This window comes from Rosa rugosa, chromosome 2 (assembly GCF_958449725.1).
Source record: "Rosa rugosa chromosome 2, drRosRugo1.1, whole genome shotgun sequence".
NCBI lineage: Eukaryota > Viridiplantae > Streptophyta > Magnoliopsida > Rosales > Rosaceae > Rosa > Rosa rugosa.
Genome location: NC_084821.1, coordinates 22,588,970 through 22,661,058, shown reverse-complemented (window position 1 = coordinate 22,661,058; position 72,089 = coordinate 22,588,970). Strand labels below are relative to the sequence as shown.

Below are 72,089 nucleotides of genomic sequence, written 5' to 3'. Positions count from 1 at the left end.
AACGGCCTCAGTTCCGAACGTCATACAAAAGGGGGTTTCACCAGTGGCGGAGGATGGAGTCGTCCTGATGGCCCATAGCACTTCTGGAAGCTTTTCCGCCCACAAGCCCTTGGCAGTGTCGAGTTTCTTTTTTAGCAGCTTCTTGATTATCTTGTTTGCCGCTTCGACCTGGCCGTTGGTTTGGGGGTGGGCGACAGAGGCAAAGCTCATCTTGGTGCCCAGATTGGCGGTGAATGAAATGAGTTCCTCATTGTTGAACTGTGTGCCGTTGTCTGTAATGATTGTGTGTGGGACACCATAGCGGCAGTAAATGTTTTTCCAGAGGAAGTGAATGACTTTGGCGGTAGTGATGGCCGTCAGTGGCTCTGCCTTTATCCACTTGCTGTTGTAGTCGATAGCGACAATGATGTACTTGAACTGTCCTTTGGCGGTTGGGAATTTTCCCATCAAGTCGAGGCCCCATGTAGAGTGGACCCATGGACCGATGATGACTGAAAGTGGTTCAGCTGGCGCATGCGGGAGATCGGCGAACTGCTGGCATTTGTGGCAAGATCTTGACACCTGCCGGGCGTCCTCACCAAGCGTAGGCCAAAAGTAGCCCTGTCGCATTGTACGATTGGCCAGGGATCTGGCGCCCGAGTGGTTTCCGCACTCCCCGCCGTGGATTCCTGCCAACACGACCTTTCCTTCCTCCGGGGTTAAACAGCGGAGGTTGGGGTGAGTGAACCCCTGTCGGTAAAGCTTGCCATTCTGGATATTGTAGCGGGTTGCTCTCCGCTGAATTTGGCGTGCCTTGACCTTATCCTCTGGTAGTGTGCCGCTGCGCTTGTATGCAGTGATCTCGTCCATCCAGTTGGGGTTGATTTCAATGTTGAAGATCTCCGCTAGGGTTTTCGTGATGCTTGGTTTGTCAAGGCATTCCACCTTTGTGTCCGCTGGACTTTGATGTGGCTGGGCGGTTGCCAGTCTTGCCAGGGAATCAGCCTTGGCGTTCTTTTCCCTGGGAATTTGTGTGATGGTGTGAAAGTTGAACTTTTTGAGCAACGTTTTGACATATCACAAGTATGCCGCCAACTGCTGGTCTTTGGCTTGGAAGCTGTCGTTGACCTGGTTAACGACTAACTGAGAGTCGCTGAATATGTTGACACTGTCAGCCCCTGAGTCAATGGCGAGGAGTAGGCCGGCGATCAGTGCCTCGTACTCCGCCACATTGTTTGAAGCTTTGAAGTTGAATTTCAACGCGTACTCCGCGTTCAGTCCCCCTGGTCCTGTTAGGATGACTCCGGCGCCGCTGGACTTGGTGCTGGCGGATCCGTCCACATGTAGGTTCCAATCCGACTGGAGGGGACCTGCCTCCCCGACGGTTACCATCTCCGCTCCAGGTACCATCTCTACACCGGGTTCAGGTTGACGTTCGGTGAGTTCAGCGATGAAGTCCGCCACTGCCTGGCCCTTCATGGCGGTTCTTGGTTTGTATTCTATGTCGAACTCGCTGAGCTCGATGGCCCACTTGTTGAGGCGCCCCGAGTGTTCAGGGTTCTGCATTACTTGTCTCAGCGGTTGATTTGTTAACACATGGATCGTGTGGGCCTGGAAGTACTGGCGGAGGCGCCTGGCGGCAACGATAAGTGCAAGGGCCAGTTGTTCCAAGGGAGGATACCTTGTCTCCGCTCCGTTCATGCCTCTGCCGGCGTAGAAAACCAGGAGCTCATCTTGGCCTTCCCTTCGGACAATTGCGCAACTTACCGCTGATGCAGATACCGCTAGATATATGAATAGGGTTTCTCCTTGGACAGGGACAGAGAGGAGAGGGACTGCCGCCAGATATTCCTTCAGGCCCTGGAACGCCGCCTGACATTCCGGATTCCAGTCGATGACCTTCTTGTGCGTTGTTTTGAGGAGTTTGAAGAATGGGGCACACTTGTCAGTGAGTCGAGAGATGAATCGAGAAAGGGCGGTTAACTTGCCCTGGAGGCATTGGACGTGCACCTTGTACTCTGGGTCCGCCAAGTCAAGGATGGCCTGGACCTTGTCTGGGTTAGCCTCGATGCCCCGCTCGCTGACAATGTATCCCAGGAATTTGCTAGCGGTGACTGCAAAGAAACATTTTTCCGGGTTGAGGCGCATACCATAGGCCAAGAGAATGGTTACTATGATCCTGAGGTTTGCCACATGTCCGCCGGCCTTTATGCTCTTAACTAGCATGTCGTCTACGTAGACCTCGATGATTTTTCCCAGATGCTCCGCGAACATGGCGTTCATCAACCGCTGGTAAGTGGCACCGGCGTTCTTCAGACCGAAAGGCATGACATTGTAGCAGTAGAGGCCTTTGTCGGTGGTGAAGGTCTGATCTTCTCCTTGTTTTCGATGTGGGACTGATGTGCTTCAGTTCCCAGTTTCAGTAGCTTCTGATGCCGTCTTGGCAGAGTGTGTGGCGGCGCGTCAGCGGTGATCCTGGGGAACTCTTGTGCTCCGGCCGTGGCCCGCCTGGCTGCCTATCTGTGGGTTACTCCTTTGATGATAGTTGGTACCTCTGGCGGTACGATGAGTGTGTCTGATTATAGCTAATTATGCTTTGCAACGTACATGTAGGTACAAATGTGTTGTCTGAATGCTCACCATTTTTCCAAATTAAACCAGTATGGTTTTAGTCTATATTCAGACGACAGAAAAAAAAATTATGTCGTCTGAAAAACTCAGACGACATAAAACAATACTTATGTCGTCTGAAGTGTGTCGTCTGAAGGCCTTTTTGGCATAGTGAAATCAAGTGGCTCTAAACCGCAGAGTGCGTTTTCAATAAGATTTAAACGCTCACTATATGGATTAAAACAATCTGGACGGATGTGGTATAACCATCTAAGTGACTACTTGATTGGGAAGGGATATATTAACAATGAAATATGCCCATGCGTGTTCATTAAAAGCAAAGCCTAGTGATGGGATTTTGATCCATCAGTCTGCATATACTCAGAAAATTCTAAGGCGCTTTAATGAAGATAAAGCAAAGCCTATGAGTACTCCTTTGATTGGCCGTAGTCTTGAGCCCGGAAAAGATCCATTTCATCCAAAGGATGAGGACGAAGAGTTATTAGAGGCCGAAGTGCTCTATTTAAGTGCAATAGGCACATTATTGTATTTAGCTCAATGCACAAGACCAGACATCTCATTCACAGTGAACTTGTTAGCTCGACATAGTTCTGCGCCAACACGCCGCCATTGGATTGGTGTACAGACAATCTTTCGGTACTTAAAAGGTACGACTGATATGGGCCTATTTTATCCCTACAGAGAGAAGAGGAATGACGGAAAATTAGGAACGGACCCCAAAAGGCAAAACGCCGCCGTCCATAAGATGGCTGCCGGCCATGTAGCCGTTGCCGGTGCCGCCACAGTCCATGGTGGCTGACATTCTCCTCCTCCCCTCCATCAAAATGACAATGATATTTTGATGGGTTTTGCTAAAGCAGGGTATCTCTCTGACCCTCACAAATGTCGCTCCCAAACGGGTTATGTCTTTACCATGGGAAGCACTGCGATATCTTGGAGGTCTACAAAATAAACTCTTGTTGCTACTTCCTCAAATCATGCAGAGATTGTTGCTCTACACGAAGCCGTGCGCGAATGCATATGGCTAAGGTCTGTAATTCGACATATTTGAGGAAATTGTGGTTTGAAGTCTACCACAGATGAACCTACATGCATTTATGAGGATAATGCAGCTTGTATTGAACAAATGAAGTTAGGTTTCATCAAGGGCGACAACACCAAGCATATATCGCCTAAATTCTTTTATAATCAACAACAACAATCGCTTCTAAAGATTGAAGTGAATCAAATCCGATCAGAGGATAATGTAGCAGACCTATTCATTGAGTCGCTACCTAAATCCACCTTCGAGAAGCATGTGAAGAGCATCAGATTGAGAAAGTTATCCGAACTCCCATGATTGTAGCAATCAGGGGGAGACATCGACATCAGGGGGAGGTATGATGTCTACATGTTCGATCTCGAAGAGTGAAGGACATGTTGTACTTTTTTTCTCCTCCTCGAGGTATTTTTTGTCCCACAGGTTTTTTCACTCGAGCAAGGTTTTTAACGAGGCAACCGATGAAGCGTCACCACCAAGTTTGAGCGGCACAAGGGGGAGTGTTAAAGAATATTGACATTTGTGTGCCTTATCAAACTATGATTAGTTCTATGATTGTAATAGGAGAGAAGGTTCTATAATTCCTAGTCCTATTCGGAATAGTTTTTCTAGTATCGTTAGAATATGTACTTTGTAATCCCTATATATAGGGCTCCTACTATCAATAATGGAACACACAATTCTCTCATCAATCTCTCAAATCTCTTATTCTTAAACAATTATGAATTAAAATATATAATGTGTTCCCATTTTGACCTGGAGAGTAAAAAAGAAACTTGATCTCTTGATAAACAAAAGAGAAATGTAGAATTGCAATTCAAAACCAGAAAGCTGCTTCAAAGAGTGACTTAGATATTCCAAAAGGCATTTTGCAGTATATGTTGGGGATCGGATGGCCAAAACAAGGGATTTGAGATTCCGGACTTATATATACTTGAACCTCTTCATTCCAAGATTTTGATGTCAGAGGGATGAGGACAATGGAAGTTCTCAATTATTTATCAACCAATTTTTTTTTTTTTGGCAATTAAAATAATTTATTAATTAAAAAATATAGTACGTAAGGGGGGACATGAAACCAAGACCCCTTGGAAAAAAAAAACAGCTAACTCAAAAGGCAACAAAACATAAGCAAGAGTAAGCAGAGCCGATTGAATCAAAGATCAAGACGCACAACGGGCGTTCGATTGCAGGTAGGGTAAGGATCACGTGAATCTCTCTTGGTTTTCAATTTTTTATTTTGAGACTTTGAGAGAGACTTAAGAAGATTCTCATCTGCCAGAATTGCTTCACCCTCATCAAACCAAGAACACATCGGACTTATCTCAGCCTGAGCATATGTATGATGACCAAGGGGTTCTTCATTTTCCAAATCACCCCAACAAAACTTAGCTTGATGAGCAATAGATTCCACCAAAGTAGAATTTGTTTTATTATTGCCAACCCAATTGTCATTGCGCTCTCCAACTTCCTCTTGCTCATCTGCAACAATGCTCTTTCCTTGCTGCATTTGAGAAAGAATCTCAAAGCTATTACCAGTGGAAATATTGACATTAACATTACCTGGAGAGTTTGTTGGAACTGAACTTGCAACTGGGCTGGAGATAATTTGTCCTATCTCCTATACTATTGGAACAATGGCTTGCTCAACAACAGATGGACTAGTAGTTGGAGCAGTAACCTTCTCAACAATTGGAGTTTGTTCAACGATATCCATAACCCTATTCAATTCTGAATCAACAACCACTGCTGTAGCAAGAGGAGGAGATGCTTGTGCCAATGAAGGACCCTCTCTAGCATCTGCATTCACACTTGGCATAGGAGCAACAACCATCTTCATGATCCCTTATCCACTTGCTCAGTATTCTTTGCAACAAATACTTGTTTTGTCTTCCGTCGACGACGCTTACACGATTGACCTTGACCCATCTCAATCACAGTCTGACCAGAACCTGCATGATTTCGTAGAAGCTTAAAAGTTGTAACGTTGTGCCCAATTAACATTGCCACAATGTGAGCAAAGATCAGGGAGACGCTCGTATCCAACTTCAATCACAACAATATCTCCGGTGTTGCGACGAACAGCTAATTCATGTGGAGGATCAGAAGATAAATCAATATCAACCAAGACCCTAGCAAAGAGACCAAGTTTTCTATCCAAGGTATTCTGATCAATTTTCACAGGCACCCCAATTCCATTTTCAATCTCAAACAGCGTCAGAGGCTCCCAAAATTCAAGACCTAAATCCCAAAAATTCACCCAAACCTGAGCATTGGTGTTCTTTTGATTTGCAGGGGAAAAATTGGGTGCCCACCTCATAAACCTCAGTATCCCAGGCTTAAGGGCAATTGCACCCTTCTCCCAAACCCTAGAACAAGCCACATCAGATGTAAAGCTGAAAGAGAAGTATCCCTTGCCCATAGGAATAATTCTCCAATGGCCAATATATATCACCCCAAACCAATCCCAACTTACGATACAAGTCTGATGGAGAATAGGGTTTATCCTTGGCTGCCATATAGAGATGACCCAATAACATGTGTTTGCATTTTTCTAATCCGGATTGGTATCCTTCCTCTGAAATTGTCACAGTCGTTCTCCCATCATGAATAACAGGCGCAGGTAGATTCGCAATCGGAATGACGGGCCCCGCTGTTGCAGAAGCATAAGACTGAGGCGGCGCTGGCGTAATTGCAGCGAGGAACGGCCACGGACAAAACGATCGTGGCTCAGACATAACAGACATGAAGAAGTCAGAATGATTAATCAAGGCAGAAAGAGGCTGAGACTCTGTAGCGTGAAAACCCTAGCAGAGCCATCAGTCCTCCTCCCATATCAACCAATTAAAACTCGGTAAGTTTTCTAGTTATATGTTGATTTATTAACAATGAGCCTGAAACTGCTCAGCATTAAGTCAATGATACAAAATTGTTGGAAGCATGTATTTCAGAAAGAATATATCTGTGTTCATTTGATTGCTTGTACCAATCATCAAATGGCACCAAAATGGACACAAGCATAAATGACCATATAAACAGGGCATCTGTATCTGATTAACTGATAATATTTTTCTGTAAGACATCATATACATAACAAAACGTGGTCTAATTCACTATCCCCCTATTTGTATGACTGGGTATGAGAAGTATTGAGAACGCTCCATACTAGCATTCTTATCCATTGTTAAAAAGAAAACCGTACCATGAATTATAAGTGGACATGCCATATCTGCAGGAAAAAATTCAGAGAAAACTTTCTACTGAACTCTAGAACATTCTACTAGAATTGCTGGAAGTGAAGAAAATGGAAACATAAACTATGCTCCTGCTATATTTATTTGTTTTTTTTTTTTTGTTTTTTTTTTTTTTTTTCAAATGGTAGTCTGATGTATGCTTAAGTTGGTGAGATCTTTATGGATTCAAGATATTGAGTTCAAGATCTTTATATATAATTTGGAAAAATGCAATAAAGGTAGTAATGGCTTAAATTTTTATGAGCCTATTTATATGGCAAAACGATGTGAAAAGAGCTGTCTAGGAGATTGGCAAGATCCATAAGCATTTGATATTCGGAGTATCACATGGGATGTGTCTTCGAACATGTCTAACCATTCTAACGACAACCAACAACCCGAAAACCCAATTCTGATAATAGATTTGTGGAGAGAAAACAAAGGACTCTTGCTGCTGTACTTCGAGTACAGGACAGAAAAGGCGCGAGGGAGAGAGTTGTTACTTACCTCACCTCTAAGAAATATGTCTACAATATCGTAAAACATCAAATTGTCTACAATATCTCAACACCCTTCAAATCAGTGCGGTTTTAAATTGTAACGTTCCACCAACTGGAGTTTCTTAATTCATTCATCAAACAAAAGAAAATACCTTTTCAGCTTTCTGCATCATATAGAGACTAGAAAACAAAGCCACATGGTAGGGTGGCTTGATGTTCCTAGATGAATTTCGTGCAATTAATGGGAAGGCAAAAGCATGTGATTTGTGGACTTCTCAATAGCAGAGGGGACTACTCTTCATCACTCATCTCATGTACCTAATGGCTTTCATCTATATATACACACATGATCAAGTTTTTCATCACCAACTCAAGTCTTCTTTCCCAAGTATCAAATTAAGCTTTCTTAATTTCATTTCATAAGTCTTTCCGGTTCATTTTCTTGTTTCATTTCCACCTGAAAGATAAAAACCATGGGTTTTCGGTTACCAGCAATTGCTAGTGCCAAGAAAACTCTTACTAGATCTCGATCTGGTTCAAAGACATTAGATATCCCTAAAGGATACTTTGCAGTCTATGTTGGGGAGAGCCAGAAGAAACGATTCGTGGTTCCAATATCATACTTGAACCATCCTTCATTCCAAGATTTGTTGAGGCAAGCAGAATAAGAATTTGGATTTGATCATCCCATGGGCGGTATCACCATCCCCTGCAGTGAGCACACCTTCCTTGATCTCACTTCAAGCTTAAGTGAATGAATTAATGAAGTGAATCTGAGATACAACTTCATATCGAAATTGATCACCCTCAATTCTGAACTCATTGATTCGACACATGAAGATGAGGCTATGATGGGCCAGCCGGAAACAACTTATGCAATGTTGTTTGTGAAGATCTCAATAAGCTGAGCAGATCAAGATGCAAATTTCTACAAGCAGAAAGCTGGCATGTCATGAGTCCTCTAAAGCTAGCTATTGCCAACATGAGGACTCTGATTTTTGAAATCAAATGAAGCAAGAAGGCCATTTTGTCTTTTCACTCCTGTAAACTTCTTCATTTGTTGTACAGAAAATTTTTGGAATATAAGGGCCCGTTCGGTATCATTTTGCGATACTGTTTTTTGTTTTACGAATTCAAAAACTTATGTAATTTGCGTTCGGTGCATTAAATTTGAAAAACAAGGAAAACGAATTTTAGGAAACAATTCAAGAACTATGAATAAATATGGGAAATGACTTTTTGACGTTTTCATTGTTTCCTGAAAACAACCTGCCCTGCAATTAGAGAAAGTGATATATATTTTTTTTACTTTTAAGCACATAGATCCACAAACTCTTCTCCTCTCTTTTGATCTTTCTCTTTCTTTCTCACAATTTCCATTGAGACTTATCCTCTCTTCTCATGATCTCATCTACTTTATCTGCTGTTTGAACTTTCTTCTTCCCCGTCTTTTTCAATCAATTGAAACTTGCAGAATCATGCAGTAGAGAAGAATGAAGGATTTAGAAAATCCCTCTTTCAGGTGTTAGATCTAATTTATACGGATGATTTAGGGTGAAAGTTTTGGTATTTTATGCTTCAATATAATTGAATTATCTCATGGGCAAGAGGAATTAACAACTAAGGTTGAGACATTTGATTGAATTATCTTTTTGAAAAAAAAATTCAAGAGCTTGCAACTTCATATGATATATTTTATAAACAAAATTGAGGGATTTGATTCTTCTTGTTCAATCTCCTTCACAATACTCTGTTTCTTTTCTCATAACAACCAATAAAGGATTCATAATCAATACAAACAAAATAGTCAATCTTTCATGATTACTGAGGAAAAACTAAACTAAGTGCTATAGATATGTTTTTTTTTTTTTAAATGATAGATATGTTTTTAATATTTCAAGTTTTGAAATACTTGTACCGAACATGTATTTACATCTTAAAAACTTATAGTTTAATTCCCCGTTTTCATTCTACAATCCAGTATTACAAAAATAGTTTCATAAAACGTTACAGGACACACCCTAATATACTTCAATTCCTCAAATCCTTGCAGTCTTATTATTTTCCTCTCCTGGCTCTGTTGTGTTGATTAACTAAAATATGACAGCCTGCTGTCACTAGAAATCAAGTATATAATTATAATGGCGATATAAATTGTACAGCTTGATTATCCATCATATTCATATCTAAGGAACTTTAAAACGTCAATTAAAGGCTAAAGAGTAGAAATATATTTAGTTGGATTAAATTATGTTTAGTCCCTGTATTATGACCCTTTTTTCGTTTCAGTCCCTGACATTCTCAATTAATCTGAAAAGTCCCTAACATCAAAATTTCCGTCTGATTGGTCCCTCCCGCGTCAAATTAAGAGTTGGCCTTAGGTGAAATATACAATATACCCCTCTGTTATTTCTTTTTCCTTTTTAATTTCTTTTTCTCATTTTTTTTTCTTTTTCCTTTTTAATTTCTTTTTTGCTTTTTCTTCTTTTTCTTGTTCCTTTTTAATTTCTTTTTTTCCTTTTTTTTTCTTTTCGTTTTGCCTACTTTCTCCTTCCTCAACCCACCAATCCCATTCCGATCAAACTCCACAACCCATTTGTTTCTCTCCCCAAATTTAAACCAAACCCAGCAAAGACCTAGCTTGGCGGTGCAGAGATGGACATCGAGCAAAAGCAAGAGGCTAGGAGCTTATCGATCACTTCTTCACCTTCTCTGAAGCCATCTCCCTCTGTTGGGATCCGCCCTCGCCTCCATCGTCGCCGACGCCATCTCCCAAACACAAGCAGATCTCAATCAGCTCGGAAATTCGCCGCTAAACCACTCCCCTCTTGTTTGCACAGCCTACTTCTCTCTCTCCCACTCAAATCTCACTTTCTCTCTCCACATCAAGCCTCAATTTGGAAACTTTTCACTGAAAACTACCATTTTTTCAGACCCTGAGCTTTTTGGGTTTGGTTGAAATGATGGTTTTTGATGGCCAAGTTGACCAAAACCAGAAGTGAAGAAGAAGAATAGTGATGGAAACGAAAAATGGCCGCCGGTGTGGAGAACAATAATTGGGGTTTCGGGTCGATCTGGATTGGTTCGCCGACGTGGCGCTACCGATGCAGCATGATACGATGGTCATTAAAAAGGAAAAAGAAAAAAGAAAAAAGAAAAGAAAAAAGACAAAAGAAATTAAAAAGGAAAGAAGAAAAATAAAAAAAGGAAAAGGAAAAAAGAAATTAAAAAGAAAAAAGAAAAAAGAAAAAAAAAGGGCCGCCGGCGTGGAGAACAAGAATTGGGGTTTCGGGTCGATCTAGATTGGTTCGCCGACGTGGCGCTACCAATGCAGCAGGATACGATGGTCATTAAAAAGGAAAAAGAAAAAAGAAAAAAGAAAAAAGGAAAAAAAAAGAAATTAAAAAGGAAAAATGAAAAATAAAAAAGGAAAAAAGAAATTAAAAAGGAAAAAGAAAAAAAAAAGGAAAAAAGAAATTAAAAAGAAAAAAAAAGAAATTAAAAAGGAAAAAAGAAAAAGAAATAACAAAGGGGTATATTGGACATTTCACCTAAGGCCAACTCTTAATTTGACGCGGGAGGGACCTATTGGAGGGAAATTGTGAGGTCAGGGAGTTTTTAGATTAAATTAGAATGTCAGGGACTGAAACGATGAGATGGACAAAGTATAGGGACTAAACATAATTTAATCCTATTTAGCTACTACTTAGCATGTCTAAATAGCTAGAGACCAAGTCCAGAAAGACAGATGATGGCTTTGTCAGTTCATTTAGTTTTATATTTGAACTTGGATCGACAGGTTTAGCAACTAGTTTTATCTAAAATAGTGTTTCAGATATAGAATATGATCTTTTCCCAGCCAGAATCCCAGCGGTTAGGTTTGATACCAATACTGTCTCAGTCATTTAGTAGATGCATTGGTCAAATATTAATTACTTTTCTTTGGTATGTGTCTGCAACCAAATTGAATAAAAAAAACATATATAACTTTTTTTTTTTTTCTTTTTTCTTCTTTTTTAAAAGAGGATTAAAGGATTTCACTCTTACCCCCATGGTGACTCGAACCCATGACTTCGTCATTAGGTAGTGGGTGCTCTAATCACTGAGCTAACACCAAAACATATATAACTTGCTTAAAGAGAATGCTGACCAAAGAAAAAAGATAGCCTCTGTAGACTGTAGACTGAAGATCAAAGAAAAAAATACCCAAGTATCATGACAAAACAACAGTCTTGAATTGTTATAGAGCAGTTAAGCAATTCTATGTTTTATTCTTGCCTGAACCAAACAAGCTAATAACATCCATGCATTCTGAGGAAAAATGTATTGAGCACAATTTATCAAAGCTAATGTCCGAAATCCATCTCCAGGACTTAACTACACTTTTCCTGTAACAAATGGTTTCCCTAATGAAACAGTTCATCTTTTTATATATTTTTTAATTTTATATATTTATTTTATTTTATATTTGAAATAGCTTTTATTCACAAACTGAGTTCAGGTAATAGCAGCTCCAAGAAAAACTGCCCATACAATGAACTTTATCAAGAATATCGATGTAGCCAAGGAGGACCAACCTCCTGACAATACATTGAGTTTTCCATTGCTAGAGCACGCCGAGCCAAACCATGCGCCTCTTGGTTACCCCTCTTCCTAACATGCTTCCACGACACAAGCTCAAAATCATTCAGCAACAGCCTCATGATCACCTCTTCCAAAACAGCACCTTTCATCTTATTTTTATTTTGTTTTTTAATTTTTTTGCTCGTGAAAATTTGATGTATTTGGTGATTAAATATGGGAGATTAATAATTTAAAATTATAAAAATATCATGAAAATCAACATAATAAAGTGGAAGATATTGTAAATATTATTATCTATATAGCTGTTCACGTAAATACTCATTAGTTGTGTACTTTGTAAACCCTACCTCTATATAAAGGAGGCTAATGAGACTGAATGAGAACACTTCTACTTCCTCCCAACTATTCTCTCTCTATCTTCTCTCTACTTTATAACACGTTATCAGCACGCTTGCTCTTAATTTTTTTTTGGGTCCTTGACCCAAAGCCCCAAAATAAGTAAAAATTATCCCACTTACCCCAGCAACAGTTTTTTTGTTCCCACTTACCCAATCTAACGCAAAATGACCAATTTGCCCTCAACTCAATTAAAGAATTACAACTACAGCCATTGTCCTCTCTCTCTGACTCTCTGTACAACTCGCCGGTTCTCTCTCCCCTCTCTCTCCAGCACGCCGGGAAAAAATACCTTCGGTTTTTCAACGCCGGCGAGATTCTCCAGAACGATGTCGTCGGAGGCGAGGATGTGAGTGATGGTCGAGATCGACCTCCTCGGCGGTCCATAACGACCTCATCGGCGACGAAGGCTTCTGCCTCCCCTGGGTCCTTGCCCTCCGGTTTCTCTCTCTCTCTCTCTGTGTCGTCGAAGCTCCGGAGCTGGAGGATAAATCCGATTGGAACTCGCCCAACCCGGCCCGTCGTAGCGCAAACTCGTCGTTCTCGATGGTTGAGGTCGACGAACACTGGAGATTGCTTTTGGTTCACTCAGCTTCATCGGCGACGAATTTGATTTCTGTCTCTGTTTCGGAGGAGTAGCATCTCCGGCTGATCTGCTGAGAATAAGCGAAGATGTGGCGGGGGTGGTGGTGGAGCTCCGACGAGGTCGATGGCGACATCAATCTCTCCCTCCCCGGCGAAAGTTCACCAATGAGCCCACCTGAGGCGGTTTTCCGGTGAGATCGAGCACGGCCTCACAGCTTCACAGCTTCACAGAATGGAGAAGGGTGCCCAAATCAATTTCATCACCTTCCCCGGCGACAAGTACCTCTAAACAGCTCAATCAAGCCGGTCCTTTTTTTTTTTTTTCTTTTTTTTTCTCTATTCTTCTTTTTGGCCTTTTAATGAGAAATTTTGATGATATAAAACGTAAATTATTGGAGTAACAAGCTACAAAATGGTGTTATGCCAAGGGAAATACAGGTCTATTGGGGGGCAATAGACGTTTTGAATTGACGTAATCTCCTCTTTTTTTTATTTAATCAAAGTTTTATTTGTGTAATTTTAGGAAAATTAGTTCCCATTTCGGTAATCGAAACGTCTATTGGGGGGCAATACATGGCTGATAGTCGTCTATTGGGGGGCAATACATGGTTGATAGTCGTCTATTGGGGGGCAATAGACGTCTATTAGGGGGCAATAGACTATCGGGGCAATAGGTGTCTATTGGGGGGCAATAGGGGGCAATAAAGGTCTATTGGGGGGCAATAGATGTCTATTGGGGGCAAAAAAACTTTCCGGTGAGATTTTCAGCAAATTCTGGTGGGCGGCAGCCGGTGACCGGAATCCGGCGGCCGGTGACCGGATTCCGGCGGCCGGTGACCGGATTCCGGCGAAAGGTGACCGGATTCCGGCGAAAGGTGACCGGATTCCGGCGAAAGGTGACCGGATTCCGGCGGCCGGTGACGGGCTCCGGCGAAGTCTCCTATGGTTTCTCTCTCTTCCATTTTCTCTATTTCTCTCTCTAAGTAACAAAGGGGTGAGGGGTAAAATGGTATTAAAAAAAAATGAAAAACAAAAAAAAAATCTTAATGGGGTATTAGGGAAGACTCCCTTAGAGTGTATTGGGTAAGAGAGAATAAAAAAAACTTAATGGGGTAAGTGGGAAAAAAATCCCTAGAAATGGGGTAAATGGACAAAACCCCCTTTTTTTTTTTCACTCTAACTCTTAATTTTGTTTTTCACTGTATGATGATTTAAGAGTTTTTGGTGCAACTTTGTTGCTTTTGACCATAACTCATGTTGATATCACTTATATTACATACCGCCAAGCATAAGCAACGACCTCATAGGTGGGCCCCGCGACATGGTTAGTCCCGCCTACGACATGCATCCGGTAGTCCGACACCTGAGCTACCTCGCTATGGTGGAGGTCGGCGGTACCTTGTAGGGAGGCCACCCTCCCATGATCTCCAAGAGGCTTCAAGAGAAGTAAATATGTGTATTATGTCCCACATCGGAAATATAGAATAGAATGGGACTTCCTTTAGCTATAAAGGGAAGTCCTCCCCTTCTTAGATAAGGATGGATCCATGATCCCCAACTTGTATCACTACAAAAGGCTACTTGGCCTCACTACTAGTGGAAATATCTAAGTGGACGTAGCCTTGCCTCAAGAGCAAGGTGAACCACTATACATGCTTGTGTCATCTCTCTCTCTCCATCATGCTTCTTACTTTAAGTCCCGTATTCTCACACAGAAACAACTCATAATCTACAAGTCAAAATTTTTAGATTATATGATGGCACGCTATTATAATTTCGTCAAATACCTTAATTTTTTTTTTGTTTCATCGATTCTGTTTCCTTTGTATCCCTCCATCCATAATTCATGGTTTCAACGGTTTTCGTTTTTCAAGTACGCTGATCATACATGCAACTTGAATATATTATTCTATTTGTTTGTTTTGTTATTTATTATATCATACCATAATTACACAATCATGAAAATTGCAATTTCATTCTGAATAGACTTCTTATGGCATATTACGTAGCCAGGTAGCTTTAGAATTCTTGAATCCTTAATTGATGACCTCTATTATTGTTGTATCTCTTATCGACACAGTTTTATTTGTTGGCTTGATACAGCCAATTTAATTTGTTCATTACTACTTACTGTGAACCATCTATAACTCTGTATGTGGTCACGTAAATTGAAAATTTGTTTTGATTGTTTAATTAAATGTCATCCTAGTCCATCTTAATGGCTTTTTGGCTTAGATGCCATATATCAGTCCATATGTATATCGATTAAATATTGCAAGAACAATATCATGGCATAGCTTCAGGTATGTTCTTTTAAGCATAATTGATCAAGTTCATTTATTTTTCTTATTATTCTGTTTTGTAATTTAAACTGATCGAAACCCGAAGTTTCTTGATCAGATTATATGAGGACCTGAAGTTCCTCAAGAGTTCTAATAAAAAGTTGCTACATGAAGTTTCTTGATCAGAACAATGCATGCATCTAATAATGAGGGCCAGCAGATCCTTGGTGTTATACGTACTACTAAATGTATGAAACTCACATAGTTCTTGCTTCTCGACTATAAGAGCAGTAGAAGTCCCTCAAATTTCAATATTTGGGTTCCCTCCTCCTTATCACTATGTGCGAATTTGAGGTTCAAATGACCTGTAGTTTGAAGATGGACATTAGTCGAAGCTAGAAGCTTTCTAACTATACATTATATATAAATAGAACTTTAGTTTCTCCACAGGATAAAATTATGTCTTGTGTAATTAATGGAGAGCTTTTATTATCATGTACTCTAAAGAGACTGGACCAGAAGTTCTATGTTTTCTCTTCATTAATAGAACTAGAAGTTCTATGTATTCTCTTCATTAATGGAACCAGAAGTTTCTGCAGTTAATTTTATTGCATAGTTTATCTACTTATTTTTTTTCCCTGCAATTCCTATTTTGTTATGTACTTTCATTACAGTACTTATCTTTTAAATTAAATTTTTTTTTTGTTACTCATACAGACCAGCAGTCCTATACCTCGAACATATGAATTTTGAGTATAATATTTTTGAACCAGAAGTTCAAAATTTCATAGCAGAACTTGAAGTTCTAACAGTAAAACTAAAACCCGAAGTTTTGAGTATAAAATATAAATTAGTTAAAAGTGAACTTGAAGCTTCACTTTAGTCACCTCGAGCTTGAAGTTTCGAGCACAAAGAAAATTTGAACCCGAAGTTCAAATTACGAAATCTTAGAACTTGCAGTTCATAGAAAAAAATAAATTTGAACCTGAAGTTTCGATTACACATATAATTCATTCATAGTTTATTTGACTTTATGTCAACTCGAACTAGAAGTTTCTAGTAAATTTTCATATGTGGATTGATACATTCTTCTTTATGCTTGCTTAAAGCATTCCACCTTAGAACCTGAAGTTCTAATTGTGCAGACTCGAGCCTTAAGTTTCGAGTGGATATATACATGGACAATTTATCAAATAGCTTTAATCTCGGTCAACCTCAAACCTGAAGCTTTGAGGGAACTATTTTGACACCAATTTAAAAGTAAGCAGATATTTAACCGTTGGTTTATGACGAATGAGTATGAGTATATGCCAAATTTGTGATTGTGAATTTTTGTAATTAAAAGAGATCAGAACTTGTAGTTCCTTGATCCTTAATTACATGTGGACTTGAAGTTCCTCAATGATCAAACTAACTAGATGACCATCTAAAGTCCTTCACTCATAAGTTATGGTCATGAAGTTTAAACTCGACATTTCGAATATATCATTTTGGCCAGAAGTTCAAAATGCATTTGATGTTATTAATCTACATCAAACAACAATACAATAATTGAACGTCATGCTTTACCTGTATAACACGAACCAGAAGCTTCGTGTATATCCTATGAGATCTACTGTTCAATTCTTGCAAATTTGATTTGTATCATCTTCAAACTTATGTTTTGAGTGACTTTTAGGCAATGCAATTTTATCCATGGTGTCCAGAAAACATTACTGAGGCTTATGCTTATGGGGCTAATATAACAAATCATCTCAGATCTTACATATCTGATTGATGGCTCCAGAAGAGCACACTGTCTCTTTGCATCATGTGCCTCCAATATTATCAGAGATGTATAACCTCTCCCTCTCATGGATCTCATTGATAAGAAATCCGATTGACATGGCTATACCATGAAATGCCACCAGAAATGGATCATGGCAAGAGAGAAATCAGGAGTCAATGTAAATACTATCCTAACATCCACATATGTGAGGAAATTGTAATTTGGGTGTGTGTCGCCTATGATACACTATATGGTGGATGATTATCAAGCCACTTTCGAAAGGGCATTGGTCAAATTAAATTGCATTGACAAATAAGAACATTGAGATTCGTTTCACATGCCTGATGTCTTTTACTTACAATAAGCAACTTGAAAGCACTATTGTGTTATTCCACAGATTTATTGTAACCTCTTGAGTTTTCATTGAAACTAAATGTTTCTAAATCCGATTATCTAGGAACCTGATGTTCCTTAAGAGGTTTTTATAAATTGAAAAATTGAAACCTCAAGTTTCTTGGATCTCCAATTATATGAGGGCCTGAAGTCCCTCCTCTTTATGACTACACATTTATATGTGTGAGGTTCTCCACGTGATAAAGTTTTATGGATTGTAGTCTTCAACTCGAAATTTCGAGTATATCATTTTGGCCAGCAGTTCAAAATAAATTTGGTCCATTGCAATTGTTGATATTTCACAATTGATGTTTACTAAAGTTAAGGTAACACTCATATCAGGAGTTGTAGATCTTGTTTTGTGGCTCCGAATGAACTAGTATCATGTTACCTAATTTGAAGTATTGTCGCACTAAGTGCCTCCAATGTGGTTAGAGAATACTGTTTGCTCTCTCATGTCAAATTTGTATAGTAAATTGAGGCATATAATGTCATGAACCAGAAGTTAATTGAATCAAATACACTATTTTGGCATGTGAAGTTGCGTCATCTTTTGTCTACCATGTTGCGTGGAATCACTTACAAGTTTTGATGACTCCTAACCTTACACACAAGGAAATTTTTTATTTACCGCATATTTGCGAGTTGTCACTTTAATGAGACAATCCTCCTGCCATGAGGGGGAGAAAGATTGTTTCTGAAGAACGACATGAATTGGTGTGAGATATTTATCCACCGTCTCATTTTGATTTTGGGAAATATCTAAGCTAGTAATTTGATAAAAGATAGTGACAAAATTATATGTTAAATGCAAAGGCATCTGCCTGGGTTAAAGTCCCAGAGACCAACCATATTAATACAAACAATGTAGACTCCATTTGATTTGTGGGATGCAAGTGTATCCAATTGACATGATTCTCCTGAAGAGAATGTCATTAAACAATATCACAGCTCCTAATATGGCTACACAGACAATGGGTGTAGGTACGCCATTAGGAAATGATGTCTTGGTGATACAATAATAAATCAATATGGTTGATGCTAATGAACAAAGCATGTTTTGACCTAAATCTTAGTTTGGGTTCGCCACCAACCAATGAACATCTTCACTCCAAAGAAAGTGATAGATTTTTTAACACAATTTTTGAGCATGGTCAAAATAAGACAGTCTTCCCGCCGTTAGGGGGAGGAAAGACTACTGTCATTTGAATAACGGCGTGAATTCGTGTGGATTATATCCACCAGGTCTAAAGTTTTAACCTCCCAAAAAGGGAAGATCATACAAGCCCTATAGTGCTCTATATGAGATTATAAGTAAAAAGATCCACATTCGCTACATAATTCATCTATGAGAGATGATTGTCCTAGAAGAGACAATGTATGCCCCAGAAGTGGCATGGGTACCCAATATCAATAAGCTTATGATAGCTAATGCATGCATATAAGAATGTGTGGGATCTATGATTGTTGATCATCGATGATAATTTACATTTGGTAGCTACCAAAAATCTTTAAGGGCTGTATGGATGCTATACCACGTTTCACCATGAAGGTCGACAAAGTATATTATTGGCCAAATTGGAAAGAGGCAATTCCAATGAAATTGAATGATTGAAACGTGATGAAATACTTGGACCTTTAACCCTACATGGTACAAAAGGGTATTTACTAAAGTGAAGATAAATCACTATGACACAATGTCTATTTATATAGACATGAGATTATGAATACCTTCCCTTATACGAATGACAATTTTCTATAAGTACAGTGTTACATATACCTGTTATATCGACGAGATATTTATGGCACGTTGTCATCGTATATTATGAAGATCTTAAAGACACATTGCTAAAAGCAAAATCTCAAAAGTAAAGTGTCATTATAAGCGTATTGCTTATCAATCTTCAAGGGATTCAAATACATGAATGATTCAAATGCAAGTCCATGAAAGGTTGAAAGAGCCTAAAGCTCACTCATGGAATCAAAGAGTCTAAAGCTAGCTCATATGTACTCATTTCGTTCTAATCAACGAGATCTAAATTGCCTTAATGAGTACTATGACGAGACTACTATCGAATTCGAATTATGATTATTGTGTTGCAACATATTTTAACTTTCGCGAAGTTATGAATTACTTAGAGCTCTTGAAGAGCTTGTATGAGACATATCAATACACAAAGATATTGATGTGCAGTGTATGGCTAGGTGTACCATGATGATTTTCAATGTTTTAAACTATACAAAGTATAATGTGTCAATTTCTTTATATTGTTGAGCTATTACTTTGTGTATGAATTTGAGCATATGAGATTGTTTCTAACCTTATCATACGAGGTAAGGCTTATTGAAAATCGTCTAGCTTTGTTGGTATTGTTGCTTAACCTGTGTAGGTATGAAAATTTGAGATGAGCCCCTATATGCAAAGCACACATGGTCTCACTTCAGTGATAGACACATCAAACCACTATACATGGTACATGTAGCTTATCGCATACATAATTAAGGCTTGCAACAATCAGGGGGAGATTCTCATCAGGGGGAGCATCCAGAAGCATGCTACCTAGGACATATGCGCGTTGTGCTCTTTTTGTCCTTCGATCAGGGTTATTTTTGTCCCACTTGGTTTTTGTTACCTGGCAAGGTTTTTAACTAGGCAACAATAAGCGCGTCCAATATCATCATTCATTGGTGGACATCCAAGGGGGAGTGTTGTAAATATTATTATCTATATGGTTGTCTACGTAAATACTCATTAGTTGTGTACTTTGATGTAAACCCTACCTCTATATAAAGGAGACTAATGAGACTGAATGAGAATACTTCTACTTCCTCCCAACTATTCTCTCTCTATCTTCTCTCTACTTTATAACTGAAGATCAATTAAAATATATTTATGTATTCCTATATTTCCTGTGGAGGACTAACAAAAAAGTTTACAGGGTGTTGAACGACAGAAGTTTCCTGTCTTTCCATTCAAAAATTGGATTCAAAACTTTTGTTTCCAATGAGTTCAGAGGGGTCATGCTACTATCCTTTGTCTGCTTCCAAAATTGAGAAATTTTCTGCTCGATCAGCTCTCAAGCAGCTCCGGACGTACCACAGAAGATTTTGATCAACACAAGCAGCTTCAAGATATATTTGATCATCAATCATTACCTTGTCATCATCTTGATTAGCAACTTTGTGAATGAGGAAGCTTTTGCAGATGAACTGGGATCCTATTAGTGTTCCCTCATTCACTTAAGCGGGAAGTGAGTTCTAGGAAGGTGTGCTCACTGCATGGGATTGTGATGCCACCCATTGGATAATTATATCCAAATTCTTCTTTAGATTGACTCAACAAGTCCAGAAAAAGAGGCTCGTTCAAATATGAGACTGGAATCACAAATCGCTTCATCTGGCTTAACCCAACATATACTGCAAAGTAGCCTTTTGGGATATCAAAGCTCTTTGAAGCAGATAGAGATCTAGTAAGACTTCTCTTGGCATTAGAAATTCCAGGCAACCGGAAACCCATGGCTTAGGTATATTTTCAAAGTGGAAGAACAATAAAGAAAATTGAATCTGTGCAAACAGGAAGAGTTTGATTCTTTTCTTAGGAAGGAATAGATCTCCTTGAGTTGCTGCTGTTGAACTTGATCAGTCATGTGGGTGCTATAAATAGATGATGAAGGTGTATGCTAAAAATCATAAGGTAAATGATAAGAAGTGGTGAAGAGGGAAATAAGCATTGGGTCTTATTGGTCTAGGGACATTACCTTGTGAAAACTCACATGGCTTTGTCTTCCTGTTCTATCTATCCTTGTCTTCAAACAATATACCCCTTGGATTACAGACAACAAAGGAACCAAAGTTCAACCTAAAAAAATCAAGAATACCACTAGTTAACCTAGTCCTTTCAACAAAATACAGACGTGTCTAAAGCATGCCTTGTAATGAGAGGGAATCAGTGACTCGAAGAGAATTCCAATCCACATCTAAAACTTATTCCTTTCCAGCCAGAGTGTCATAAACATAATGTTCACCAACCAATATATGACTCGATAACTTCAGTCCTTGAGAGTCAGATATCATTTAGACAGAACCATGTGATCCTTCAAAATTCAGATGCTTATGTCTTCCCAATCATGAAACAATTTCTGCCATACAATGCTTTCTTCATTCCAGATTGATATCAATATTTCGTTAGCACTGTCTCATCTATAAATATGCATAACCATACATATTATTGTTTGCTCAAAAATTGTCTCGACCACGTGGCACTCAGCCGAGGTCTTCTTGGCTTACACGTGTCCTTATGGCTTGGTGACGTGTGCACGGGCGTGCCAACTCGCGGCCGGTAGGCCAAGCGAGGTTTTGTTCTAGATTGTAGATCTTGCGCTGATCTGACTTCTGATCAGTTGATCGTTGGCCGAGGAAGGATCAATCTCGGCCGCGGGGTTCTCTCTGCCTTGAATGCAAGGACTTTAGCACTGATCGACCTTACCTAGCCGCAGTCTTCGTGCTGTGTAACTCGGTGATTGAGGAGTGATGATGATTCTTTTTGTGATTTTGTATAAAGTAAATGACGTAAAGTAAATAACTACAAATAAATAGCATAAACGAAAGTGCAGGAATGTAAAGGTGCAACAAATAAAGTGCAGGAAAGATAAATACCAGTAAAGAAAGCGATAAGATAAACACGTAAAGATTGATAAGTGTTGTTAAATTGTTGAAATGTATTGAGATAAAATTTGAGTAATCGCGTAGAGCGTTTGGTCGAGGACCACTAACAATGAATCCTATGGTCCTTTTTATAGTGAAGCTAAACTACTGAATGAACGAAAAGAAGCAATCTCAGCAGTATTCATGTTTGTGATATTTTTGACGTTATCAATGATTGATTCTTTCATGAGCAATCAATCAGGTCTTGTAACTGATGATTGGCAATAACACCTCCTGATGCTGATTCAAGTTAATTGCCCCAAACTTTGGTAAAGTTTCTCCTGACAATCAATCTCTTTGATGTGCCCGACTAATTAGCCGCGGTCATTCATTACGACTTGTGGGTCCGCGGTCATTCATTACGCCTTGTGGGTCCATTTGGTCTCTCCCAATCTAATAACGGTTCTCTGCACACGTTATCTTCGGTCATAAATTTGACAATTAACATTTAATGTGTCGCGGCTAACTGAGAATCAACTTTGTAAATCTTTAATGTGCCGCGGCTATTCATTATGTTTTGTGGGTCGGGCCACCTATCTGCCACGTGAGCCTTGCCAAATATTGGTTCAAATAGAGCCCCCCAGTCCCTTGAGCTTCGGCATAGATGCCGAGTGGTTAAAGGACTAAAAGATAATTTTTAGAAAATTCTCTTGGCAAGGCACATGCTCTATTATAGGCGTTGTTGACATTCGTCATGCCGCAGTCACTCGCTGCGGCTCTTCATTATGTTATGGCTATTCAACCGTTCATTACTGCCAAAAGCTAGAAAAACTTGCCGGTACCACCCAAAGAGTTGAGGATTATAGTTTATACGTTCTATGTGCACAGTAGACAATTATTTAACCATGAACCTTTATTAACCGCGTCTGTTCAGCTGCGGTCCTTTGCTAGCCACGATCATTTGATAGCCGCGGCTATTCAACCGTTGATTTCAAGCTTATTCCTTCACGGTCATTTAACCACTAAATTATGGACATTTAGCTACGGTCCTTTACTAGCCGCGATAATTTGATAGCCGCGGCTATTCAACCATTTGTTACTGCCATTTAATTGCGGCCCTTCGCCAGCTGCGACCGTTCAACTGTTGTCCTTTTCTATGTCGCGGCTAGTGATTGAATTCGTGATATATATGTAGCCTCTCCCTAATTCCTTGAGCCTCGGCTCGAGCCGAGTGGTGAAGGAACTAGTAAACAAAGTCGGCCTCATTGTCGAATGACGTTCAAATTTTTTTTCAGTCATGATCATAGAAATATTTCGGCCTTACAGTTTCATGCCTACCGATCAATTAAACGGCTCCCAAAAACACAACTTTTCATTTATTTTATTTTATCTTATTTTATTTTTTGCAGAAACTAAAGCAAGAAAACAAAACGTAAAAATCTTGTGTGCTGTTATGGAGGTGGCCAACAATGTTTCACCCCAAGTTTTGAACATTTTGTATTCTCGGCATGAATTTCAAATTTTTCGAGGCCGATCTTTATTGACCAAAGGGAATGATTGAGATTTGTTTTCTTTTCGGCTTTCATGTCGGCCGAAATTATATGCTCTTTATACTTGTTTCCACTTTATCTGATAGTGGCTTCTCCAAGTCAGCGTTGTTTCCAATAATCATGTCAACATGCATGACATCTTGAATTAGATGATCATCACTATTGACAACATTATGCTCAGCGAGCTGACATTTCTTGGCTACAAGATTAAGATCTTCATCAAACCGCAGATTGTTGAGGTCAGCTTTCTTTTCGAGAACCATATCCATATGAATAGTCTCATTAATTGTACACTCAACCATGCGATGGTCATTCTCCTTGACATTTTGCAAATTTTGGCCTGACATGTTTGCTTCCAAATTTGAAGGAAGAACAACAGGCGGCCGAGTTTCCATCTGATCATCAATGGATTCCTCTTTTTTGAAGTCATGGTCGCGGTTACAGTGGTATGCCTCCGTCAGTATTTTTTGATGTCTCAGCATCTTCATCTTATTCAGGTGTAACTTCATCTCTTCTCTGAAAATAGAAAATTGTGTGGCTATTTCTGCCACCCCTTATGGCTTTTTCAAAAGATTTTACACCACCTCCCCAAGAGCTTACATTTTCTTCGACCATTTCATTGTGACCAACTTGTTGATCGTACACGGGTTGTAGCGCGGCTAGTCGAGTTTTCCATACAAGCTGGCTACTCAAGCCATCAAAATTGTTGTAGGGTCCTATTTGGTTGTAGCCATCTTGGTTGTTATGATTATAATTTGTATTTTATGGTGCTTTAACTGTTTGGCCACAATTATCATACGGCTCGTTGGCCGGCCCATAACCATGCTGGCTACCATAGCCAGTTTGGTGATCAAAGCCATTTTGAGGTAGTATTGTGGGATTTTGTTGATCCCAAGATTCATGGCAGTTTAAATCAACAAAACTTTGATACGCATGATAGCTATATCTTCCATCATAACCATATAATTGATTTTGGCCATATTGGCCACTGTAATCATTTATTGAAAGAGAGCCAGGTAAATTCGGCTCATGATAACTCATTAGTGAAAATACATAATATATAATGTCTCACTAAATGGTCTAACATTCACCAAGTGTGGTCCCACTGGGCGTGCCAAAAGATGTTCGCTCAAAAATCGTCTCGGCCACGTGTCACTCGGCCGAGGTCTTTTTGGCTTACACGCGTCCTTCTAGCTTGGTGACGTGTGCGCGGGCGTGCCAACTCTCGGGCGGTAGGCCAAGCGAGGTTTTGTTCTAGATTGTAGATCTTGCGCTGATCTGACTTCTGATCAGTTGATTGTGGGCCGAGGAAGGATCAATCTCGGCCGCGGGGTTCTCTCTACCTTGAATGCAAGGACTTTAGCACGAATCGGCCTTAACTAGCCGCAGTCTTCGTGCTGTGTAACTCGGTGATTGAGGAGTGATGATGATTCTTTTTGTGATTTTATATAAAGTAAATGACGTAAAGTAAATAACAACAAATAAATAGCATAAACAAAAGTGCAGGAATGTAAAGGTGTAGCAAATAAAGTGCAGGAAAGATAAATACCGGTAAAGAAAGCGATAAGATAAACACGTAAAGATTGATAAGTGTTGTTAAATTGTTGAAATGTATTGAGATAAAATTTGAGTAATCGCGTAGAGCGTTTGGTCGAGGACCACTAACAATGAATCCTATGGTCCTTTTTATAGTGAAGCTAAACTACTGAATGAAGGAAAAGAAGCAATCTCAGCAGTATTCATGTTTGTGATATTTTTGACATTATCAATGATTGATTATTTCATGAGCAATCAATCAGGTCTTGTAACTGATGATTGGCAATAACACCTCCTGATGCTGATTCAAGTTAATTGCCCCAAACTTTGGTAAAGTTTCTCCTGACAATCAATCTCTTTGATGTGCCCGGCTAATTAGCCGCGGTCATTCATTACGACTTGTGGGTCCGCGGTCATTCATTACGCCTTGTGGGTCTATTTGGTCTCTCCCAATCTAATAACGGTTCTTTGCACACGTTATCTTCGGTCATAAATTTGACAATAAACATTTAATGTGCCGCGGCTAATTGAGAATCAACTTTGTAAATCTTTAATGTGCCGCGGCTAATTAGCCGCGGATATTCATTATGTTTTGTGGGTCGGGCCCACCTATCTGCCACGTGAGCCTTGCCAAATATTGGTTCAAACAATTATCTCATGCAGAAATCAAGTCCTCATCAGTATTTACATCCATTAACTCTTTTCGTCCAACTCCTTTTGGAATCTCAACCTCTTTGAAGTGATCATTAATATGGCTATCCGATTACCTGGCATTATGCATGCTAAGCAGATTCTCCGGCGAGGAAGTTTGTTGGCTTTTAAAGCAGATTTAATACATGCTGATGTTCCAAAAGGCTTCTTACCGGTGTATGTGGGAGAATGTAGTGAAAAGAAGAGATACATAGTTCCAGTTTCTTTCTTGAGTCAGCCTTCATTTCATGAGTTCCTGAGTAAGGCAGAGGAAGAATATGGATTCGACCATCCAATGGGTGGACTCACAATTCCTTGCCGAGAACAAACCTTCATTGATCTCACTTCTTGCTTGAAGGGGCTGTAACTCATGGTTGTACATTAGATATAACTTGCTTAGAGAAAAATTTTGTACACACTGTATATAAGGAGGAATTTGCAGAGAGAAATCTTTGACACTGTACATTTTACAGACAGTTAATGGAAATCCTCTCTATTTAGACTTTGATATAATTTTCAGTCCATTCCCTTCTTACTATCTTTTGCTTCTACTTCTCTGAGAATCGTTTTCATTTTATAATCATTCAAAGACGTCATCATAAGTCATAACTAAGGACATCACATATATATACATGCATCTATTTCCTTTTCAACTATGATTAATTTCTAACTGACTTTTCCTCCTTGACTCTTCAATTTGGTCAGGAAGCATGAGGTCTAGTATACACTTGTGATGTAGGATGAGATTTTAGCCAATTTCAACAAAAAATCTCGAAAAGAAATAAACGTCTTCACATTAAGAAAAATAATTTGAATATTAGAAATTGGTATTCAAATAGGCTTCTTAATGATGGAATTAATCATAAATTACTCTTTTGGATATATCGGGATTCTCGAGCAAAATCTTGATTGGGATTCCAAGCGTAATATTCTTTAGTATCTAGGATTCTATTTCCGATTTTTATTTAATCAGGTTTAATTAGGTTTCTTAGTTTTAGTCTACAATAAATTGTTCTTTATGTTTTCTAGTTGTATTAGGTTTATGTTGTGTGCCCTATATAAGACACCTCTTAGATTGTAATTTTCATTCAAGTTATCAATTAATAAAAAACCAAATATTAGAGAAGTTTCTCTATGTACGGCTGTGCCTAGGGCTAGGAATTTAGCCCGAAAACCCGAAACCCGGCCCGGGACCGGCCCGAACGGTCCGGGCCCTTTAAAAAAATTTGGCAGTTTTATAAAGCCCGGCCCGAAAACATTATATAACGGGCCGGGCCCGGTCCTTAGAAGTCAGAAAAAAAAAAAGCCTGAAGGCCCGAAATCATGTAAAAGTCTGGCAATTATTTATTTATTTTTTTTTCTAGTTTTCTCTCTCCTTCCTTCACTCTCTCTTCTTTCTCCAATTCCCGTCTTCTTCTTGTTCCTCTCTCCCTCTTTTTTTTTTTTTTTTTCTTTTCCCTTCTCTTCCTAAGCCTTCTTCCCTATCAAATCAATGGTAGGTCATTAGAGAGAATTCCTTTTAGAGAGAATTCCTAGTCTGCCTTTGTCACTCAACCCCAAAATCTGCAAAACTCCATTGGAACAGTGGCTCTTCCATTCCATCACCCGCATATCTCTCTCTCTTTCTCTCAATCTCTCTGGATTTTCTGTAGCTTTGCCAGGAAAATAATGCGCAAAAGGTCTGGAAGCTTGCAAAGATCTGGAAGCTGAATCTGAGTTGGGGAAGTTGATGCCGAATCTGAGTTGTGCAGATTGCAAAAGTCTGGAAGCTTGATTCGATTATGAAGTTTGAGTTTGATTTCCGAGCCTGAGCAAGAGGATCGAAGTATGAGCTTGATTCCCATCTTCCATAAACCCAAACTTGGAGCTTCGATCTGGGCAGAGCAATTTGGGTTTGGAGCAGTGGAGCTTAGATCTGCAATTTGGAACTTCGATAATTAATCGATTGTTTTTTTTTTAGCCTTTTGGGCCCGAAAGCCCGCAAAAACCTGCTCGGGAAAAACGGTCCGGGCTCAACTCGGTCCCAAAAATTAAAAAACATTATTTAGGCCCGGCCCGAAAATTTCGGTCCGGGTCCGGGACCTTCAAATTTTACACAGGTCGGGCCCATTCCCAGCCCTAGGCCTGTGCCCATAATTGCTAGTGGATTCTAGCTCATCTCATATGGCTTTCGACGCTTGACGGAGCCTCTTGCTATCGTGTTTACGCTTCCCGCATCAACTTGGTACTTAATTGGTGATATCTAAGTACTTCTGTAATATAAACAAAAAATCAAAAGCTAAAAAATTACTTGGTACTTGATGATATTCTAGTACTTCTGTCCTAAACATTGTTTGATGAACACGTCCTGTAAATTTGTATTTTTTTCACTTAATGGTTTTTTTTTTATATAAATTAAATAGAGGATTAAGCGATATTAGTTCCTCTGCGACAGCCGATTTGGGGTGACTGGCACCCACCCGCAATCTCAAAAGAAAGGGGGCCATCGCAACCGGGAACACACCGTCCGTCCCTCTATTTTATTTTATTAATAAAAGAAAAAAAATCACAAGAAGAGAGAGGGGGACAAGAACCAAAACCTCTCTGAGAACAAAATGAAATATAGTACTCAAAGTGAGCACTAAGCTAAAATAGGTACAGACTGATAAATATAGCAACCATGCAGCAAAAACCAAATTTGCATGAAATCTGTCAAGCACATCAGGGGCTCAATAAACCTTTTCGGTGACCTATGAGATCTCTGACTACCTCTTTGGAGACCTCCAACGAGGTTTTCAGAGAAGGCTAGTGGCCAGAGATCAGTGACCGAATTCTGGTGACCGGTGACTTGAGTCTGGTAGCCGGTGACTGGACTCCGGCGAAGTCTCCTATGGCTTCTCTCTCTCTCTCTCTATCTCTCTCTCTCTCTCTCTCTCTCTCTATGTAACAAAGGGGTAAGGGCAAAATAGTCTAAAAAACTAAAAACTTAATTGGGTACGTATTAGGGAAGACCTTATTAGAATCTGTATGGGTAAGTGAGAAAAAAAATAAATAGGTGGTGTAAGGGGAGGAAAAAGTCCCTAGAATTAGGGTAAATGGTCAAAACCCTATATTAAGCAACATTAAACCCTAAGTTTTTTGCATCAAGGATTTTGTGTCAAAAGTTTTGTCGTATAAAGAATTATCATCTTCGACTGACATTTTAATGTTTTGCATCAAAAATTTGATGGTATCATCAATGAGTAAAATCGATATTTTTGTTTAAGTTGTCGACAACAATGATAGTGATGATTTCCAATGTTGTGGGTTTAATGGTTTATGATTCTGGATATTTTTTTTTTTTTTTGGGCAGCATATTGCTGTTTGTAATGTTTGAGAGGGATTGTCTTATTGCTGGGATGCCTCATTTTTATCCTCCGCGCCTCATCTTTATTCCTTCATCTTCATTTCTTTGGGAATTAGATGTGGAGGATAAAGTGGAAGAAGAATTCGGCTTGTTATTGAGTTTTATCAAAGAACTTTTGACTTTGTTTAGATTTTATGGGATAAAGGCATTTTGGGAAATTATGGAGGTGTGTACTTAACATATTGCGTATTTGTAAAAGTAAGTTAGAGGTTTAGTAAGAGGCTACTAAGGTTCAAATGCCAATTTTAAAGGTATGAAAAGAAGCACCTACCCATTTTGTTTTTTCAATCTTCTTTTATCTTGTTCTTCCATTTGTATTTTGTGAACAATAGTGATGTTGCCTTTCCATGCCTTCTTGATCCAACAGCAGCTCCATGCCTCCACCATATCCAGAGCATCTGATGATAATTGCATTTCTTTGAGATGTAGAGATATGTGAGTCCCTCACTTGACTGGAGGGAAAAAAGAAAGGAAAAAAGATGGTATGAAATTATGAATGAAGAGCATAGATAATAGTGGTGCTTTTGTCAAACAGATTAGCCTCGTATACTTTCCCTTTATACCAGATTTTTGACATTTACTTATAAGAACCCTTTTACATTCAGCAGCCAAGTTAGGCACTTGAATAGGATCAGCTAGCTTGTATGACATATATATAGAAAGAAGTGATCTAATTCAAGGTGCATACTAGATTAGCTAGCTTGCCATTATATTTCATTAATTATTATTATTATTATTATTATTATTTTAATAAAGGGCTGGTGCGGCTGCCCTTAACCCTTGATTAATGAAATTGTTAAATACAAGAGGGGACATAGAGCCTAAACCCCTGATTACAATAACCATCTAGAGACTGTCCTAAAATGATATCAGAAGACTCTATCAAATAAAAGTATTCAACCAGACACCAACTAGCCAAGAGTACGTGCTCTACTGGCTACTCCATTTGCTTTGACATAATGATGATATAACGGAAGATGACTCGATATAAGCACAGCTCTCCTACTATGTTGGCACTGGAGAATAAATCCGATAACACTTAGCTTTACCATGCCACTAGGCGGTAGCGATCATTTGACAAAGCAAGGAACTTGCCGCCCAACTCGCTGTACACAACTAATGTAGAGACTTATTACTCTCTTGAAGTGCAACATAACTAAACAATATAAAAAAGTAAAAACTTTAAATAAAATAACAAAGGTAGGGCCTAATAATTGAGCACAAACTTATTTCATTAATTATCTATCTGAGCTGCAAGGAAATAATATATAATAATGAAACATATCATTCAAAAATAAATGACGAATCAAAATGTGTTGCATATTCTCAATATTTTCCCTTGGATCAAACAAAGATATTTACATGGGGATGAAAGGAGAGAATTTATAAGTCCAAACTTGAACGCCAATGGTTTTACAGATCGATCGAAGAGGTTCTTGACTTTCAGCATGGTAAAGTTCATCATTTGTCTGCTTTAAACGTTGGTAATACTCTGCTCAGCTCGCAAGCAGCTTTGGTATCACATAAGCTTTCTCTTCAACCAGAGATATGATTCGAGTCACTTGATGATCGATCACAGTCTCTTCTTCATCTTCTGGACTCGTGAACTTTTCACACGAGGAAGCTTTCGATATGAATGGATCCATATTCACTTCATCAGCACTGACTCACACACTTAACCTAGAAGTGAGTTCAAGGAAGCTGTGTTCACTGCAGGGGATCGTGATACCGCCCATAGGATGATCATAGGCTCGTTCAAGTACGAGAGTGGAATCACAAATCGCTTCTTCTGACTCTCCCCAACATAGACTACAAAGTAGCCTTTTGGGATATATAAGGTCTTCGAACTCTTTGAAGCAGATAGAGACCTAGCTAGTTAGGCTTCTCTTAGCTGTAGCAATTGCAGGCAACCGGAAACCCATGGCTTATATACCCTAGTGGTAGAACAAGAAGGAAAGTTTGAATTAAGGACTCTGGACACAGGGAAAGTATGATTCTTTGGTTTGGAAGGAAAGTCCGACTTGAGTTGCTGATGATGAACCTGATCTGGCATGCGTGGTATAAATAGATGAAGAAGGTGTATGCTGAAAATCACAAGGTACATGGAAATGAGTGGTGAAGAGGCATTGATCTAGCATCGGATACTATTGGTTAAGTACCACATGGTTTGTCTTCCTGCTTCATCTAACTCTATTCCCTACTTGCATTAGATAACAGAAAACAAGGGAACCGCCTGATGTGAAAGTTCAACCTAAAAAAATTATATATCTCAGCAAACCCCTTGGTGTTCTTATTGATCGTAATTAATTTCCTTGTCCTTTCGCTCATGGAAACAATTGAAGACATCACACAACACAATACCACGTTCAAAGCTAATCAAAACATTTTGCACAAATTACAGATATACATGTCTCCAGCATGTCTTGTAATGAATGAGATCCAGTGACTCATATCGACCAGTAAAAGAAAAGATTTAAAGAAAAAAAAAAAATAAGAGACTTTGCTATCCACATATAATTTTAAAGTGGCCGGGTTCCTTTGCAGCCTAATGTTCTCCAACAAATATACAGACTCAATAACTTCAGTCCTTGAGAGCCAGATATCGTATAGACAGAATCATGTGATCCTTCAAAATTCAGATGCTTGTGTCTCTTGCCAATCCCCACACAATTTCTTCCATACAACTGTTTCCTCATTCTAGATATTGATATTTTCCTAAAAGCCCTTTCATCTATAAATACGCACAACCATACATCTCATTACAGAAATTAATCCAGTCCTCATCACACTCCCTTATCAAAATTTATATTCCAAGTCATTGTGGAAGTTCAACCTCTTCTGAAGTAATAATTAATTTAGAATCTTAGACTTGTTGAATATGGCTATTCAATTGCCAGCCATTCTGCATGCTAGGCATTTCCTCCAACAAGGAAGTTTGTCCGCAAAGAAAGCAGACTCAACATATTTTGGTGTTCCAAAAGGCTTCTTAGCTGTCTATGTTGGAGAGGGTAGTGAAAAGAATAGACACATGGTTCCAGTTTCATTTTTGAGTCAACCTTCATTTCAAGAGTTGCTAAGGCGGAGGAGAATTTGAATTTGATCATCCAATGGCTGGCCTCAGAATTCCTTGCTAAGAAGAAACCTTCATAAATATCGCGTCCCGCTTGAAGGGGCTATACATTTTTTTTTTTTGAGACATTGAAGGGGCTATACATAAATATAACTTACTAGAGAAACTTTTGTACACTTCTATATAAAGATCGAGAGATAGATTAGGAATTCAGAAACGGAAATTCTTTCTACTTAATATTTTAGATATGGAAATGCTTTCAGTTCTGAATATCTTTTACTGCTACTTTTCCCAGAATATATATATACTTCCTATTTTCTGATAATCTAAAGACACCATCATATATTAAGAACTCACATATATGCAACAACGTGGATCTTAATTGTTATTTGAAAATACTCACCAGTCACTAACTCACTACATGAAGACTGGAATCTTTAACTTTGAGTTACCCCCAAATGAAGCTTGCTCTGTCCACCTTTTCCTATAGATGTTGCTTCTAACAAAAACTCAAGTAGCTAAGATAATTACATATTGCATCATTGGCATACTACAGGTGAGATATATGGATCAATAACCACCATTCTAATGATGTCAAACATCTCATTCTTTATCATAGTTGATGGATGAGTTATCGCATCTCACTTGTAGGGGCTGGGGAATAATGTGGGTTATTAATGTCATCTACATAGTACAAGCAAACCGAAAATAGCAGGTTCTGAACCTAATATATCATTTGTTCTCTAATTTAGTGATAGCCAATTCCTAGACAAATCTGTTGTGTTTTTGGCTCATTGATACAATCTGAAAATTAGGATGCATAATTCAAATCCAAGTCTAGAAAGGAAAGAGGTTTGCACGCAGCTTTTCTATAAGTTCTAGGAAAGTTAGTCTTTCAAGTTCTATTAGGATTTGTATTATAGGCTTAGAAAGGCTTAGTCTATTAGGATTAGGAATCCTAATCCCATGTTGTATCAGCAGCCTCTATGTCCTATAAATAGGAGCTGCAGTGGGTTTTCTGGAATTAAGACAGAAAGTGCAGAAAACTGAGAGTCAAGGTGATAGAGAGATAAGAACTAGTCTGAGGGGTTTGAGGGATCTGCAATAAGTACTTGTAAACACCTAAATTCTTCATAGTGCTAGTGAATCTCTCAAGAGAGATCACAAAGTGGACGTAGGCTAACGTTTTGGCTGAACCACTCTAAAATCTGCTGTGTTGTTTCTGTTTTCAGTTCATCTATTTTCTGATTTTGCTTAAGTAAAACACAAAGATCCTAAAGGGGGCTTACACAATAAAATCATATTGGAGAATTAGAGAGGTGTTTAAGTATATTGGTATTGAGAGAGATTGATGAGAGAGATGTGTGTATTATTATTGAGAATAGGAGCCCTATATATAGGGATTACAAAGTACTAGTTCTAATGTTACAAGGAATACCAATCCGTGTAGGATTGGGAAATCTAGAACCTTCTCTCCTATTGCTACTCCTAGTTTGATAAGGCACACTAAATCGATATTCCTTCAACACTCCCCCTTGTGCCGCTTCAAACTTGGTGGTGACGCTTCATCAGTTGCCTCGTTAAAAACCTTGCCAGGTAACAAAAACCCTGTGGGATAAAAATAACCCTGGTCGAAGGACAAAAAGAGCACAACACGTCTTTCACTCTTCGAGATCGAACATGCAGACATCATAACTCCCCCTGATATCGATATCTCCCCCTGATTGCTACAATCGTGGGAGTTCGGATAACTTTCTCAATCCGACGCTCTTCACATGTTTCTCGAAGGTGGATTTAGGTAACGACTTAGTGAATATTATCCTCTGATCGGATTTGATTCACTTCAATCTTTAGAAGTGATTGTTGTTGCTGATTATAAAAGAACTTAGGCGATATATGCTTGGTGTTGTCGCCTTTGATGAAACCTAACTTCATTTGTTCAATACAAGCTGCATTATCCTCATAAATGCATGTAGGTTCATATGTGGTAGACTTCACACCACAACTTCCTTGAATATGTCGAATCACAGACCTTAGCCATATACATTCACAAACGGCTTCATGTAGAGCAATAATCTCTGCATGATTCGAGGAAGTAGCAACAATGGTCTGTTTTGTAGACCTCCAAGATATCGCAGTGCTTCCCATGGTAAAGACATAACCAGTTTGGGAGCGACCTTTGTGAGGGTCAGAGAGGTACCCTACATCAGCAAATCCCATCAAAACATTGTTGTCGTTTTGATGGAGGGGAATAGGGTGAGGCCGGCCACCATGGACAGCGGCGGCGCTGGAGGTGACAACATGGCCGACGGTCATGTTATGGACGGCGGCTCCATGCCTAATGGGGTCCGATCCCATTCTTCCGTCGTTCCTCGTCTCTCTATAGGGATAAAATAGGCCCATATCAATCGTACCTCTTAGGTATCGAAAGATTGTCTTTACACCAATCCTATGGCGGCGTGTTGGCGCAGAGCTATGTCGAGCTAACAAGTTCACTGCGAATGAGATATCCGGTCTTGTGCATTGAGCTAAGTACAATAATGCGCCTATTGCACTCAAATAGGGCACTTCGGCCTCTAATGGTTCTTCGTCCTCATCCCTTGGACGAAACGGATCTTTTCCGGGCTCAAGACTTCGACCTATCATGGGAGTACTCGCAGGCTTCGTTTTATCTTCATTAAAGCGCCTTAGAATTTTCTGAGTATATGCAGACTGATGGATCAAAATCCCATCACTACGGTGCTCGAGTTCTAAACCGAGACAAAACCGTGTTTTCCCAAGATCTTTCATCTCAAATTCGGATTTCAAGTATTTAGCAGTTTCCTTCAACTCATCTAGAGTTCCAATTAGGTTCATGTCATCGACATAAACTGCTACGATTGCAAATCCGGAACTTGTTCTCTTAATGAACACGCATGGGCATGCATATTTCGTTGTTAATATATCCCTTCCCAATCAAGTAGTCACTTAGACGGTTATACCACATCCGTCCGGATTGTTTTAATCCATATAGTGAGCGTTTTAACCTTATTGAAAACGCGCTCCGTGGTGTAGAGCCACTTGATTTGGGTAATTGAAGTCCATCTGGAACCTTCATATATATCTCTGAATCTAGATCCCCATAGAGATATGCTGTAACCACATCCATAAGCTGCATGTCAAGTTTTTCGGAAACTACCAAACTGACAAGGTAGCGGAACGTTATAACGTCCATTACGGGAGAATATGTCTCCTCGTAGTCGATTCCAGGGCGTTGTGAGAAACCTTGCGCCACAAGGCGGGCTTTATATCTTACCACCTCATTTTTCTCATTACGCTTTCTAACAAAGACCCATTTATGGCCAACAGGCTTTACACTTGGGGGTGTCTGCGTTACAGGCCCAAATACCTGTCTCTTTGTTAGTGAATCCAATTCAACCTGGATCGCATCTTTCCATTTAGGCCAATCTGCTCTTCGTTGACATTCTTGAACAGAGCGAGGTTCGATATCATCATATTCTATAATTCCTTTTGCAATATGATATGCAAATGCATCATCAATCGCCATAGAATTTCTATCCATCATCTCATGTACACTAGTGTAATTTATGGAGATCTCTCTATTCTCTGGAGTGGGTTCTGACATTGGAGCGTCCCCCAATGATGTCTCTTGGACATAACCATAATCCGGAATATTCTCATGAGATGGATTATTCACATCGATGATTAATGGATTATTGTGTGCCAAACTCGCTTTCTTTCTTGGGCGAGAATCCATCAAACCTATGGGCCTCCCGCGCTTCCTGGCAGGGGCCGTGGGCCTAGCCATAACGTCACCATCATTGAGAGATGGGACGTTGGCGCCATGCTCATGCATTCTTGAGTTGGCGGCATGTCCTCTACTTTTAGGGACTTCAATCCTTGCAGGCACGTTTGCAGCAGGTATGTGTGATCTTGTCACTTTAGCGATATCAGAAAACGCATCAGGCATCGATTCTGCTATGTTCCGAAGATCGAGAATTCTCCGCACTTCAATTTCGGACTGTGCGGTTCGGGGATCAAGATGAGACAGAGTGGGGACAGACCACGATAATGCATGTCGTTCCTGTTGAACATTGATGTTCTTATCTCCCCTTAACGACGGGAAGACTGTTTCATCAAAGTGACAATCCGCAAATCTAGCGGTAAAGAGATCGCCTGTCAAGGGTTCTATGTAGCGGATAATCGTTAGAGAATCATATCCAACATAAATACCTAATCGTCTTTGAGGACCCATTTTGGTGCGCTGTGGTGGCGCAATTGGCACATAAACTGCACACCCAAATATGCGTAAGTGTGAGACATTAGGCTCATACCCAGTCACCATCTGGGACGCAGAAAAGTGTTGAGTGGCAGTGGGCCTCAGACGAATAAGCACAGCTGCATGCAATATTGCATAGCCCCAAGCAGAGATAGGGAGATTGGTGCGCATTACCAATGCCCTAGCGACCATTTGTAGTCGTTTAATGGCGGCTTCTGTGAGACCATTTTGGGTGTGAACATGAGGAACAGGATGTTCAACATCAATCCCAATGGACATGCAATAATCATCAAAAGTCTTTGATGTAAACTCTCCAGCATTGTCTAATCTTATAGACTTAATAGGATGATCAGGGTGGTGAGCCCTTAACTTAATTATTTGTGCTAGGAGTTTAGCAAATGCAGCGTTCCTTGTGGACAATAGCATGACATGTGACCAGCGTGTCGATGCATCAACCAATACCATAAAATATCGAAATGGTCCGCATGATGGTTGAATAGGTCCACAAATATCACCTTGGATTCTTTGCAAGAATGGTATATTTTCTTTGGTGTCCTTTGCATAGGATGGTCTCGATCCTAACTTTGCTAAAGAGCAGGCTTTGCAGAACGAATGATGGGTTTTAGAAACAACCAATGAGGATTTAGGTTGAGCCACAAAATCACAAGTGACTTTAGAAGTAAAAGTTGGAGACAAAGGAGCCTTGGTGGCGTCAATGCCACCCTGAGGCCGCAGGGGGAAGGCGGCGCCGGCCAAGGATGGCCGGATTTGGGGGTGAACGGCGCCGTGAGGCGCAGGGGCTCATTCGGTGTCCAAAAACCGAGTTTTACTTCTTTTCGTTCTGAAAAAGGGATGTTCGTGTGAAGTCTTTAATATACGGATCATCATGTCATGACCTGGGTGTCCCAAACAGTCATGCCAAAGCCTATATGTGTCGGAATCCCATAAATCATTTCTCATGACATGGTTGGATTCAATGACTCGAATAGTGGTTGCGTACAACCCACTAGAGCGACACATAAGTTTCTCTAAGACTCGTTTATGTCCGTAGTCATTAGAGGTGATGCAAAGGAACTCCTGTCCATTCTCACAATGTGTTTCCACATGAAAACCATTGGCTCTTATATCTTTGAAGCTTAATAGGGTTCTTCCTGCCCTAGGAGCATAAAGAGCTTCGGTGACATTTAAAGTCGTGCCATTTGGCAACATAAATTGGGCTGGTCCTCGACCATGGATCAATCGAGATGATCCAGCCATCGTAGTCACGGAAGATCGAGATGGTGTCATCCATAGAAATAGCTGTCTATTTCGAAGGATAGTATGTGTAGTTGCACTATCCACGAGGCATTCTAGCTCTCCAGGAAACATACTGAAAAATAATAAAGTTCGAAATTAAAACATGTCCAAGACATTGAATAAAATAAATCGATACTTTATTAATAATAGCCAATGATTACATCAAAGTTTCTTGACCAAAATCTAATCCAACATAAAAATCAAACCGTAGACAAATCGTAGTCACTCAATCCGTTCGGTAATTTCAATTTAGTTGTGACCAGGTAAGGTAAGGCGAGATTTTGGTGGAGCGTTGCTCACTTTTAAAACCGTTCTCTCAGATCAAACCTTGCCTAGACATCACAAGTACTCTTGAGTACGCCTAGAGGGAAAAAGTTAATACAATAAGTCATTTTATTGATTTAAGGCATAATAGCCATTACATAATTCTTGGAAAAATAAGGGACTATACTAATCAAAATCTGCAGCATCCTTGTGCAATTCCTTGTCAGATTTGAAGTCCGCTATGGTGAGATTGACGTTGGCATCATCACCATCTTCTTCTTCTTCTTCTTCGGCAACATGGGCTTCAGACTCTCTGAAGTCTCTATATGCCTTGTAATGTGCAGCTAATTGTTTGCTTGCATTGCATTGCTTGAACCAATGTTCAATAGATCCACATCTGTGGCATGCATCATTACGATTTCCTCCCTTGAATTGAGATGCATCACGTGCATGAGGACGAGATTGACGTCCTTGTTGGACAATGGCGCCACCTCTATGGCCGGCGGCCTTGTGTCCCCCTCTCCCACGTTTGCCTTTGTTGTTACGTGCTCCCGCGACATTTTGGCGGTTTCCTTTCTTTGTAGGGCGGTTATATGGACCAAAACGGCCGTTGTGTCCCTTAATTTTAGGGTTCCGCTCCTTGCGCCCTCCTTTGGGTGCATTATTATAATTTGCCTCATGAACGCTCTTAGTTCCGATGGGCCTTGAATTATAATTCTTAATATTAATTAGCTGATGAAACCTCGTGAGCCGTCCAGTATTGAATTCAGTTCGGTATTGCTTTGATAGCAAAATAGCTGAGACGGGGAAGGTGGAGAGAGTTTTCTCAATTAGTTCTTGCTCTGTGACAGGTTGTCCACAGAACCCCAACATGGTTTTGAGGCGAAGAACTTCTGAATTATATTCAGCTACAGACTTGAAGTCAGCAAATCGTAAATTGTTCCATTGAACTTTCAAGTCAGGGAGGAGGGTATCCTTTACATTACCAAAACGCTCCTCAAGCGCAACCCATAATTCTCTAGCATCCTTGATTGCCATATACTCCAATCGGAGTGATTTATCCATGTGGCGTCTCATCAAGATGAGAGCGGTGGCATTATTTGTAGCCGTACGCTCAAATATGAGGTCGGGATTTGGTGCTTGAATTACGGGTAGGATCCCTTTTGAAGTGAGGTGGTTCTCAACATCCGTGACCCAACTATGATATTCCGAGCCAGTTGAGTCAAGGATAGGAAAGTCAAGTTTTGACATCTTGAAATAAGAAGAAGAAATATATTAGTTTCGGAGTTAAAACTTCCACGACAACTAAATATTGAGATTTCCGAGCTATGCTACCAAGAAATCGATTTCCAAGAAAATTGGATTAGACCGAAACAATGATGTTTATAAGGTCATTAATCGATGCTTGCGGACGCTCTTAGTCCGAAGTCTTACGAACGCTCTTAGTTCGTTTATAGCGCGAATCCCCACGATTCCGCTTTCTCAAAATCGAACCCACGTTATAAGAAAGGTGGGATGTAGAAGAAGGGAGGTTTTCAAGTCCCCGAGAAAAAGAAGAAATATTTAAATTTCAAATTTTAGGAACTTCAAAACTTACTCTTTTGGATACTTACTTGTTGGTTTTGGATCACGCGCGTGTCGATGCAGGCGTGATGGAGCGAAGCAATCTGAGTAGAGTCGTGGAGCGAATGCGGAGCATCAGGGGCTGCGGTGGTAGTAGTGGTGCAGGAGCAGTGGAGAAGCAGTAGGCTCAGGGGCGCGCTAGCAGGTATGTGCGCGGGCTAGCAGGTTTGCTGGCCGAAAGGGGCTGCAGGAGCAGGCGGGCTAGCAATGGGCTAGGTGCAGGGATGCTTCGGTGGCAGCAGGCTGGAACGCAGGACTGCAGGGAGGGGGCAGCAAGCAGCGACACAGGGGCGTGTGGCTACGGGAGCAGCTCGCAGGGCAGCAGGGGCTGCTGTGCAAGGTTGCAGGCGCACGGGCTGCAGCGAAGGAGCGCAGGGGGCGCGTGAGGGCAGGCTGCAGCGAAGGCTCGGCTAACTCGGGCTAGGGGCTGCTTTGTGAATGAGTTGGTTTCGGTTTTTGGTTTTCTGTTTTGTGGCTAGAGTCGTGCTGATAACGTGTTTAAGTATATTGGTATTGAGAGAGATTGATGAGAGAGATGTGTGTATTATTATTGAGAATAGGAGCCCTATATATAGGGATTACAAAGTACTAGTTCTAATGTTACAAGGAATACCAATCCGTGTAGGATTGGGAAATCTAGAACATTCTCTCCTATTGCTACTCCTAGTTTGATAAGGCACACTAAATCGATATTCCTTCAACAAGAGGTTTCTTTTTCTTTTAGTTATTTTAATTTTTTTTTTAAAAAAAAAAAAAGAAGAAGAAGAAGAAGAGACTATACATTTCCTTCTTGTCAATATTTTTTACTAGATGATTACTTACTAGCTACTATCAAACACCGAATAACACCAAAATGCATATGGTATTTGCACTTTGGTTAATCAAAATAAAGAAACGAATATCACTGTATTGCAATAGATAAAAAGACAAAAATGCACAGATCAATTCATTACATGAGAAAATATTCTGCCATTTGGTGTCTAATGTACAAGGGAAGCTAAACTAAGATAATAAGTTATCAATAAGAGTTGACAGCATATGAATATCTAAAATATGTAATGTATCCTGGAAAGCAACAAAAAAGATTACATGGAGTTTTCTTTTTGGACTGAAATGTTTTTAAATGCAGTTAAAAGACAGAGTGTGACTTTTCATTCAACATTTACGTTGAATCTGGATTTCTGGTCCAACGGTGTCTGAGAGTTTATGACATCATCATTGGTCTGCTCAGTTCACAAGCAACTTGAGGAGTACTAACCCTATGGTTCCTCAATCATAGCCTCTTGCTCATCTGTGACTCAGCTGAGTTCTGAAACGATGAAGCTTTTAATTAGTAAGAAGTCCAATCTTCGATTCCCTTCATTAGGTTGAATCATACACACAAGCGAGAAGTGAGATCGAGGAAGGTGTGTATGTGTTCACTGCAGGGGATTGTGATACCACCCATTGGATGATAATATCCAAATTCTTCTTCGGCTTGACTCAACAAATCCAGAAACATAGGCTCGTTGAAGAATGATACTGGAATCACAAATCGCTTCATCTGGCTCTTCCCAACATAGACAGCAAAGTAGCCTTTCGGGATATCTAAGCTCTTTAAAGCTGATACAGATCTAGTAAGACTTCTCTTGGCGTTGGAAATTCCAGGCAACTGGAAACCCATGGCTTATATATTCTTCTGTAGGCGAACAAAAAAGAAGCTCAAAGAACTCAGGAAACAGGGAAAGTTTGATTCTTTTGTTGCAATTAAAGAAAAATATTGAATTGCTGCTGACAATGAACTCGACTATTTCTGTATATATAGTGCAGAGAAAATGAGAGGGCATACTGAAAATGTCAAGGTATCTGGAAATGAGTGGTTAAGACACACTAAGTTGGGCAGCAATAAAGGATACTACCTTTTGATAAACCACATCAAGTTTGTCTTCTGCTTACCTAATTATATCTTGTATGTGAACATAATAGAGAACAAATGAACCACCTGATGTGAAATTTCAACCTAATATAATTGTTCATGTTAGCAAAACCAATGGTCTTTTCTTTTAGCCACACAATATTGTGCAAATTAATAAACAACCTTCTACAGAAGGTAGGCTGTTTCGATCATTTCTTCTTCCCTTTGCTTATGGAAACAACCGAAGATATCATACACAATACCACAAGCTAGGTAATCTGTTCCTGTCAAGAAGTTATTGACAATTTGACATAAACATTTTCTAAGCCTATCTACATCTCTAAAATTTCAAGTGGGTTCCTTTGGAGCTAGGTTGGCATAAGCATAGTGTTCCCCACCAAATATACAGACTCAATAATTTCATTAGTCCTTGATAATCAAAAACCGCAAGACAGAACCATGTGATCTTTCAAAATTCAGAAGCGTATTTCCTCCATACAACTATCTGGACATTCCACGTATTTTCCTATACATCCTTTCTAAACTCTTTCTTGAAAGGTTATTGGGAAATCCATTTGGTACATTAAATGAATGAGTTAAGAAATAAATAAAAGAATCGAGCTCAAGAGTTTTTAGCTTGTATGGTCTGAAAATTGGTACTGCTCCATAATCAATTGATGACACCTTATAAAACAGTTTTACATGGGACTTTAGCATGTGTCTGTGTTCTTTTATCTTTGATTTCCAGTCTAAACAAGCTAAGGAAATAGTTCATATGGTTAAATTTTTGATTGGTACCTGATAATATTTAACCAAGTTGAGACACTTCTGGGGTCGCCATTCCGGCTGACACTGGATTCTACCTAGAATGCGTATGAGACACTATTTAATTGGGTTGTTAAACCACCTGATCTTCAACTCTGCCCTATTATCTTAAAAATAGATAACTCAAAAAGATCAATCGTCTATCTTTCGATGTTGGTTTGTATCTTCTCTTCTATTCTAGTGAAAATATACAGTCATTTGCTGAAAAGGCCAAAAAAAAATATTTACAGAAGAGCTACAAGGACAAAATAATAAAACCAAAAACACCAAGATGAATGAGGAATTCAATTATAGATTCCCAGATTATCCTGGAGAACAAGAGAAGAGTTTACATTGGATAAAAAAAAACAGAATCTAACTGAAGTATCTATTTTTCTTTGAGATCAAGTTCGAATCCTGATTTGAGCCAACACTCTGAGAAGGTTAATGGTATATCATAATTCTGAGTTCAATTAATTTCTTGTCTTGATCAGCTCAGCTCCCAGCCTCAGAAGCAGCTTGAGGATTAGAGAAGTTTTCCCTCGCACCCTCTTCTTCATCCCTCAAATCAGTGAGTTCTGAAATGAGGATGTTTTGATACGAATTCCAATTCCAGATTCACTTCATTCGCGCTGACTCACACACTTAAGCGAGAAACGAGATCAAGGAAGGTGTATTCACTGCAGGGGATTGTGATACCACCCATGGGATGATTGTATCCAAATTCTTCATGAGCTTGATTCAACAAATCCATGAACAGAGGCTCATTCAGATATGATATTGGAATCACAAACCGCTTCTTCTGGCTCTCACCAACATAAACAACAAAGAAACCTTTTGGTATATCTAAGTTCTTCCCACCAGACAGAGATCGAGTAAGACTTCTCTTGGCATTAACAATTCCAGGTAACCGAAAACCCATGGTTTTGAAAATTTTCAAGTGGTCTTAAAAGAGAAGAATAAATCGAAGGACTTTTGGAACAAAACGATACTTAAGAAGGTGAAGACTTGAGTTGGTTAAGATGGACTTGATGATTGCGTATTTATAGAATTATAGATCAAAGGGTATCCAGAAAAACATATGGGAGTAAAATGATATGTGAAAGCCACCTAGTAGGTCCACTCATTCTGAAAAATCAAAGCACCACATGCCTTTGTCTTCGCATCGCTCGAAAAGTCATGTAGGAACACAAAGCCAACCTACCATGTGCCTTTGTTTTTTCATCTATATATGATCCTAATTTCAGAGAGCTAAGTATTTCATTATCTTGTTTAGTCAATCTAGAAAGTCTAATTGATGGACTATCCCTACACAAGAAAACCATACTGATTTAAAAGGCTACTAATGTCTGAAGCTAGCCTGTCCGGTACTCCTGTATTCCTTGGAAGTTTGTTTCTCAAGTGGCTTTGTTGGTGATCATAACAATGGTTTGGTACATTCAGATATCAGAAAATGATCCATGTGATCTTTATCCTTCAAAGTTCAAATGCGTCCGTCTCTTTCCACACCCTTTCAGCTATATATAGACACTCACATATTGTCCCATTGTTTATCGATTCCTCACAATCTTTAGTAATTCTTTTCTTTAGTCCTTACTATTTGTGTAGGTGTTCCAAATCTTTGCTGGTCTATTGTAGAGAGTACTGAAAGAAGAGATACATAGTTTTGGTTTCATTCTTTTGCATCTGTGCTTTTAGAAAGACACAGATTCGGAATTGTAAGACCTAGTGATAAAATATTAACACAAATGAGGTTGGAAACAGATTCAAATTTCTCAGCATAAAACAAGACAAACTAAACAGAATCACAGTAGGAAACCCTAAACACTACACGAGTCATTATAATGCTTGCGCAGGAAACAAAGGAGACAAACCTTCGCAGCAGTAGGAATGGACAAGGAATCGACCCCAACTTCGAGCAAGAATGATATAAGACTGTAAGAGAGGTGGGAGAGAAATTATGAGGTTTCATTTGGGTATTTCATATAAATGAATAGACTTTTTTCTATGTTTTGCTTGGATAAATAAAGAGTGTTTCTATTGGGACCTCTAAATCTACTCACTTGATCTCATTCTATTAAGAATTATTAAATGACATATATAACCTACTATAAAATGACTATTAATTAAGGACAATAACTATACCAAAAAAATATTATATTAATTTTCTCTAGACTTTCCAATTCAATAATATTGATTGTGTTTTAGGAAAACTGAATTTGGAAGATAATTGAGTCGTACTTTCATTGATAATAGGGGATCTCTTTATATAGAGAATTACAAGGCATAGAATCAGAGTTGTACAAGAAAACGTAATATTACATTGATTGCATATCTCCAAAATTCTCCGATATTATCTCTAATTCTAACCCTATTACCACTAAGTCAAGTAACCTAGAGTTTGGGCCAGACACATATTCTGGATTTACTTGAACACTCCCCCTTGTGTCACCCAAACGTGGTGCTCCTCTCGTTGTCTCATTAAAAACCTTGCCGAGTAACAAAAACCTTATGGGACAAAAATAACCTCGGTCGAAGGGGAAAAAGAGCACAACACACCCTTCACGTTTCGAGACCATACATGTAGACATCTCCCCCTGATGTCTGCATCTCCCCCTGATGACAACGGTCATGGGAGTTCGGATAACTTCTGCAAACGATGCTACCAACATGTTTCTCGAAAGTGGAATTTAGGCAATGACTTAGTGAGCAAGTCTGCCATACTTTCCTCAGATCGAACCTAGTTCGCTTTAATCTTGAGGAGAGTCTGTTCTTGCTGATTATGCTTGGTGTTGTCGCTTTTGATGTAGTCTTGCTTCATTCGTTCAAAACAAGCAGCATTATTCTAAATGCTCGTAGGCTCATCTGTGGTAGACTTCAAACCACAATTGTTCGAACATGAGTAATTATGGATCCAATCCATATACATTCACGAACCGCTTCGTGAAGAGCAATAATCTCTGCATGGTTCGAAGATATAGTGACTAGGGTCTGTTCTGTAGACCTCCAAGATATCACGGTCTTTACCCATGGTGAACACTTAACCATTTTGGAAATGACCTTTGTGTGGGTCAGAGAGATACCCAGTTGTTTCTACTGAAGAATACGGAACGGGAACTATGTGTGGATCATGATGGGGAGAGAGAGAGAGATAACACCGCATGTATAGTGGTTCACCTTGCTCTTGAGGCAAGGCTACGTCCACTTAGATATTTTACTATGTAGTGAGGCCAAGTAGCCTTTGATAGTGATACAAGTGAGGGGATCATGGATCCATCCCTTCTAAGAAGGGGAGGACTTCCTCTTATAGCTAAAGGAAGTCCCCATCTAGTTTACATTTCCGATGTGGGACAGAATACATATATTTACTTCTCTTGAAGGCCTCTTGGAGAGCATGGGAGGGTGGCCTCCCTACGAGGTACCGGCCACCCTCCACCATGACAACGTAGCTCGGGTGTCGGCCTACCGGATGCATGCCATAGGCGGGGCTAGCCATGTCGTGGGGCCCACCTATGAGGTCGTTGATTATGCTTGGCGGTATGTAATATAGGTGGTATGTACAAGTCCCCCAAGTCCCCGAGTAAGAGGTGTTTCTTGGTTGGGGAGTTTAAATATGATGCCGCCAAGTATGAGTGATGACCTTGTTGAACGCTATACCCATACTAGTCCCCCAACTCCGTAAGTAAGAAGGGACTCTGCGGGTATGTTGGTGCCCAGGGGCCCTCATCAAGCTAGTACCTGCAAATAAGATGAGTGCACACAAAGCATATTGATTGCGCTAGGGCAATCGAAGTGACATTTGAGTCAAATGCATCGAGGTGTATGAATGTTTATGTGAGATGCATGTTACGCAATGTGTGTATGCATCTTATTATGTAATGTTTGACATACGACGTATAAGTCGAAAATGTATGTGTTATGATAGTATAACGAAGTGCATATGATGCATAGATGTGTGATGAACACGATGACACATAATGATATGTAATGCTGTATGCACGTGATACATATGTGTTAGGATCGAGAGTGTTGTTACTCGCCGAGTCCCCCAAGTCACGTAGTAAAACAGGAATTTGGATTTAGGCTACGGTGGACGAAGCCGGTAAGGCTAAGAATGAAGCTCCGGTATCGAAGTAACCATTGACAATACTAGCGAGACTATGCCGTGACCATGATAGTCCCCCAAGTATAGGTTAGAGGAAGAAACTCTAACTTACTTAACCCGAACGTATAAGCCATAACCTGATTGTTTGGCTCATGTGTAACGGGAACGTAAGAGATGAGCTCGTTCATGTTGAGCGGGTGTGAGTTTTGTCCTATGGTCTTATTAATGGGATGTAAAAGAAATTTAATTGTTGCGATCAACAATAGGTGAAAAATTTCAATATTTCCATTAATAGATAACACGAAAGTATGAGCGTGAAGCTCAATGATAGTCCCGGTCGGGTACTATCTCCACTTGTGATAAGTGGTATGAATAAGTCCCCCAAGTATAGAGAATGCTCGGGAGGTGAGATGATTCAAAAGCAAAGGATTGGACCTTGGCTTACCCCGCCTCCGGTACCAAGTGGGGTTTTCTGAGGGCTTGAGCTTATGGTACCCGATAGGGTAGAATGAGGATTTGGGTCTCTGATACCCGGAAGGGTAAATGAGGACTTGAGCTTCTGATACCCGGAAGGGTAGATTGAGGACTTGAGCCCACTACACCAAAAACTGCATCACACGAAGGTGAAAAAACGTCGTCTGATTTGAAGACTCACCGTCGTCTATCTCGATGTTGTCTGATGAAAAATCAGACGACGGTGAATTCACCGTTGTATGATACAAAGTCAGTCGACGTATATTTCTTAACACCGTTGTCCAAGAACTCGACAGATGCCGGACGCACCCATGCGGAGCACTTGTGCGCAGCAGTTCACACAACAGAATTTGTTTTTACGCCGTTGTGGGTTGAATTTTCATACAACGGTTTTGCAATTTAGCTGTTGTGTGATTAAAAGTAAGACAACTGTGTTCTAGTATTTTCTGTTGTATGAGCTTAAAACTAGACGACGTTACTTATGAAATCCATTGTGTGATAGCTATGAATGAGTTAAACTAGACGACGTTACTTATTGAAATCCATTGTGTGATAGCTATCAATGCGTTGTGTGAATACCCAGAATTTTTTTGTTCAGACAACGTTGGTTGACATTTCTGAAATCTGTTGTATGATTGCTACAAACATCCATTCGCTGAATTGATTTGTGCATTAATTTGGTCCATTTTACCTAATGAACAGTGAATATATCTATCAAGCAATCCATCATAATATCTAACATTCTATACATAAAACTGCAAAAGGTAGTATTTCCCAAACAAAGTTGTCCAAATTTCAAGCCAACAATAAAAGAAGAATAGCATTCTAGTGCATGCCCATCTACTTGGGACATCAAAAGCTAGCTGATACACATTGTTCCAAAACATGCACTCCATCTAATGCATGAAAATGTACCAGCAGAGAAGCACAAAAAAGATGCTTTCCTTCTGCAAAAACCTACTTCATGGCCTGCCTACACATAGCTCTTCACGACAAACTTCGCCCACTCATTTCGTATCTCATCAATATCTGCTTGCGTATATTGGCTATTGCCTCTCCTCTCCCACTGAAAATCAATTTATTATATCAATTTGTTCATTGACATAACAAAGTTATAAGAAACTGAGTTTAGTGACTACACTAATAGCTACTTTGTACCTTGGTAGCAAACAATGATAAGTCCTTATCCTCAATGATATCCCTCATGTATCTCATCACAAAGTACCCGCACTCCTTGTTGCTAGGTTGGGGAGGAATGCCCTAAAAACAGATGATAATTAAACAAGTCAAAACAATTGAATCAAATTCTATTTTCTCAAGAAACCTAATTAAATACTTGGGTGAAACTTACAGCCAAATTTTTCCATTTTGTAGAACTCCGAGCGCCTTTCCTGTTCATTGCAACATTATACATACCTATTGCACTACACCAAAACAAGAATATGAAGTTGTGAGACATTTCCGGTAGGATGTAACAACCTACTTTAAATAGATTTCATTAATCTTAATATGTATCAGGAAGACATGTGACTCACGTTTCCACAATAGACATCCAATCTCCAGTGGGTAAGCGTCTTTTCAGTGGATCCATAAAATAGGCAGTACCTTCGTCCGGATGAATAATTGTCAAGATCCAGTGATCACTACATGCATGCATACAAAATGATCATCCTTGAAAGAATTAAAATTATATATGGTCAACAGGACTGAAATTAATTGCTAACAGAATATATAAAAAAAAGAAAACCAATTGGATTTACCCTGAATTAAACGGCAACATGAACATCTGCCCTGGTTTAGCAGTTACAAGTCTATCTTTGATATGTTGGGCCCTGGTAGTTCCATTCCCACACCCTACTGCACCTATATGTGAAGGATCAACAAATGCAACCATGTCCACCATTTTATATGTAGTCAATTTCTCATAGAGGTACCTAACAAGCATTTACACCAAGTCATTAACTTCCAGCAACTATACTTGTTATGAAGGCATTAGGAAGAATTCATAAAAAAACATATCTTTCATTCATACCTCTGGTACACAGAAATGCAATTTCCAGTGACTTCTCTCATGCTTGCAAGTCGTCGAACATCTGATCCTATTATGAAGCTCTTGCGAGAATATCCAAAGACTTCAGGTTCCATGTAAAAGGAGATGGTACGCCCTCCTTTGAATTTATCCTCACCCCACATACATAGCATCTTCAATGAATCTGGTAGTGTAGGTGCCATTGTCGCCAAGCTAAACTGAAACTCCGAGTCTTCTTCCTCTATATCTCTCCTTTTCCTCTTCCTCTCAACATTTTCCTTGACAGGTTTCTAGATCCAGAAAAATAATGTATATTAGTTATATATAATGAAGCCTATCTAAACTAGATCGAAGAACGTAGACAATGTAGGTTACCTTCACATGTGACATTATGATTAGGTGTATAGGCCATGCTACCCAACTCCCCATAGCTTGCTTAACAGTTTCAATTTCATCTTTCACAGGAAATGGGATCTTTACATTCTCCTCAACTACAGCATATACCGAAACACGCATATTACCATTGCCCAGTGGTGCACCATGAACTGTACTAGAAGGATCATCACCCTCCATGACAGTGGCATAAGCAACAATGTGGTCAATGGAACCTATTGCCAACTTGCAGTCAATCTCAGCTTTTTTTGTCTGACAAATCACAAAGAACAATTGTTAATAAACAAGTGCACATGTACACACGCGCGCATATACAAATACATAATCATACTAATTGTATCATTATTGATGTAACCTGTTTTCAACTTACCTTTAGGGGTTCATGCAATGTCAAATCCACATATTCTGCCCCCTCTTCTTGCTCTGGATCCTTTATATCAATTGGTACAGCATTTTCTTCCACAGTCTCATCCAGATTCGGACGCAATGCCGCATCGACAACTACTTTCTCAACTACTTTGGGGCAAGTGGGATGTACCTTCTTCACCACTTTCTTGGAACCCTTCTTTGTACGCAAAACCTTTTTTTCAATCACTTCCAAAGCCTCCAAAACTCTTGTTCCTTCCACAGATTTCATGCCTTCTTCAGCTTCCAAGGAAATTTTTGCTTGTTGTTGAGCAATCTCATCGGCTGTGCGTGAACAGCTTCCTTGGCCAGAAACATATCCATGAGCAACAGTACCGTTCCCATCTCTTTCTTTTCCATTTACCTTTGCCTCAAGGTGGGCAAATTTTGCAGACCAATAAGCTCGCTCTTCAGCAATAATTTTTTCCTTTGCCTCCTCAATTATCTTTTCCCTTGCCTCATCTACTATCTTCTCTCTCTCCTCTGCTAGTATTTTCTGCACACTAACTCTAACAGTTGCTTCTAGGCTCTCCTTTCTTCGTTTAGGGAGGTGGAAGTAAGCATTGGGGTTGATGTAACCACCCACTCCACGCACTCGACCCGCATGCTCAGGAGTCCCCAATGCTAAGGTCAAGACATCAGTAGTTCCGCTTGTGCTCAGTTCGCCATCAGCAACCTTTTTCTTCAAGCTTGCCTAATTAAAAAAGTTATAATATAATTAGCAATTCATCCATCGCAAACCTAATAGCAGCTTTTCACAGTTTTATTTTTGGGACTTACTATTTTTTCAGCAGTCTCTTTTGTGTTGTCATCCTTGAAATGACCATCCTTGGTTTGTCGTCCTCTGACCCATAAAGTGGCCCTATCGATTTCTTCCTCATCCATTTCTTCAGCCTGCAAAGTGTAACATTTAATGACCATGGACTAGCAATGGGAAAAACTTAAAAATAAAAGGCTAGAAAAGAGTGTACACTAACCAACTCTTGCTCCAATCCAGCATATCCCTTACGGGACATTCTATGAGGATATTTATTCCTTCGGCGAATCTCTTGCTGAACATTACGCTTTTCCTGCAAAAGTAGGGCATTCAGTTACACTAGTGCTGTTTCATATCAATCCAAGGTAGACTGTGACTAGTACTAAGTGAGTAGTGGTTAACAAGTGCATTTCATACCAAGAATGCCGATGTTGTCCGTTGTTGGACAAATAGAGTCCAATGATCTGCCTGAATGAAAGGATAATCATCTGGGGGATATTTCAGGGCTTCGGGGTCATTCAAAAACGGAATAATGTAGTTTGAAGTGAGTCGAGACTTGAATTCTCTCCACTTTGTTGCCGCAGATTCCAAAACCATTTTCTTGTTTTCAGGACCAAGTAAAAATGGAACCTGACACATTTCAGCATGAATAGCTCAATAATAATGTTCATATACTAAACAAAAATTATTATAATGTAGGACCAAGTATACCTGAACACGTAGCCAGATTTTGTTCTTCTCCTCGTCAGTTGCCTTTTTCTAGTTTTCCCTTATTATCGGTACCTTTCTTTCTTGTTCTTGCATACTTTCCACCTTGAGATACCACATCGGGGACATCGAATTTCATCAGCATACTGTTTTCTGTAGAGAATACAGTCATTGGGGCAAGCATGGATTTTTCTATAATCCATTCCTAGAGCACTCAAAACCTTCTTTGCCTCATACACTGACGTAGGTATCTCATTTCCAGTAGGAAGATACTCCGAAAAGGCAATCAACCAGTCCGAATAAGCCGCATCAGTCATACCATGCTTGGCTTTCAAGTTGTAAAGCCTCACAAGTACATTCATCTTGGTGTGCCTATCGCAACCAGGGTATAAGGGTTTGTTGGCATCCTCTACAAACTGCCTGAATTCATTACACTCGCTTGAAATCTCCTCATCCTCATCACCTTCCAACCGCACATCGCTATCTAATTCAACTTCACAATCTGCCCCTATATTATCCTTAACTGATTCAGATTCAAGAGACTCTACCTCTATGCTATCATCATCACTTTCTGATCCCGCCGACTCAACATCAACCTCCCCATGCTCTGTCCATTTCTCATAACTAGGGTCAATCCCATTCACAAATAAATGATCCTTTATCACACTAGCAGAGAAATATTCCACATTTCCACAGTTTGTGCAAGGACAACAAATGTGGTTCCGATCTCTAGCATGGTCTACAGCAAATTGACAAAATAGTCCCACCCCTAACTTATACTTGTAAGACCTCCTATCAGCATGCATCCATGACCTATCCATCTACATCACAAATAAACCTTCTATATCACAACCCCAAACAAAATCATAACAAACAAAAGCACAATCACATGTTACTGTTTTACTTCACAACCACTTGCATTCACCATGTTACATAAAGCTCAACCTAAATTCATCTCAAAAATCTTACCAAACAAAGCAAAATGAATTAATTAATAACCACAGTACACACAACAGTCACTATGTTCCATAAAGTTTAACCTCATTCATCCCAAAAGTCTTAATATATAAAGCAAAATGAATTAATGAATAACCACAATACACACAACAGTCACTATATTCCATAAACCTCAAACTAATTCATCCCAAAAAGCTTAACACAGAAAAATGAATTAAACAATAACCACAATAAAAATAGCATAGCAAATATGCGTTAAAGAATAACCACAATATGAAAGCATCAAAATTCAGATACAAGCACATGACAACAATACCAAAAATCGAATTCAAAAATAATAGCTACAGTTTCAGAAAAGTACTTACCAACAATACAGCAATACAGAACCCAGCAAATGCTTTTCGAACTCAGACAGAGTAAACCAATTGAATGTTCCTGAGAACCAAACGAACAAAGACAATTAATGAACTTATTCGCAAAATTTTAAACCTGAAGGGCAACCATAAAGCTCAAACTGATTCATCCCAAAAAGCTTAACACAGAAAAATGAATTAAACAATAACCACAATAAAAATAGCATAGCAAATATGCGTTAAAGAATAACCACAATATGAAAGCATCAAAATTCAGATACAAGCACATGACAACAATACCAAAAATCGAATTCAGAAATAATAGCTACAGTTTCAGAAAATTACTCACCAACAATACAGCAATACATGCAGAACCCAGCAAATGCTTTTCACTCAGACAGAGTAAACCAATTGAATGTTCCTGAGAACCAAACGAACAAAGACAATTAATGAACTTATTCGCAAAATTTTAAACCTGAAGAGCAACAATGAAATCTCAAATTTAACTCACCAATCGCAAGGATTTCAGAAACTTGAACCCAAATCGATTGGTGATAACTCGAACCTCCTTCTCAGCAGAATGTAATGAGAACTCAATCCCAACTAGAACCCTAATCGAGTAGAACCCCAATCGAGTAGAACCCAACTCGATTAGTGAGAACTCAATCCCTCTTTTCAGTAGAACTAAAACCCCAAATCTAACCCAACTCGAACCCTAATCTAACCCACAAAAGCTAATCCAGACTACAAAGCTCGGGGTTTGGGAGAAGATGGTGATTTTTGATGGTTAGAAGTGTTTTCGTACGATGGTGAGAAGATGGCATGGCATCAACAAAAGCTCGGGGCTTTCTCTTGAGTTGAAAGACGACTAAAGCAAATACTGAGGCATAAGTGATAAGTGTGCCCTCCAGTTATGTCGAGGTGTCTAATTAGCCCTAAGGCATTAAAAAATTGTTTTTTTTTTTCTTTCTTACTCAGACAACGTATAGATATATTTACATTGTCTGATTTGTTATATCATTGAGGGAATAAAAAATGGAAATTTCCCGCCTCTGCAATCGAAATGTTAGATTTGGCGCTTCGGCTAGTCATTTCTCATTCACACAACGGAAATAGTTCATTCTGTTGTTAGAACTTGCAAGCATAACAAATAATTGAGGTCAAATTTTCCCGTTTTGGAGGGAATGAATGTCATTTTGGAGCCACCGCTCCAAATTTTGGTACTCACTTGCACAACAGCACATTAAAAACCATTGTATAATGATTTGCAAGTATACTCCTACAACGGAAGTAACTAAACTGTTGTCCATTTCAATGGCATCTAGGATACAATTTGGAGCCAAATCTGACTCAATTGTAGGAGGGAAATATGCCGGTCTTTTTTCTTCATTCACACAACAGATAAACTTTCTTTCTGTTGTGCCATCACCTTCTAACTACAAGTTTTAGAATTTGAGCATCTTTATACAACGAAGATTTATTAAAGGTGTTGTATGATTCAATTCTCGTCAACAGACAACAGAGGATTTGTTCTCCGTTGTGTGATCACCATTGTGTGATGCAGTTTTTGGTGTAGTGGCCTCTGATACCCGGAAGGATAGATTGAGGACTTGAGCCTCTGATACCCGGAAGGGTAGATTGAGGACTTGAGCCTCTGATACCCGGAAGGGTAGATTGAGGACTTGAGCCTCTGATACCCGGAAGGGTAGAATGAGGACTTGAGCCTCTGATACCCGGAAGGGTAGAATGAGGACTTGAGCCTCTGATACCCGGAAAGGTAGAATGAGGACTTGGGCCTCTGATACCCGGAAGGGTAGAATGAGGACTTGAGCCTCTGATACCCGGAAGGGTAGATTGAGGACTTGAGCCTCTCGTACCCGATAGGGTAGAGTGAGGGCTTGATGCCTCTCGTACCCGATAGGGTAGAGTGAGGGCTTGATGCCTCTCGTACCCGATGGGGTAGCCTGAGGGCTTGGGCCTCTGATACCCGGAAGGGTAGAATGAGGACTTGGCGCCTCTCGTACCTGATAGGGTAGAGTGAGGGCTTGATGCCTCTGTTACCCGATAGGGTAGAGTGAGGGCTTGATGCCTCTCGTACCCGATGGGGTAGCCTGAGGGCTTGATGCCTCTCGTACCCGATGGGGTAGAATGAGGACTTGATGCCTCTCGTACCCGATAGGGTAGAGTGAGGGCTTGATGCCTCTCGTACCCGATGGGGTGGCCTGAGGGCTTTGTACAGCGTGGCCCGGTGGGGTCACGTGAGGGCTTGAGCCTCCTTAACCCAATGGGGTTGAATGAGGGCCGGTGGGCCTCCTTTACCCGGTGGCGTGGCCCCGGGTAGAATGATGCAACTCTGTTGGGGTAACCGGTGGCCTGGCCCCGGGTAGAATATATATTGGCTTCGTAACCCCGCTGGGGTACCTCGCCGATTGGAGAGGATTTATGTAATGATATGACCTTGACTTACCCCTTGGGGGTACCGTGCTCGGGGCGGGGATTTATGAGATGCATGTTGCATTTATTTTAGTGAATGTCACATGTGTATATGTAGCAATTTAATTGGATTGCAATCAAATTAAAGCTTGACATTAATACATAGTCGTAATAGATGTGATACCGAAATTATCAAATATCGTAGACATGCTTAGATTATAGAAATCGTTATTTGAAGCATGTAAACCATTGCATTAGTTCAAATTTAAAAGAGCATAAATGAGAACTTATCTGGAGCCGTTCGCAAGTGGTGAAGATATTGTAGAATGATTGGAGTTGCCGATGTATAAGACATGTCGCCTAGCGAGTACCGATAGTACGTTTGGTTGAGCTTTCTCATATAAGAAGTTGCCGATTGGGTGACTTTTGAAGCGGCTATTTGCGGTATCGAGACATGCACAGATTGAGCTCAGTACTTCAGTAGGTCCATATGAGACATAGATGGAACAAGTGGGGTGTCTTGTTGAAGACACCTTGCATGCATGTGTTATAAAGTTGTAGGGCACCTCTGCGACCATGCAAGGAGCTGTATTTTGAAGATCAGACTTGCTGTAAGGGATTTGCAGGTACCCGGAGAGGACGAGACCAGGGAAATCTAGCAGTTGCTGCGATAGGGTGTACAGAGAAGATCGATGGGTGTACAGGAATGATGTTCCCGGGACTTTAGCCAAAGAGGTCCCGGACGGTGATGATCCCGGTGGGGAAGAAGTCAAAGTGCTCGAAGTACCGGAAAGGTGGCTCCTTGGTCGGGGTCGTATTCGAAACTGATCTGCAAACTGCTCGTTCAGTGTAGGATTGGCCTGCAAACGGATCTCCTACCGGAGTAGGATGAGCATCGGGCCTCCGTGCTGCTGGATTGGACTTGCCTACGGGATTTAGGACGGTGCTCGTGAGGCATGGGTGATGTGTCACCGGTAGGTGCTACTGTGATGGGCCTCTGATAGTTGTCACGCTGAGGGTGAGTCACCGGGGTGGGTTGGGTGTCCAGAGCAGATCCATGCCTTTTTTTTTTTTTTTTTGAATCCCGGAGGAGACAATAAGGTACCGGAAGGATATGTGCAGGTACCCGGAGAGGACGTCATGATACCGGAGGCCTCGACCAAGAAGGGTAGGAAAGGGAGAACTCCCGATGACCAAGGGTGCGAGCGGGCCCGGCAATTCGATAAGTGGGAGCTACCAGTGCCATGAACTGTCGGTACCAGAGGTTGCAGCCGAGGAGTCTCTGATGCTGGAGAGATACTTGAGTTGGTGGAGTGCCGGAACTCATCTCTAGGTTGGCTTACCGAGAGGTCGAGTCTCAAGGTTGGATCGAAAGGTTGAAGACATCGATACCGCTTTACCGAGGGTGGAGTTGCTCCCATGGAATGGAGATGTCTCCGGGTGCCAAGAGGAGATCAAGCTCGGTGGATATCAGTTCACATAAGATGTGATTCGACAAACGTTTGGTGACCGGTGAGAGTGCCGGGGCGGATGGTGCAGGGAGGTTGAGTACCAGCCTTCCTGGTGCCAAGAGCTAGCTCTTTTTTTTTTGGAATGGTGGACTAACCATTAATTGCGGTAACTGAGATGATGATGTTCCCGGAGGAGAAGAAGTCAAAGAGGTCCCGGAAGAGTACAGGTAGCTAAGGTGCCGGAAATATGGCTCCTTGGCCTGGGTCGTGTTCCGGGATGGTGAGAGAAATAGCAAGAGGAGCCGAGATGGTGGTGATGATTACCGGTGAGTATGCAATAGGCAAAGTACCGCTGCAGATGCATGGGCAACTGGGGAGATGAAGTGCTGGGGAGCGAAGCTCTCTTCTCCCCCCCTTTTTTTTTTTGATAACTTGCATGGCAGCATGCATATAGTGATTGCAGTTGTGAACATAGTGACTGAGTAGATCAATTATAGACATGTACCTGGGGTTGCTCAAGTTGCTGCAAGGTTGCATGCACGAGTAAGAGAGCCGCTGGCTCGTGGTACCCGGAGGATGATCATGTACCCAGATGGCTTGTGTTCCCGGATGGCTCATGTACCCGGATGGCTCGGAGGCTTGGGGAGGGAGTTGGGGTATGGCATGTACCCATGTACCCGATGAATATGTTGTACCCGAACATGACTCGTGGTACCCATCCATGACTCTTGCTCAAGGTCAGAGGTGTCTCTCGCGTACATGATTGGTGGTTCCCGTACATGACCCTTGCTCAAGGTCGGAGGCTCGTACCCTAACTCCTAGGGACCCTCCTTCTAGCGCCAATGTTTCTACTGAAGAATACGGAACGGGAACTATGTGTAGATCATGATGGGGAGAGAGAGAGAGAGATAACACCGCATGTATAGTGGTTCACCTTGCTCTTGAGGCAAGGCTACGTCCACTTAGATATTTTACTATGTAGTGAGGCCAAGTAGCCTTTGATAGTGATACAAGTGAGGGGATCATGGATCCATCCCTTCTAAGAAGGGGAGGACTTCCTCTTATAGCTAAAGGAAGTCCCCATCTAGTTTACATTTCCGATGTGGGACAGAATACATATATTTACTTCTCTTGAAGGCCTCTTGGAGAGCATGGGAGGGTGGCCTCCCTACGAGGTACCGGCCAACCTCCACCATGACAACGTAGCTCGGGTGTCGGCCTACCGGATGCATGCCATAGGCGGGGCTAGCCATGTCGTGGGGCCCACCTATGAGGTCGTTGATTATGCTTGGCGGTATGTAATATAGGTGGTATGTACACCAGTATTAGCAAAACCTTCCAAAACACTAATGTTGTTTTTTTATGGGGATGAAGGACACAGGCCAGTCTTGGCGGCGTTCTTGGTGTGTGATGGGTCCGAATCCATCATCTCTCTGTAGGGATAGAACAAGCCCATATCAATCGTACATCTCAAGTACCAAAAGATATCTTTTACACAAATCCAATGGCGTCGCGTTGGCGCAAAGCTATATCTAGCTAACAAGTTCATGGCATATGAGATGTCTAGTCTTGTGCATTGAGCTAAGTACAATAATGCGCCTATTGTACTTAAGTATGGCACTTTTGCCTCTAGCACATCTTCGTCATCATCCTTTGGACGAAGAGGATCCTTTTCAAGATCAAGACAACGGACGATCATGGGAGTGCTTGCGAAGGCTTGACCTTGTCAAAACGCCTAAGCATCTATCAACACGATGCTCAAGTTCCAAACCGAGATATAATCGTGTTCTCCCAAGATCTTTCATCTCAAACTCAGATTTCAAGTGTTCAGCGATTTCCCTTAACTCTTTAAGGGTTTCCAATGAAGATCATGTCCAACATGAACCGCTATACAACCCGGAACTTGTTATGGAAACGCGCGGGCATTTACATATCCCTTCCCAATCAAGTAGTCAATTTTGTGAGTTTTTCAACCTCATTGCAAACGCGCTCCATGGTCTAGAGCCACTTCACTTGGGTAAATGAAGTTCACCATGAACCTTCATGTATATTTCGTATCTAGATCCCCATAGAGATACGTAGTGACCACATTTGTAAACTGCATGTTCAATTATTCGAAAACTACCAAACTGACAAGGTAGTGGAATGCAATGACATCCACTATGAGAGAATATGTCTCTTCGTAGTCGATTCCAGGGCGTTTTGTGAGAAAACTTGCGCCAGAAGGCGAGATTGCCATATCTTTTTCTCATCACGCTTTCTAACGAAGAGTCAATAGGTTTTATGTCAGGAGGTGTTGGCATCACCGGCTCAAAAACCTTCCTCTTCGTTAGAGAATCCAACTTAACCTGGATCGCATATTTCCATTTAGGCCAATTTTCTCTACGTTGGCATTCATTCATCAACGGAGTGTGGTTCGATATCATCGGACTCAACAAACTCATATGCAAGAAAATGCGTGAGTACATCATCAATTATGATAGAGTTTCTATCCCATATCTCATGTACACTAGTCTAATTTTCATAGAGCTCTATATTCTCAGGAATAGGTTCTGACGTTGAGGCATCTCCCAACGATAACCATAATCCAGAAGATTCTCATGAGACGGATTTTGAGTGTCGATAATCAAATGATTGAATTGTGCCAAAGTATTATTCGAACCCACTGGCCTCCCACGCATCCTAGCTGGGGCCATGACCTGTAATGCCAGAGTGCCACTCTCTATGGCATTGGCACCATGCCTACCTCCGTGTAGGGTGGTGCTACGTCCTCTCGTAGGGACGTCCATCCTTGCAGGCATGTTTGCAGCAGATATGTGTGATCTCATCACTTTAATAGGGATCTAGATGAGATATAGTGGGGACAGACCACGACAATTTCTGTCATTCTTGTGTTATTATCTCCCCCCCTAACAATGGGAAGACTGTCTCATCAAAGTGACAATCCGCAAATCTAGCTGTAAGGAGATCGCCTAGCAAGGGCATTAACTGGCAGACGATTGTTGGAGTCTCAAATCCAACTTAGTTGCCCATTCGTCTGTAAGGACCCATCATAGTGTGTTATGGCGATGCAATTGGCACATAAATGGCACACTCAAATATGCGTAAGTATGAGATACTTGTACCCAGTCACTAGCTGTAACGCAGAGATAGATTGAGTGGTGGTGGGTCGTAGACGAATTAGCATAGCTACATGCGATATTGCATCACTCCACATCGAGAACATACATCTCTTTGCTCAGACTCCATTGATTAAGGAGCTTTGAAAGCGTCATTTAGATGGCTCTTACTATTGGTGGTGCCACCAACATGGCCAGAGGCGTTGCCTCCCTCTCTCTTTCCACATTTACCTCTTCAGTTCCGTGTTCGCCTATTTTGGCGGTTACCTTCCCAAGTAGAGCGATTATATGGACTAGAACGTCTAGAAGTATCCCTAAGATTAGGGTTTCACTCTTGGCGCCCTCTCTTTGGGGCGCGACTATAATTGGATTCCGGAATAAGCTCTGTTTCTACGGATCTCGAATTATAGTTCTTCACAAGGATATTGTCATGCTTTTCAGCGACATTCATAGCTCTAATAAGCTCATGAAACCTTATGATTCGTCCTGTAGTAACATCGATTCTATAGGTCTTAGCAACCATCAATGTAGAGACGGGGAAGGTAGAGAGAGTCTTCTCAATCAACATCGCATTTGTGATCTCCACTCTTCCTCTCTTTTGCTTGATGTTATTATATTTATGGGTTTGATGTATGTACTATGGGTTGTGAGTAGAATAAATTTGGGGCCTCATGTATAAAACAATGTGATGGCATGTTTTTTGATGATTATGCATGTTTTGAATCCTTTAGCTACTTTACTTTAATGCTTTCTTACATGTGTTTTTGGATTTTTCACCTAGAAGCATGTTGTAGGAATTAATGAAATCGGAAACTTAAGCTTGAGAATCTTTTCTAACCGAGAAACATGTGTAGCTAATAGGGTGGTGGTCTAGCTTATTCTTACGGGAAGAACTAGATTTCTTGGGTTCCTTACCTTAAAATTAATGCTTGGTGTCATGAGTTTAAGAGTCGAGAGGCCTTAAGCTTTACGGCATCAAAGCCCTTTTATGTTTTAGCAAATGTAAATGGGACTAAGGTTGTGTGATCTAGCTTTGCTCAAGCGACATGGTTAGGTTGCATGATTAGTTGGTGTCTCGGTTTCTCTAGCGAAAACCGAGGGAGAAGTTATCAAAGTATGTTGTTATTAGAAAATGGATTACATTATATGCATGAGCCATGAGGGAGGCTAGGTGCAAAAACCTATGCTCCTATTTATCTCATTGATCAAAGTCTCTATTTTATTTTATTTTATTTTGTTATTAGCTTAGTTTATTTTTGTGTAACTTATTTTACTCTATAGAAATTAAAATCAACAGAGCCGATTCACCACTTTACCATTGTAAATATCATTATTGATAGTTTTGGCTTCCAAATGGCTGAGACTATTAATTTGTAAAAAGATAGACTCGCATGTGTTTTCTAGGTTTTATTTTCGCGGTAATCTAGCTTAGGGTAGAGTTACTCAATCCATTGGGTACGATACTCTTACTTTTCCGATATACTAAAACTTGACCTCCTAATCTTGGGACTAGGTAACATCACATAAATTTGCACATATTTTTATACTCGTGATGTCCTCAACACTCCCCCTTGTCACATAGAGACAAAGTCAAAGAGAGAGAGTGAGGTCATCGGAGAGTTTGCCGGAATCTCGCCATGGATCTTGCCAGAACTCGTTGATTGTCGGAGGTCACTGGAAATGTCGCCAGAGGTCCACGGGGAGGTCGTCAGAGATCTCATAAAAGTTTTAGGAGGTTTATTGACTCCCAATAAAATTTTATCGACCCCAATAAAAGCTGTTATTGCCCTCCAATAAAAGTGTTATTGCCCTCCAATAAAAGTTTTTTTGGCTTCCGATAAAAGTTTTATTGAGAGTCAATAATTAGTGAAAAATAGAGATGTTCTTGATTTTAAAAGTTTTAAGAGGTTTGTTAACCCCAATAAAAGTTTTATTGCCCCCCAATAAAAGTCAATAAAAGTTTTATTTCTTCCCAATAAAAGTTTTATTGAGGATCAATAATCGTGAAAAATGAAGCTATTCTTGATTTAGAAATTTTAGGAGATTTACTGACCCCAATAAAATTGTATTTGTTTTAGGGAAACGATATTTGAGAGAGAATTGTTGTACTTTCATTGATAATAGGAGCCTCTTTATATAGAGGATTACAATGCATATAATAAGAGTTGTACAAGGAAGGTAATTGTACATTGAATGGATATCTCTAAGATTCTCCGAGATTATCTCTAATTAAGACCCCATTATCACTAGGTCAAGTAACCTAGAGTTTTGGGCCAGACACAATCTGGATTTACTAAACACTCCGTCTTGTGTCGCCCAAACGCGGTGATTCTTTCTTTACCTCGTCAAAAACCTTGTCGAGTAACAAAAAACTCAGTGGGACAAAAATAACCTCGGTCGAAGGAGAAAAAGAGCACAACACACCCTTCACATTCCAAAATCAACATGTAGACATCTCCCCCTGATGTCTGCGTCTCCCCCTGATGACTACGATCATAGGAGTTCACTTCAGCAAGCCAATGCTTGCAACATGTTTCTCGAATGTGGATTTGGGCAATGACTTAGTAAACAAGTCTGCCACATTGTCCTCAGATCGAACCTGGTTCACTTTGATCTTGAGGAGCTTCTGTTGTTGTTGATTGTAGAAGAAATTGGGCGATATGTGCTTGGTATTGTCGCCTTTGATATAGCCTTGCTTCATTTGTTCAATGCAAGCACCATTATCCTCATAAATGCTGGTAGGCTCATCTGTGGTGGATTTCAAACCACAATTACTTTGAACATGCGTAACTATGGATCTAAGCCATATACATTCACGAACTACTTCGTGAAGAGCAATAATCTCTACATGGTTCGAATAAGTAGTGACTAAGGTCTGTTTAGTAGACCTCCAAGATATCGCGGTCTTACCCATGGCGAATACATAACCAGTTTGGGAACGACCTTTGTGTGGGTCAGAGAGATACCCAGCATCAGGAAAACATTCCAAAACACTTATGTCATTTTGGGATGGGGAGAGAGAACGCACACTACTAGAATAATGTTAATAGACATCATGTCATAGACATCAGTTAGGATTTGAGGCGATGTAAATTTTTTTTCTAACATCGGTTCTTAGAAATCCGATTTCTATCTGTACAATTAACATCGTTTCTAATAGTTGACCGATGTCTACATTTTTTTTTCGAAATTTTGAAAAATGCGGAAAATGACTAAGTTTCAAAATTTTCAACGCCGGGAACAAAATTTCAATTCTCCAACACTCAGTCATATTGACTGGCACGACATTTTTTCATTCCCAAACCCTACCCACCACGACACCCTACCAGCACCCGACCTCCTCTTCCTCATCCTCCGCCTCCAACCATCACCCAACTACTCTCTGCCTCCGCCTCCGTCTCCACTCTCCTCCTTCTCTGCCTCCGTCTCCGTTCTCCTCCGGCACACCTCCTCTCATCTCTCTTCTCAAATCACCAAATCCACCAATGACGCAGTCCATGCCGGAGCTCCGCCTTGTTCCCTCGTCGAGCCCACCATGGAAGATGAGACCTAACATTTAAAACAAGGCCCGCGGTCGATTCAGGTATTGGGTCTCACTCGATTTTGCGTTAAATTGTTTTCAATTACTTCTGGGTATCTTTTGGTTAATTTCTTTCTAATATATTTTGGGGGTTACTTTAGGTTTGTTGAGTGGATGGATTGTTGCTGTTCCGGGACTGAAATTACTCAAGATGTTGGATGGATTCTTACTTCTTTTTCCAGTAGTTTCTGCAGTGCTTCCTTGTAGGAATACCTTGTTACAGCATCCAAGAACCAGATCTTGTATGTCTTCTTCAGTTCCCCTAGACTCCGGGTATGTCTACTTATTTTTGTTTATCCTTGTTCCCCTCAATCCTGCAGTTTCCTTTCCTAGTATTTTGAGATAGTGTGGCATGTTATGCTGTCAGTGTCGATCTAGACTAATGATGAAATTGAATCTTGTATACACATGTGAATTGGATTGACAATTTAGCAATATAGCATGTCATGGATTGCTTTCTTTCATAACTTGAATTAGTTAACTAACCATGAGATCATGATCATAAACAGGATTTATGCAGAGAATTTAATGTCAAACCAACCCAGTTGGTTAACTTCTCTAGGAGTAGCACATATTTGAGTACAAATGTAGAAGCCTAGAAGGAAGTGCTACTTGGCCCTTACCATAGATTTTGTTTTGACACTTGCAGGAAACTGTTGGGACCAGGGTTTTGATGCCAATACCAGGAGGACTAATTGAGCTTCTTGTTGCCAAACAAGTAATTAGAATGTAACTAGTCGCATAGCTGCTTCAGAATCTGATCACTGAGCCTAACATTCTTTCTGTAGACCTTCTAAATGATGTGAGTATGTTATTTGAGTTCAGAGATCTCGGATAAGGTGATATATGTTATACTTTTTCATTGCATCTGCTCTATAGCAACACTTGGAGCATAAATGTGTTTAATTAAATATATTAACTTTCTTTCTGCAGGTTGAAGCTGAAGTGTCAAAGTTGGAGCAGCTCAAGTCAATTAAGCTCAAAGAGATCCTTCTGAAAAAGAAGTTGGAACTGGAGGAGGTATGCAAACAGTCTCACATGGTTACAGAAATACTGAGTGCTGCAGAATACTCAAATGAAGCTATAGTCTGGTAATTTCTTTCTTTCTTTGTTCTTTTAGGTTGTGTATATTACTACGGAAACTAATAGCAATGTTGTGGTAGCTTTAAGATACAAGAGGGCCGTGTGAGATCTGCCACACTCTGTTCAAAGGTTAGTTCTTTGAGACCCCCCAATTGTTTTCACTCAATGGTTGCCATAAAATGTTGGGTTTTCATTGTAATTCTTCTACAGTTTTGCATTGGGTTGCCAAATTTGGCCTAAAGTAAGAGACTTTTGACATCTGGCTCTTCTGCCATGTTTTGATTTGGAAGCTACCCAGTTCCTTGCTGGACTTAATAACTTGGGAGTATTTTCCTTCCTGATTGATTTGCTGAGAGAGTGTAGGAAAATGTAGTGGAGACTGAAGATTTTGTTTGTTGGAGTTTTATTTTCAAATTTGGTAGAAAACTTCTCTGATACATGGTTAGTCAATGTTTAGCTTTTTTGTTTCTGGTTTGATGTGGTTAGAAATTTATTTACTATTGTCTTTTCAATGAGTGTTATGATTGTTCAAACTATAGATATGAATTTTAGGAAAAATGATCTCTTTTTCTTGTTCCTCCAGATTTTGTATTAATGGGGTTAATTTGATCCTTAAAAGTGTTTATTTTGAGGGATTTGGGTTGTTCTTTACTTTTTTCCATAAATTTTAGATAGTTATAAATGGTAATCCTAAATCTATGCAAGTGATTTCTGTAATTTAGATTGGTTTTTGTTTTCCAAAGGAGTGCGTCAGGGGAATGATAAGGAGATGTGGATGAATGGGATGATAGCTTACAGTCAAAGGAGCAAGTTGAAGCAAACCTATTAAGCAAGCATGAAGCAGCAATCAGAAGGGAAAGAGCCCCTCGCTTATGCCTACTCTCATCAGGTAATCCTAATCCTATAATATCACATGACATAAATAAACTGAAAGCAAGGGTATTAGCAATTTCTTGTATAAACGGGTTGTTAGTAACTTATGTTGAACTTAAAATTAGTACCATAGTGAATTTTATATTTCCTCAAGTTCTTTGTTTTAAATGGTTAATGGAGCAGGAATGGTGGAAACATTGACTTCAAAAGCCACAACTTGGGAAAAAGAAAGAGGACTAGAATTCTTGTACGATGGTGTTAGTACTTTCAAAGTTAGACCAATTGGTAAAAGTTATTCAAATTGTGGTTTAGGGTTGGTCATATTCACATGGTGTGATATCAAACAATTTTATGCTCATTTTACTATTTATTCACATTTCTCATATATACTGTATTGTGTTCCAATACAGGTAAAGGGGTTTCAGTCTAGCAAAAGTTAATAGAATCTTGAAGTAGGTACTACTCTGTTGCTGCATTCGTTACTAGAACATGATCTGTTTCATCTTTTGTTCTAAAATAGACTTAACTTTTTGTTAATAAAATGATCATATCAACTATATTTTCTATGCTTTTGAATATACTCAATGTAGTCCTGAAATCACTTGATTGTCCTTTTTCAGAGCATTACATTATGAGCTTTTGCTATATATGGTTCGTATGAGTACTTAATTTCTGCGTTCTGCTTTGCAGGGCACCAGTGAATGATCTCAATTAAGTGATAAAGAGGCAAATTCATTGAATTTGGAGAAGTCAATTGATTAGATTGATCATCGCTGAAAGCAACCAAGACTAGCATGCAAAACCAGTTCCACCACTAATTGTAGAAATAGATGCGGCCGTCGTAGATGTAGTAATTGCAGCAACTAGGAACAAAACTGCATGTAGTTATTACAGTAGTGGTATCTTTTAAAACTTTTGAAACTACCTCAAGCTCTAATTTTGGATAGAAATTAATACAATTCCCTAATATTTAAAGTACATTTGAATTTGATGTTATTTGTGGATCAGCTTTCTAGTACCAAATACAGCAGGAAAGGGATATATAACAGCAGTTTGAATTCACAGACTGATGTCAAGAAATGCAAAAAACATCAGTTATTGATGAAGAACTGATGTCAGAAAACAGAAATTACATCAGTTTGAAAACAAAAACCGATGTTAGAAAAGAGAAAATACATTAGTTTGGAAACAAAAATCGATGTCAAGAAAGAGAAAATACATCAGTTACCAAACAAAAACCGATGTCTAGATTACTATGGACATCGATATATAAACAAAAACCGATGTCTAGAATAACTATGGACATCGATATAAATAAAAAACCGATGTCTAGAATAAATAAGGACATCAGTTATTTATGAGAACCGATGTGTAAAATATTATCAGACATCGTTTCTAAATCAGAAACGATGTTAAAATGGATAATTGTGTTGTTATACCTATATTTCATTAAGCATCTAATGCCAAAATATGAAGGTTTGACAATAGCTAAACACACCAAAATGGTGATCACATAAACGTTTTTACATCGGTTCTGAACCTTAAACCGATGTCTCGTTGCAAACTAGACATCAGTTGTGAACCGATGTCTTAGTTTTGGTGATCTTTAACATCGCCCACTAAGACATCGGATTTGTTTTTTTTTAACATCAGTTGTGAACTGATGTCTATGAACTTTATCCTAGTAGTGGCAGACCACTGTTGGTGGCGTTCTTGACATATGATGGGTCCGAACCCATTGACTCTCTATAGGGATAGAACAAACTCATATCAATCGTACCACTTAAGTATCAAAAGATATCTTTAACACCAGTCCAATGACGTCGTGTTGGCGCAGAGCTATATCTAGCTAACAAGTTCACAGCGAAAGAGATGTTCGGTCTCGTGCATTGAGCTAAGTACAATAATGCACCTATTGCACTTAGGTAGGGCACTTCTGCCTCTAGCACATCTTCGTCGTCATCTTTGGGACAGAATGGATCCTTCTTTGGATCAAGACTACGGACGACCATTGGGGTGCTTGAAGGCTTAACTTTATCAGTATTGAAAGGCCTAAGCATGTTTTGGGTATAAGCTTATTGATGAATTAGGATACCATCTTCACAGTGCTCAAGTTCCAAACTAAGGCAAAACCTTGTTTTCCCAAGATCTTTCATCTCAAACTCAGATTTCAAGGGTTCAGCAGTTTCCCTTAACTCTTTAAGGGTGCCAATTATGTTCATATCATCAACATCAACCGCTACTATTGCGAATCCGGAACTTGTTCTTTTTATGAACACACATTGGCATAGTTCATTGTTAACATATCCCTTCCCAATCAAGTAGTCACTTAGACGGTTATACCACATCCGTCCGGATTGCTTTAATCCATATAGTGAGCGTTTCAACCTTATTGCAAATGCGCTCCATGGTTTAGAGCCACATGACTTGGGTAATTAAAGTCCATCTGGAACCCTCATGTAAATCTCTGTATCTAGATCCCCATATAGATACGCAGTAACCACATCCATGAGGTGCATGTTCAGTTTTTCGGAAACTACCAAACTGACAATGTAGCGGAACGTAATAACGTCCATTACGGGAGAATATGTCTCCTCGTAGTCGATTCCAAGGCGTTATGAGAAGCCTTGCGCCACAAGGCGAGCTTTGTATCTTACAATCTCATTTCTCTCATTATGCTTTCTAACAAAATACCTATTTATGACCAACTGGTTTGGTGTTGGGCGGTATTGGCACAACTGGCCCGAATATCTTTCTCTTCGCTAGAGAATCAAGTTCTGCCTGGATCGCTTCTTTCCATTTTGGCCAATCAGCTCTACGTTAGCATTCATCAATGGAGCGTGGTTCGATGTCATCGGTCTCAATAATCTCACCCGCTATTGAATACGCGAATACATCATCAATGATGATAGAGTTTCTTTCTCACGTCCCATGTACACTAGTGTAATTTACAGAGATCTCTACGTTCTCAGGGATAGGTACTAACATTGAGGCGTCCCCCAAAGATGTCTCTTGGACATAACCATAATTCGGAACATTCTCATGGGACGGATTTTGAGTATCGATGATCAAAGGATTTGTTTGTGCCTCATTCGCTCTCTTTCTAGGGAGTGAATCCTTCAAACCAACAAGTCTACCGCACTTCCTCACGGGACCTGCAGCCATAGATGCCACATCACTGCCAATATGGGTAGTGGTGCCCTCTCCTGGTACCTCAGGAGCGGCGTTGTCCCGTATTTGGGATGTCAATCCTTGCAGGCATATTTGCAGCAGGTATATGTGATCTCGTCACTTTGGCAACATCAGAAAACGCATCAAGCAAAGTATCTGCTATGTTCTAGAGCTCGATTATTCTTCGTACTTCAAGTTCAGACTGTGTGGTACGGGGATCGAGATGAGACGTAGTGGGGACAGATCGACCACGACAATTCATGTCGTTCCTATTGAACATTCATGTTCTTATCTTCCCCTAATGATGGGAAAATTGTATCATCAAAGTGACATCCGCAAATCTAGAGGTAAAGAGATCTCCTGTCAACGGTTCCAGCTAGCAGACAATAGTTGGAGCCTCATATCCAACATATACGCCCATTCGTCTCTGTGGACCCATCTTGGTACGCTGTGGCGGCGTAATAGGCACATAAATTGCACACCCAAATATGCGTAAGTGTGAGATATCAGGCTCGTACCCAGTCACTAGCTGTAACGCATAATAAGGTTGCGTGGTAGTGGGTCGTAGACGAATTAGCGTCGTTGCGTGCAATATTACATATTCCCAAGCAAAAACAGGAAGATTGGTGCGCATAACCATTGTCCATGTTATCATTCATAGTCGTTTGATAGTGGCTCCCGCAAGATCATTTTGGGTATGAACATAGGAACAGGATGCTCTACATCAATCCCCAGTGACATGCAATATTCATCAAACGTTTTCGATGTAAACTCCCCAGCATTATCAAGTCGAATTGACTTAATTGGGTGGTCAGGGTAGTGAGCCCGTAGACGGATAATCTGGGCGATGAGCTTAGCATAAGCAGCATTTCGTGCCGACAACAGCGTGACATGTGACCAGCGTGTCGACACATCAACCAATACCATAAAGTATTTAAAGGGTCCGCAAGATGGTTGAATTGGTCCACAGATATCCCCTTGGATTCTCTGTAAGAACAGAATGAGTATTTTGGGATCCTTTGTGTAGGACGATCTCGGTCCTAATTTCCCTAAGGAACAGGCTTTGCAAAATGAGCGAGGGGCCGTAGAAGCAACCAATGAGAATTTTGGTTGGGCCGGAGCGTCTGAAGCGCTATTAGAAGCAAAATTTGTGACTACATCACCCATCATGGTGTTGGAACCATGGGAAGTGGCATCCATGACGCCATTGCCATGGGTAACGCCATCGATAGCGTTGTTACGGGGGACATGGGCACCCCTAGGCCAGCGGTGGACGGCGGCTGCGGCGGCGGTCACACTAAGTCCGGGAATCAATCTTTGATTCTTGCTTCGTTTTACTCGAAAAAATGGATGTCTGTGTGAAGTTTTTAGTATACGGATCATCATATATATCATGACCAAGATATCCTAGTCGGTCATGCCAAAGCAAAAATGTGTCAGAATCCAAGAGATCTTCTCTTATTACGTTATTGGATTCAATAGGTCGAATAGTAGTGACATAAAGTCCACTAGATTGACACATAAGCTTCTCTAAGATGTGCTTTCGTCCGCAATCATTAGAGCTAATGCAAAGGAACTCTTTTCCGTTCTCAGTATGCGTTTCCGCATGGAATCCTTTGGCTCAGATATCTTTAAAGCTCAATAAGGTTCAGTTTGTCTTAGGAGCGTAGAGAGCTTCTGCGACATTAATCAAGGTGCCATTTGGTAAGAGAAATTGGGCCATTCCATGTCCTTGAACTAATCCTAATGGCCCAGCCATCGTAGTCACAGAGGAATATGTAGGCAACATCTCCAAGAATAATTGCCTATGGCGGAGAATGGTGTGCGTAGTCGCACTATCCACAAGACAATGCAGTTCTCCAGAATCCATTCTTAAAAGAAAACGCTCGTAATTAAAAAGGAGTCATAAAGAAAAGAACTCAACTTTTATTAAAAAGCCAACGAAATTACACCATTGTCTCTTTCACTAGAGAGAATCTAATCCAAAAACTAGCTAATGCAAAACAATGGTAGTCGTCTAACTTCTTTTGGTAACTCCGAAGCAAATGTGACCAGTTAGGTAGAGAGATGTCGGTGGAGCAAGGCTCGCTTAAGTACCACTTATCTCAAAAACCTTCTTAGACATCACACTACTATGGGAGAGCCTAGTTTGAAGAAAGACTAAACCATTGGCATTTACTACAAAAATAATATGGCAATTGCCTACATCTCTTGGAAAATAAAAAGACCTAATCAAAATCGTCAGTCTCTCGATCTTGGCCTCTAAATTCTTCCACCCTCAGATCGAGATCGCCATATTGATCTTCTTATTCCATGTAATGTGCTTCCCTTGCTTCACAATACATCTTGTATGCGTTTGCAACATTCTAAGATGCTTTACATGCCCTTTCCCAATGTCTGGGTAGTCCACACCTAGGACAAGCATCTTTATGGTCAGGTTCCCTTGATCGAGGTGCTTTAGGAGCGCTTTGGGGACAGCTTCTCTCTTTGGTGGCGTCACCACCATAGCCGGAGGCTTGGCCTATCTCTCTCTCTTCACACGTTTACCTCCACGGTCCCGTGTACGCCTATCTTGGCGGTTTCATTCCTCTTTAGGGAGACAATATGGACCAGAACATCCAGAAATATTCTTTTCCTTAGGGTTTCACTCCTTGCGCCCTCCCTTAGGGGTGCGAGTATAATTAGACTCCGGAATTGGGTTGGCTCCCATGGGTCTAGAGTTATAGTTCTTCACAAGTATGTTGTCGTGCTTTTCAGCTACGTTCATGGCTCCAATAAGCTCATGAAATCTTGTGATGCGTCCGGCATTGACATCAATCCAATAGTTCTTGACTATCATCAATGCAGAGACGGGGAAGGTAGAGAGAGTCTTCTCGATCAACATCATATCAGTGATGTTTTGCTTACAAAATATCAAAGACTTGATACGAAGTGCTTATGAATTGTAGTCAAGTATAGACTTGAAATCACAGAAGCGGAGGCTATGCCATCTCACTTCTAAGTCAGGAAGCAGGGAGTCATGAACGTTGCCAAAACGCTGCTCGAGTTCTACCCATAGTTTTCTTGGATCTTCCTCATTGAGGTACTCATTCTAGAGAGCGTCATTCATGTTCCTTGTCATGAGAATTATGGCTTTAGCTTCATTCGCCTCTCTCATAGCTCTATTCGCTTCAAAAGTAGCAGCTTGTTGAGGAGTAAGCACGTTCTGACTTGGCTCTTGGATCGTACTCAAGATCCCATCAGTCTTAAGATGCTGGCGCACATCACAGACTCACTTGTGGTATCCTGCGCCTGTTGACTCTAGTGGAGCGAAGCTCAACTTGTTCAAGTTACTCATCCTGAAAAACAACAAGAAAATAGGGTTAGTTTTGGAGCGAAAAAAGACTACCACGAAAACAATAAAAATTTCTGAGCGTAGTCACTTCCAAGAAATTAGGAATTTCCGAGTGTGGTAGTCACTTCCAAGAAATTCGATTTCAAGAGGTGTTGGATTAGATCGAAACAATGATGTTTGTGGTCGATCGTTTCTTCTCAACAATGATGTTTGTGGTCGATCGTTTCTTCTCAACAAAGTCTAAGTTTGGAGGACTCTACAAGCTCTAAGGTTGGAGTGAGCACGAACCCCCACAGTTCGGCTTAATTAGGTCTCTCCTATGATGAAGAAATGGGGGTAGAAGAAGGGAGTTTGCAATTCCCCGAGAAAAAAAAAAAAAGAATAAAAACTTCAAAAGCGGGAACTTTTAGTAAAAATTATCTCGAAATAGGTTGCCGGA

At 40.2% G+C, this 72,089-nt stretch overlaps 4 protein-coding genes, 1 long non-coding RNA gene and 1 pseudogene across 13 annotated transcripts; 3 read left to right on the top strand and 3 right to left on the bottom strand.

Moving 5' to 3' along the window:
* Positions 1–7,732: 7,732 nt before the first annotated feature.
* LOC133734051 (auxin-induced protein 15A-like) lies at positions 7,733–8,510 on the top strand (annotated as a pseudogene).
* Positions 8,511–25,801: 17,291 nt separating this feature from the next.
* On the top strand, positions 25,802–26,284 carry LOC133734049 (auxin-responsive protein SAUR21-like). Its single transcript, XM_062161710.1, has one exon. It carries the CDS (start codon positions 25,872–25,874, stop codon positions 26,175–26,177), a length of 306 nt encoding a protein of 101 aa, XP_062017694.1. The 5' UTR covers positions 25,802–25,871; the 3' UTR covers positions 26,178–26,284.
* Positions 26,285–42,698: 16,414 nt separating this feature from the next.
* LOC133734050 (auxin-induced protein X10A-like) lies at positions 42,699–43,451 on the bottom strand. The gene has a single exon (XM_062161711.1). The coding sequence runs from the start codon at positions 43,345–43,347 to the stop codon at positions 43,063–43,065; it is 285 nt and encodes a 94-aa protein (XP_062017695.1). The 5' UTR covers positions 43,348–43,451; the 3' UTR covers positions 42,699–43,062.
* A 4,285-nt stretch (positions 43,452–47,736) lies between these two features.
* LOC133734441 (uncharacterized) lies at positions 47,737–49,731 on the bottom strand. Its single transcript, XM_062162095.1, has 7 exons — positions 49,409–49,731; positions 49,037–49,323; positions 48,765–48,938; positions 48,540–48,647; positions 48,356–48,428; positions 48,163–48,264; positions 47,737–48,070 (listed from the first exon to the last, which is right to left on the bottom strand). Exons 1-7 carry the CDS (start codon positions 49,604–49,606, stop codon positions 47,978–47,980), a joined length of 1,035 nt encoding a protein of 344 aa, XP_062018079.1. The 5' UTR covers positions 49,607–49,731; the 3' UTR covers positions 47,737–47,977.
* LOC133734442 (uncharacterized) lies at positions 49,679–50,723 on the bottom strand. The gene is made up of 2 exons (XM_062162096.1): positions 50,612–50,723; positions 49,679–50,525 (listed from the first exon to the last, which is right to left on the bottom strand). Exons 1-2 carry the CDS (start codon positions 50,714–50,716, stop codon positions 49,788–49,790), a joined length of 843 nt encoding a protein of 280 aa, XP_062018080.1. The 5' UTR covers positions 50,717–50,723; the 3' UTR covers positions 49,679–49,787.
* Positions 50,724–62,866: 12,143 nt separating this feature from the next.
* LOC133731971 (uncharacterized) lies at positions 62,867–66,123 on the top strand. Of its 9 annotated transcripts, none has more exons than XR_009856873.1 (9): positions 62,867–63,192; positions 63,291–63,462; positions 63,839–63,991; positions 64,123–64,280; positions 64,353–64,401; positions 65,016–65,161; positions 65,329–65,392; positions 65,556–65,597; positions 65,836–66,123. It is a non-coding gene; the product is annotated as an uncharacterized LOC133731971 (long non-coding RNA). The 9 variants fall into 9 exon arrangements; XR_009856872.1 differs by having other exon boundaries at positions 65,556–65,601; XR_009856869.1 differs by having other exon boundaries at positions 65,329–65,430.
* The last annotated feature ends 5,966 nt before the right edge of the window (positions 66,124–72,089 follow it).

What these genes read in the sequence shown, in the direction of transcription:
- LOC133734049 (XM_062161710.1), top strand. Translation starts at nt 25,872, where the DNA reads ATGGCTATCCGATTACCTGGCATTATGCATGCTAAGCAGATTCTCCGG.
- LOC133734050 (XM_062161711.1), bottom strand. Translation starts at nt 43,347, where the DNA reads ATGGGTTTTCGGTTACCTGGAATTGTTAATGCCAAGAGAAGTCTTACT.
- LOC133734441 (XM_062162095.1), bottom strand. Translation starts at nt 49,606, where the DNA reads ATGGAGGGTGATGATCCTTCTAGTACAGTTCATGGTGCACCACTGGGC. An exon ending in TGCATTTCTGTGTACCAGAG is followed by an intron (nt 48,939 to 49,036) that starts GTATGAATGAAA and finishes AATGCTTGTTAG; the next exon opens with GTACCTCTATGAGAAATTGA. An exon ending in TGGATGTCTATTGTGGAAAC is followed by an intron (nt 48,429 to 48,539) that starts GTGAGTCACATG and finishes GTTTTGGTGTAG; the next exon opens with TGCAATAGGTATGTATAATG.
- LOC133734442 (XM_062162096.1), bottom strand. Translation starts at nt 50,716, where the DNA reads ATGGATGAGGAAGAAATCGATAGGGCCACTTTATGGGTCAGAGGACGA. An exon ending in AAGAGACTGCTGAAAAAATA is followed by an intron (nt 50,526 to 50,611) that starts GTAAGTCCCAAA and finishes TTTTTTAATTAG; the next exon opens with GCAAGCTTGAAGAAAAAGGT.